We start from the raw sequence: 72089 nt of genomic DNA, 5'->3' as shown, positions 1-72089 counted from the left end.
GGAGAAATGATGTTCCCACTCCAGGTGTCACAATAAACACAATAATAATAAAAAATTCAAAATAAACATGGAGCACCTAATTGGCCTGCATTAAATATAAAAAAGCCCTGCAAGGATATAAGGAAAAAGGAAGATTTAAAGAATACATGACCCTCAGGTCCATACTGGTTTACAATCTATGCTTGTGGTGGTGGAATATATTTTTCAAACCATGCCAAAGGAGTGCGTGAAAACTGTGGAGATAAAAGTTACTAGACGATACAAACATAAAACATATAATACACTGTCACCAGCATAGACAAGTTTAGAATAGTTCATACTTAAAATGCGACCATTATTGGGCCCCATGAGTCCATCGAGGAGTTAAAGGAGGGAGGCCTGTAGTCAAACCCTGCATATGTGGCCAAAATGGCAAAATCCAATCAAGGTAAGGAATTAATGCAGCAAAGTTTAGCGTGTCTCCTGATGAGGGCAGGACGCCCCTACACCGTCAAGGCTACTCCCTCTCCGTAGACCTGACCGCACTCACCCGAGGCTCCGATGTTACTGTAGCTGTGGGCAGAGTGGCTTTTTAAACACGCGAGTGTTGCGCGTGTCAAATTGAAAAATAAACTAGACTGCCTACCGCCGTTCACAATACCCTTGCCGGTTAGTTTCCGGTTTGTTGCAAGGTTACCTAAACGCTAGTGATACAGATTGCAAATTGAGGTTACACAAGAATGATAGACTTAAAAGGGTAATTAATCAGAAAAAGTCTAGTCTAGAGTAGAAAAAAAATAGAGAAAATTGAAGTCTTCGCGAAACTAGAATTATGCGCTAAAAAAACTTTATTGACACAGGTGTCGAACTCCGGGAGGCCACCTAGTGTACTATCTTATCACTCAAAAAAGCATATGATCTAACTGCAAAAAATGGGCAGAAAACTATTAGTGCCACCAAAGGATGTTAGGAGTATACTGGTGAGTTAAGAGCCACTAATGTCAAAAGCTTTATTGACAAATGAGGGGACACAGGATCAATCCCTCGTGTCCCCTCCAGATTATCAACAGTGTGTATGTGTTGAGTCCAAAGGCGTTACACCTAACGCCGTGGATCGAGATTAAGAAAGATAAGGGCATTGCTAATTTAATGTGCCAACAAAACAAAGGTTTTAGTTTACAAAAGTGTCGCAGGTGTTACTAACAGACAAATTAGAAAAAAAAGAAAGAAAGAAAAAAAATCACATTTGTGTAAGGTTTTGATTCTATGTGTGGATGACAATAATGAACAACCTTATGTTGGGAGCCCATGTATCCAGTGAAATATAAAAGAAACGATGTCTGATCCGATGTTATCAGATAAAATGGAAAGAAAATATCAGGGGCTATTGGGTTGATGAGTACTGTATTGAAGTAAACTGACCCCACGGTATATTTTCATTCAATCCATTGTGATGTGATTTGAGTCTATAGACCCATCTGTGCTCCTTTTCGTGAAGGCCAGCTTCGTTGTTAATCAGTTCGATCACAGTCCATCTCAAATCCTTCAGAGTGTGTTTCTTTTCCCAAAAATGAGAGGTCATTTTAGTTGTCACCTTAGGTTGCTGCGATGTTTGCATATACTTGTTTTTACCTTCCTTGATGCCATGCCCACATAATGAAGGTTGCACGGGCATGTGATCAAGTATATAACATTCTTTGACTCACAGTTGGTAAACTTGCGTTGTTCCCAAATGGTGCCGTCATTGAAAGTGATCTTCTTACTGGTTCTTGTGATGTGGCACACACTTCAATTGCCACAGTGGTGATTGCCACTGATGGGTGCTAAAAAACCTTGATTGGGTGTATTGTCTCAAGGTTGGCGTGGCTGGGTGTGGACCAGCATATCCTTCAAGTAGCGGTTCCTCCTGTGCGAATTCGCCAGTGTTTGTTTATCATCTTCGTGATGGTGTTTGAGGCATGTTAGAAATGGGGGTCTCTAGTTGGCAATGGTTTGCACCTTTATCCAAATAGGGGCCCTTGCTTCTAGTCAGGGAAAGGGGGATACGCTCCTAAAATAACCCCTGCTCACCCCCTTGGTAGCTTGGCACGAGCAGACAGGCTTATCTCAGAGGCAGCGTGTAAAGCATTTGTGAACACATACAGTAACACAGTGAAAACACTACAAATGGACACCACACCAGTTTAGGAAAATAAGTATCTTTATCTAAACAAGACCAAATGGCAAAAATCCACAATAAAGTATCACAAACAGGGACTTCAATGCGTCATGCAAAACAAACAAAAGGGTCGCAGGGAAGGTGAAGTGTCAGTTCCTTGCTTCGGGGGGAGGTGGTGCACCTTTTCCTTACTGCAGCGCAGGTGAGGCGATGTGTCAGTTTCTTACTGGAGAGGAGGGGATGCGTCACTTTCTTACTGCATTTCGGTTACGATGCGACAAGATGGCGCCTCGATGCGATGCGACAATTCGGTTCGATGGGACAAAATAGCGGCTTGGTGCGATGCGATGTGACGATCCGGTCCGATGCGTGAGCTTTTGCAGCTGCACTGCAGGCGCTGCGACGATGTTTTCGGTGATACGTCGGGACTCGGTGTAGATGCGGCACGCTTCTTGCCCGTGGCTCGGCGATGTGTTGAGTCTCGGTGCGGATGCGACACACTTCTTCATTGTTGCGTCATGCTTCCAGCTCCCAGCGACAAACAGTCTCCAGAGGTCCTGAACAGCAGCAGGCACCTCTCTGCCGGTTAGAATTCCCAGCAAGAAAATTCAGGGGAGCTGGTGGTGAAGTCTTTGTGTCCCTGAGACTTCAGATAGGAGGCAAGCTCCATTTCAAGCCCTGGGAGATCTTCCTCCAGATGACAAAACATGCAGCAAAGTCCTTTTCTCCTTTCCTTGGCAACAAGTAACCACTGCAGGCCAACCCCAAACAGCAAACCGCACAGGAGCAGTAATCCTCCTTCAGTTTCTCCGGTTTCTTCTCCTTGGCAAAGGTTCCTCTTGGTTTCCGAGAAGTGATCTAAAGTTCTGGGGTCTGGGTCTCCCTTTTTATACCCACCAATCCTTTGTCTCTGAAGGCAGAGAGTGTCTGTACCCAGCCAAAACTAGTTCTGTCCTCACCGGTGCAGCTTCCTGGCAGGAGGTGGAGGCAGCGATGTTGAAAGCAGACCTGGCCCAGGCAGGTGAATGGAAATCTCCTCACCCTACTCTAAATTCAACCCAGGTCCCGTTCAGCCCAGCCCTCACTCATCAGACTGCTGGAGCCATAGCCCTCTCCCAGCTCCTGTCACTCACAAGCCAGACATGCAATACACAAACCTAGCAGAGGCATACTAGATGGTTAGGTCAGAAAATACCTACTTTCAAAACGTGGTATTTTCAAACACAGAATGTTAAAATTACCCACACTAAAAGATGCACTTTAACATTCTGAGGTCAGGCATACTAAACTTTAGCTTCCTATCTTGTTCCCTGGGTTAGTTATGGTTATATGATGTTATAATCAAAGTGCCTATCCTGGCCTATGGGAACATATAGCCTTGCAATCGTGAAAAACTAAATTGGCAGTATTTCACTATCAGGACAAGCCACACACATCAGGGCATGTCCTACCGTTCACATACAATGCACCCTGCCCACAGGGGTACCTTGGCCTACCTTAGGAGTGACTAGGGAAGGTTTAGGGACTGGCAAGTGTGTGCACTTGCCAAGTCGACATGGCAGTCCCAGACTGCACACAGGCTCTGCAATGGCAGGCCTGAGCCAAAGTTTACAAGCTGCTTCTGTGGGTGGCACAATCAGTGCTGCAAGCCCACCAGCAGCATTGGATTTACAGGCCCTGGGCACACATGGTGCACTGTACTAAGGACTGACAAGTAAATCAAATACCCAATCATGGAATCACTAATCCATACAACAATTTATAATAGGGAGCACTTGCACTTTGGGACTGAACAGCAGTGGCAAAGTGCCTAAAGCATCTAGACCAGCAAAAACAGATAAGGCAACAGCAAAAAGTGGAAGGGAGACTCACGGAGACTCACACCAATGGTGCCAAGTCTAACACGTGTCCCCTCCAGCTGAAATAAGGTGTAAAAATCTGGACAGACCATCAGCATTGTTGTGTTCTGTACACGGTGGAACATCGCCCTGGAAGTTCATCCCCTGTAGGGAAATGGACCACCTCAACAGTTTTGGATTCTCACCCCTCATCTGCATCAACCATCTGAGGGGCCTGGGGTCTGTCTGAACCTAGAAGTGAGTCCCAAACAAGTATGGTCTCAACTTCTTCAGTGCCCAGACCACAGCAAATGCCTCATGCTCAATCGTACTCCACCTCTGTTCCCGTGGAGGTAACCTCCTACTAATGAAGGCTACAGGTTGGTCTAGGCCCTCCTCATTCATCTGTGAAAGCACAACCCCCACACCATGCTCTGAAACATCTGTCTGCACAATGAATTCCTTTGAGAAGTTAGACGCCTGGAGCACAGGTGCCGTGCACATGGCAGATTTCAGGGAATCAAAAGCTTTCTGGCAGGCATCAGTCCAGTTCACTTTCTTGGGCTGCTTCCTGGAAGTCAGCTCTGTCAAGTGTGCAACAATGCTGCCATACCCCTTGACAAACCTCCTGTAATACCCTGTGAGTCCTAAAAAGGCTCTCACCTCTGTCTGGGTCGTGGGGGGGGGGGGGGTTCCCAAGCCAGAATGGTATCAATCTTGGGCTGTAGGGGCGCCACCTGGCCGCTCCCCACCTGGTGTCCCAAGTACACCACAGAACCCTGCCCGATCTGGCACTTACTCGCCTTGATCGTGAGACCTGCCCTCTGCAGCGCCTTCAACACTTCCCAGAGGTGGTGCAGATGTTCCTCCCAAGTGGCACTGAAGACTGCAATGTCATCCAGGTAGGCGGCACTGAAATCCTCCAGTCAAGCCAACACCTGGTTGACCAACCTCTGAGAGGTGGCAGGGGCATTCTTCATCCCAAAGGCCATCACCCAGAATTTTTAGTGCCCATCTGGTGTGGAGCATGCTAACCTCTCTCTGGCCCCATCAGTTAAGGGGATCTGCCAGTACCCAGACTCAATCACCCCTAGTGGTAACATCTTGGAGACCTCCTCCTTGATGCAAGCTCTGGCCCTGTCAGTCACTCTGTAAATCCTATGTTTTTCTAGAGTACTGTCCCCAGTGTCCACATCATGGACACACCACTGAGTGACACCAGGGGTCAGGGGGAACAGGTCAGGAAACTGTCCCAACAGTTGGGGACAGTCATTCTGCTGCTCAGGGGTCAGGATGGTAGAGAGGCTCACACCGTCCACTGACCCATCTTGCTCCTTGGCAGACAGGAGGTCATGAAGAGACTCAGTCTCCTCTTCCATCCCAGCATCTGTTGCTAAGAGCATGCCCACTTCAGACCTCGCCAAGTGGGGCTTCAGGCGGGTCACATGCAGGACCTGCAAAGGGTTCCTAGGAGACTGCAAGACCACCAAGTAGGTGACGTCACTCTTGCGCTCCACCACCTCAAATGTTCCGGTCCCCTTATCCTGGAGCACGCAATGCTCCACTGGGGCCATGACCCAAACTTTTTGTCCAGGTTGAAACTCGATTAGAGTGGCATTCTGATCATACCAACGTTTCATCGCCTCCTGGCTGGCTTCCAGATTCGCCTGAGTGAGTTGTCTGAAATGCCTGGTCTGGTTTCTGAAGGCCAGCATGTAGCTATATACATCCTGGGGAGGTTTACTGGGAGCTTACTCCCAGCCTACTTTCACCAAACTCAAAGGTCCTTTCACAGGATGGCTGTACAGCAGTTCGAAGGGGCTGAACCCGAAGGACTTCTGTGGCATCTCTCTGTAAGCAAACAGAAGGCATGGCAAGAGGATGGCCCACTTACACCTCATGGGTTCCTCAAGACCCATAACCATGCCTTTTAGGGTCCGGTTGAATCTCTCAACCAGCCCAATACCTTGGGGGTGGTAAGGAGTGGTGAACTTATAGGTCACACCACACTCCTGTCACAGGGACTTCATATACTTAGATATGAAGTTGGTATCACGGTCTGACACCACCTCTCTGGGAACCCCACATGGAAGAAAATCCCCATCAATGCGTGACCCACCACAGGGGCCTTCACAGTCCGGAGAGGGATGGCTTCCGGGTACCGGGTGGCATGGTTCACCAAGACAAGGATGAACCTGTTATCCATGGATATCTTGGGATCTAGAGGCCCCACAATGTCAATGCCCACCCTTTCACAGGGGGTGCTGACCACAGGAAAAGGCTGGAGAGGAGCCTTGTGCTTCCTCCCACTCTTACTACTTGCCTGGCAAGTCTGACATTTCCTGCAATGACTATCTGAACTCTTGCGCATTTGGGGCCAATAAAAGTGGGTGACAAGCCTTTCAAATGTCTTGTCTTGCCCCAAACGTCCTGCTAAAGGCACATCATGAGCCAGACCCAGTAGGAAGGCTCTGAAGCACTTGGGTACCACCAGCACACGGGCTGACCGAGGCTCAGCAACCTTAGGCCTTCTATACAGGAGACTATTCTACCAGTAAATCCAATGTGATCCAGACTGATCACCTGCTGCCTTGTTTGCAGCCTGTTGTCGCAAACCCACAAGAGAAGGGCACCTCTTCTGCTCCTTACAGAACTCTTCTCTGGAGGGTCCTCCTTCCTGCTGCCAATGGGTCAGCTCAGGCAGGTCCCCCAGTTCAGCTACTTGTTCCCCTGTATGTTCCAGGGCATGCCCCTCAAGCCCTGCCTCCTCCTGGGCCATGAGAACTTCGGGGGACGGTTTCCCGCGCCCCCTGCCTCTTCTCTTTAAGGCAGGCACCTGGGCCACTCTTTCAGACTCCAAGTCCTCTTGAATACCCCTACCGGTTGCCATTGACTGAGTGGTCACACGCGCCCACTCTGGCAGACCCAACATCTCCAAATGAAACCTTCCCTCCACCTTAGCCCAAGGGGAGCTCTCCAAATCATTGCCTAGCAGACAGTCAACAGGCATGGCTGGCCTCACAGCTACTTGAAAGGTACCTGAGAACCCCCCACTCAAAGGGAACCTGAGCCACCTTGCAGTGGCTCTCTGAATTGTCAGCGGCAATTACAGGGTAGAATGTATTGGGGACCACCTGCTCTTCAGAAACCAGCCAACAACTGACAGCTGTCCCACTGGCTCCGGTGCCTCTCAGAGCCTCCACTCTATGGCCATTGACGGTCACCCACTGCCTGTACTTCTTAGTGTTATCAGGCAGTTGGGTCCTAGGGACCATCTCACTGTCTCCTAAAGAGACTGGGGACATCTCTGCGGAACCCCACCCACCTTGGGCACCCGACTCCTCCCCCAGGGCTACACTAGCCATCTGCCGGGGCGGTGCACCAGTGGGTGCAGTGGTAACTGATTTGGGACACTTAGGATCTCCCCTGAAGTGACCCTCCTGACCACAGCTAAAACAGATTTTGGGACCCTCCTGCCCACTCTTACCTGGCGGGACCCATGGTCTTTTCTCAGTGGGAGGCTAGGAACCTTTCCCTTGGTTCCCTTGAATTATTTTGGGGCTCTTTCTGGAACTCCTTTTGTTTACCTTTGTCCCCCCCACTCTTCTGCTGGGGACCCTGCCCACCTTTGGTGAGGTCTCCCACATGACCCTTGTGGACCCGGGTACTGACCCAGAGGTCCGCCTCCTCAGTAAGCTTCCTGGGCACAGTCAGCTTACTGTCAATCAAGTGTTGGCGTAGCTCTGGAAAACAATTGCTGGACAAGTGCTCCCATGCAATCAAATCATAGAGCTCCTTAAAATCATTTACTTTGCTACCCTTTACCCAACCATCCAATGCTCTGCAAAAAAAAAGACACATACTCCACCCAGGTACTAGACTCCAGCTTCCTGCAATTTTTAAATTTCTGCCTATAAACCTCTGGGGTCAACCCATACCTGGTTATTAAGGCTTCTTTCATGGGGGCATATGAAGTCTGATCCTCCTTGGGCAGGTCTAACAAGGTGTCCCTCCCCTCACTGACAAAGTGGTTCCACAACCCCGCTCCCCAGTCTTTCTCAGGGACTCTATGGGATAACATGGCTACCTCATAAGCCCCAAACCACTGCCCAATATCCTCATGCCTCATACATTCCTTAATGACATCCTTGGGGAATATATACTTTACTTTCTACAAGCACTGACAGTGTGCTGCTACCAGAGGGACTGATCTCTAAACTTTTTGTTTTCAGCTCCAACTCCCTCAACCCTCTTTCATGCTCTAAAAGCATCTTTTTCTCTTCTAGGGCTAATATATCTCTCTGAAATGCCAACTCCTTATCCTCCTTCCCCAGTTTGAGCTTCGTGAGCTCCAATTCATGCATCCTGGTTCTCTCCCTGTCCTCCAGCTCTTCTGGAGACAGGCCTTTTGAAGAAGCACTGCTGCCCACCCTGAAGGTGCTCTCCCCCCAGTCAGGCCCAATGGCCCCTCCTGCTGCCCATCTACATTCTCTCCCTCCATCATAGGCTCTTCTGGATGCTCACTGGCATTGCTAGATTCCAACCAGGCCCTCAGTGCCTTTTGGAACTCATCCTTCCTGGTGAGGCCTCTCATGGAGACTTTGAATTTTTTGCAGATGGTTTAAAGCTGTGGCACAGTGTAGGTATCAAAGCTTTCCTCTTCAAATTATAAATCCATAGATGCAATGGATGCTGGTTAACTAATGATAAGTATTGGCAGTTCTCAAAAATGGTCCCAGAAAAACTCTACTGATGGGGCCGTATTCTTGCCTACCTAGTTATCTCCAAGAATCCTCTCAGGTCGCCAGGATCTTTTTATCTGCTAAATAGTGTAGAGGGGAGGAAATACAATTATCAAAACATAATCACCAAAGTTAGACTTCATTTGGAAAAGGACCACTGACGCCGAATCTAAAATTTATAAGATTTTATTTTTTATTACAACCAAAAATAGCTGAACATACAGACACCTCAATACGAGGTGTAAAAGGTAAATGGGCACTAATACAAAGGCAAGCCTACGCAGGATTCTCATCCGACTCAAAACAAAAAGAATCACCGACTCCAAAATCATCAAGAAAGTAATAGTTAATCCGATGTCTAAATTAGGAATCATTAGTCAAGGAAAGGAAAAAACGTTAATCTATCCCTGCACTAACTCTGAAGTGAAATCCCTACTTAGCATTTCCCTTCCCAGGCAAGGAGAATAAAAGGTGTCAGAAGTGAAGACTTCCTAAGAAGTACATTCACTTAGTCCGAGCTCGTTCTAAGATGCTCTTCCTAGCTTCCCATCTAAACCTCAGCTGCTCAACCCACGGGACACTGTCCCTAATACAAAACCCCAAAATCATAGAACATGCCCTTCGGCACACCTCTTCAGCCAGGTCTTCTCCCAGTAGTTTTCCATCAGGTTTGTCCGGCGTCCAACGACGGTTAGCTTCACCTTGGGTCCCAGGCACCTTCTCCGCTGAAAGTATCGTCCTCACATTCCAGTGTACTCCCCTGTTGGCTTCTCACAGCATCCTAACTCCTAAACAAAAGACCTAGTCTCACTGACAAGCTAAATGTCCTTGCACCTGCAACAGAAACATGCGAACGGAAAACTCTTCACGTCTTCAAGATTTTGCATCTCCCTGCAACCCAAACCTTTACCAAGGGAAATCATTTTCGGCCTACAACATTTAGCTAACATAAGAAAATGAACAGGCCTTTCTCTTTACGTATATGCGATCAGGCATTAAGCACACTATTAAATCACACTCTAAACATTAGTTGATTATTCTCATATGAGTAGGTGAGCAACTAGCACTTATACACACGTTTAACCTAGTACATTGCATTACATAAACATAATCATTATGCATTTACTAATACATTCACGATAGCTTGCAGCGTTACTCTTCACAAAAGCATTATTGCAATTCAAATCACCTCTATGTTAAACGATTCCAGCAATACATTTCTATAACATTTCTTAGCACACATTGATTAATATGCGGGTGCTGACTAACGGTGAATATGATGCACCCCTACAAATTCAGAATCACATGACGCTCTATCAGTTCCCCCCTTTGATGGCAAATGTCATCACACCTTCACACAATTACTTCTGTTGGAGAAAGAACCGACCTAAACAGTACTTGTTGCCATCCTCCCCTGTCGGAACCTCTCCATATTCTTAAGATTCTGATATTGACTGTCCTGCAGTCTAGCCATTCGCCTCTCACTCGCTCTAAGGGCTCTTTCAATTCTGTTTCCTCTGTACCACTTATAGGCTCTGATGAGACCCCACCAACAGATCACACACACCACAATAATAATGAGAGGTTTGAGCACAAATCCGAGGAACCCTTTTCCCAAGCTCGCAAACCAACTTCCCACATGACCCAATCCTTTACCAATCTTTTCCCACACGCCTTCCTCAGTCAGATCTGCAATCTCTTGATGAATCGTAGTAATGTTGTCTATATATTTCTCCAGATCCTTGCTATTGTCTGGAATATACGTGCAACATTCCTGAACTTTCAATAATTTACAGACTCTACCCTCTTTCGCCAATAATACGTCTAAAGCAAGACGATTCTGCAAAACTATCGTCCTTATCGACAACATCTCTCCATCCACCAGTAAGAAGGACCTTGCAGTATTCATCGACAATTCATCAATCACAGTCGCCAATCTTCTAATCACACCCAGACTTGGTATCATCCCCCAGCAGCGAGGAGGAGGCGGACACCGACCCCGGGCCCAGCGAATCCTCCCCCGAAGAGATGGCTTCTCCGAGCGCCAGAACTGACGCAATGGCAACATGAAGGGGGCCCCACCCGAGAGCAGTTCCAGCAAGAGCAACAGTCCTGTCCCTCTCTCGAAGGGGTCCTACAGCAGGCGACCGCGCAAGCCAACGGTGACCAGACCGGCACCCACTGGATCTACTGGGCCGAGGGCCTGTTGTACAGTGAACAGAAAGTGGCAGAACTCGGGGCCGGCCGCGTGTTGGTGGTCCCCCTCCGCTTCCGGGAGTTCCTTCTCAACCTGGCCCATGATGTGCCCCTCGCCGGACACTTGGGGCAAGACAAAACGTACAGTCGTCTGGTGACCCACTTCTACTGGCCTCGGATGCGGAGAGATGTGGACAACCACTGCCGGTCCTGCCAGACCTGCCAAGCCAGCGGGAAGACGGGGGGTCGGGTCAAGGCCCCCCTCCAGCCGTTTCCCGCCCTTCAGCACCCCGTTTGAACGAGTCGGAATCGACATTGTGGGACCCCTGGACCCCCAAACCGCCCTGGGCCACCGCTTCATCCTGGTCCTCGTGGACCACGCCACCAGGTACCCGGAGGCGGTCCCGCTCAGAACTATAACGGCCCCTGTGGTAGGACGGGCCTTGATGGGGATCTTCTCCCGAGTGGGATTCCCCAGCGAAGTGGTGAGCGACCGTGGCACGAACTTTATCTCCAGGTACATGCGGTCCCTGTGGCAACAGTGCGGGGTCACATACAAGTTCACGACCCCATATCACCCTCAGGGGAACGGACTGGTTGAGCGATTCAACCGAACATTGAAAGGGATGATCCAGGGCCTGGAAGAACCACTCAGGCGGAAATGGGATGTCCTGCTGCCCTGCCTCCTGTTCGCCTATCGGGAGGTCCCGCAGAAGTCCCTGGGGTTCAGCCCGTTTGAACTATTGTATGGACACCCGGTCCGCGGACCGCTCAGTCTGGTCAAGGAGGGCTGGGAGATGAAGCCCCGAGGCGCCCCTCCTGACGTCTACCGATACCTCCTGACCCTCCGAAACCAGACCCGCAAGTTCCGAGCCCTCGCCGAAGCCAACCTCGAGGCCAGCCAGGAGGACATGAAGCGGTGGTACGATCGCAACACTTCTACTGTAGAATTCGAGCCAGGTCAGAAAGTATGGGTCATGGCCCCGGTCGAACCCGGCGCCCTCCAGGACAAGTGGACCGGGCCCTTCAAGGTGGTGGAGAAGAAAAGTCCCGTCACCTACTTGGTCGATCTGGAGTCCCCCCGGAACCCCCTCCGGGTCCTACATGCTAACAGGCTAAAACCCCACTTCGCCCGGACCGAACTGAGCCTGCTGCTGGCGACCGACGAGGGGGGCGAGGACGACTCCGAGCCCCTGCCCGACCTCTTGCAATCCGACATTCACGATGGATCGATCGAAGGGGTCCAACTCGCCTCGTCCCTGACCCCGGAACAGCGCAGCGACTGCCAGCGATTACTGCGGGACTACGCAGCCCTCTTCTCTCTCACCCCGGGGGTGACCCACTGGTGCGTCCACGACGTCGACACCGGGGAGAACCCCCCCATACGACACAGAGCCTACCGGGTGCCTGACCGAGTGCGGGCCTGCATCCAGGCCGAAGTAGCGAAGATGCTGGCCCTGGGGGTCATCGAGCCTTCCGACAGCCCGTGGGCCAGCCCTGTCGTCCTGGTGCCCAAGGCCGCAGCTCCCGGCCACCCCCCGAAGTTGCGATTCTGCGTGGACTACCGAGCCCTGAATGTAGTAACCAAGACGGACGCACACCCGATACCCCGGGCCGACGAACTCATCGACCGCCTAGGGGCCGCTCGCTACCTGAGCACGCTGGACCTCACCGCCGGGTACTGGCAAATCCAGCTCACCCCCGGCGCCCAAGAAAGATCCGCCTTTTCGACTCCGGATGGGCATTACCACTTTCGGGTGATGCCCTTCGGAATGAAGAACGCCCCGGCCACCTTCCAGCGACTGGTGAACAAAGTTTTGGCCGGGCTTGAGGCCTTCAGCGCGGCCTACTTAGATGACATTGCCGTGTACAGCAACCACTGGGCCGAGCACCTCCTCCACCTAAAGGCCGTCCTGGCCGCCCTCCAGCGGGCCGGGCTCACAATCAAGGCCAGCAAATGCCAAATCGGCCACGGATCCGTGACCTACCTGGGCCATCAAGTGGGGAGCGGGCAGGTGGCCCCCCTCCAAGCAAAGATAGATGCCATCCAGACCTGGGAACCCCCCACTACCCAGACCGCTGTCCGGGCCTTCCTGGGCCTCACCGGATACTACCGACGGTTTATCCGGGACTATGGGAGCATTGTCGGCCCCCTCACAGAGTTAACGTCCAAAAAGCAGCCCAAGAAGGTACACTGGACACCCCGCTGCCAAACAGCCTTCGACACCCTCAAAACGGCCATGTGTACTGCTCCGGTGCTGCAGGCCCCGGACTACCAGAAGGAGTTCGTGGTACAGACGGACGCCTCCGAGTATGGGATCGGGGCCGTTCTCTCCCAAACTGACGAAAAGGGGCTCGACCGACCAGTGGCCTTCATCAGCCGGCGACTACTGCCCCGGGAGCAACGCTGGAGCACTATTGAGCGCGAGGCCTTCGCTGTGGTGTGGGCCCTCAAGAAGCTCCGGCCCTACCTCTTTGCCGCCCACTTCCGGGTCCAGACCGACCACCGGCCCTTGCAATGGTTAATGCGAATGCGGGGCGAGAACCCCAAACTGCTGCGATGGTCCATCTCGCTACAAGGGATGGACTTTGACGTCGAACACCGGCCCGGCAATGACCACGCCAACGCCGACGGCCTGTCCCGCTTCTTCCGCCTTGACGAGGAGAATCCCCAAGGAGATGGGTGACTCTCCATGCCTTCGGCTGGGGGGGACGCCTGTTGGACCCGGCCTCGTGGCGTGGTCCTTAACCCCCCTGGACTGTGGCCGTTCCCCGCCCCGGCCTTCACGGGCCACCCGTCTGAACTGCTCCAAGGCCCTTCACCTGGAACTGCACGTGGTCGCATGCTCCTCATGGCTCCGCCATCTTGTTGGCATCTACGTCACCCCGTACACCAGCCGGCGCGACCCCGCTCAACCCGGCCTCGACCCCAGCGAAGCCCCGACCTCGAGGCACCACGGACTGGCCAGGGGGTGCCGCAGGAACCATTCATCGCCCCCGGCGGAGGACGGTATCGTTGGGACCCCCAACTGTCCTCCCCTCTCGAGGTGTGATCGCCCTGCAAACTCCCATGGGCCTGGCGCCTCTCCTGCTGGGCGTCTGGCCACCTCCACCCGGCCACTCCGCCCCCTTGGGCGCAAGGGTCCGGACATCAAAGGGCTCCAGACCTATATCTGGGGCGACCCCACCACAGCTCGGCAGTTGTATCCCGGAGTCGAGAGCCCTGCTGATCGAATCGCGGCTGACCCTACGGAGAAGAACTCTTGTCGGAACCATCACGAGCCCTGCTGACTGCGTCGCGGCTCCCTCTTGTGAACCTTTCCTGAACCACCTGGAACGTCGGAGCCCTGCAGACGCCGTCGCGGCCCCACCTCGCTGAGACCTTCCTCGGAGCCCTGCTGACGACGTCGCGGCTCGAGCTGAGCAGAAACCATCTTGAGAGCCCTGCTGATTGAATCGCGGCTCTCCACGAACTGTACGCCAGAGCCCTGCTGACGCCGTCGCGGCTCGACCCCTCCGAGATCGGAGGTCCTCCAGCTTGAGGATAAGAACTGGGCCCCAGGTACCCTCGTACCACATTCCTGCCAAAGACTGTCCCGCTACCCCTACCCTTCCAAAGAGACATTGAGACTTTTGGTGGATCCCTCGATCCCTTCGTGTAAATATTGAACTCGTAACCTTTTATTGATGATAAAGAATTGCTTGTCTTGAGACAACCTCCTTGAGTCCGGTGTGGTGGTGTTACTGTGCTAGTACGTGATAGGAGAAGGATCTCTCAGGAGACTTCTCGGCAGCGCTCGGCTACTTCGTGCAGTGCGAGGGCCCCCCTTGGTGGTCTCACCGACTCCTCGGGGTCCGCCTTCCAACATTTCCCAAGGTGCCGGCAGAGCTAGGGTTAAAAAACTACAGCTAGGCACTTTGCCAAAAAAGGGTCATTTTTCACTGCGAAATTGAGGTGTGACCACGTTGTGTTTTGCGCCGTTTCCTGTCGCGGGCACTAGGCCGACCCGCACAAGTGAGGTACCATTTTTCTCGTAAGACTTTGGGGAATGCAGGGTGGGTGGAAATTTGTGGATCCACGCAGATTCCAGAACTTTCCACCACAGAAATGTGGGGAAAATGTGTTTTTTTTTACAATTTTGTAGGTTTGCAAGGGATTCTGGGTAACAGATCCTGGTGGGAGGCAGTCAAGTCACCCCATCCTGGATTCCCCTGGGTGTCTATTTTTCAAAAATGTATAGGTTTGCCTAGGTGCCGGCAGACCTATGGTTCAAAAACGACAGCTAGGCACTTTGCCAAAAAAGGGTCATTTTTCACTGCGAAATTGAGGTGTGTCCACGTTGCGTTTTGCGCCGTTTCCTGACGCGGGCACTAGGCCGACCCACACAAGTGAGGTACCATTTTTTGCGGAAGACTTTGGGGAACGCGGGGTGGGTGATAATTTGTGGATCCACACAGATTCCAGAACTTTCCACCACGGAAATGTGGGGAAAATGTGGGTTTTTTTGACAATTTTTTAGGTTTGCATGCTGTTATTACCTATTGTTTTTTGATGCATTTCTGCCTTCCAAATGAAAGACCTTGTGTAAAAAGTCATTTTGAAAAATGACCGATAATTCTCATGCTAGTATGAGTATTCTCAATTTCGAAAATGTGCAAATATGTACTGTTTCTAAACTCTATAATTTGTTCCCATTTCAGAAATACATAGGTATCTTTCATACCGATTTTTCCATGTATACATTTTCCCACAATAATTGCTATATACCCGGAACATAACAAAAAACCATTGCAAATTGCTGCTCAGTTTTTGACTCTGGGTTCGTCGGGTTCTTGGTGAACCTACAAGTCCTATATATCCCCACAACCAGGAAGGTCCAGCGGATGTAACTGTATATTGCTTTTAAAGAGCTGTCATAATTAGAAGAAGTTACAGGTGAAAACGTTGGCACAAAAGGCTATTTTTTTCAAATAATTTTCAATTGTTCCTATATTTAACTGTTAGTTTCTATAAAGAAACCTTGATGGATCTACAGAAATGACCCCTTTCTGAATTTAGAATTTTGTCTACTGTTAAAAAATGTATAGCTTTCCAGGATCCATTATTGCTTTCACACCCATTTCTACCATTAACTGGAAGGAGGTTGAAAGCACAAAAAATAGCAAAAATAGGCTATGTCCCAGAAAAATGCCAAAACTGTGTAAAAAATGTTGGTTTTCTGACAAGTCTGTCATTACCTAAAAGCTGGGATAATGGTGATTTCAGCCCCACAAACCCTTTTTTGATACCATTTGCGGAGAAAAACCCAGACGCTTTCATTTGCAGCCCGTTTTTCCCATTTTTCACAAACAAAACAAAATGTTGCTGTATTTTGGCTAATTTCTGGGACCCTTCCATTGGAATCCACAAACCCTGGGTACCTTTAGAATCCCCATGATGTTGGAAGAAAAGGATGCAAATTTGGAGTGGATACCTTATGTGGTCAAAAAGTTACAGGGGCCTAAGCGCACACTACCCCAAATAGCCCAAAAAAGGCTTAGCACAGGGGGGGGGGGAAGGCCTAGAAGCATAGGGGATAAAGGAGGCATAAATGAAGCCTAAAGACAGCGTAAACACGCATTTGCCTTTCTACGATAAAACATATTTGTTAAGTAAGACATAGAAGGTATAAGAAGTATAGTAGATACGTGCTCAATTACTAATACTATAAAATTAGAACGGTGTACATGATCTAACATTCGTCGCTACCGTATTTGTGACACAAGCATAACATAGATGACCGTAGTTCATCAGACAGCCAAACCCTATTTAGCCATTTAAATAGTGAATGTTATACTATACTATTATTATATTATTTTGTGACATATATCCATAAAGGATACATTGTACTTGCACTTAATGGCTTTAAGTGATTCAGGTGATTAAGACACCTATAAGAGATGCACTAAATATAGGTTTTTTTATATCCATTTCATTTTCGGGTATTTTGATGCATGCTTTATAGAGCGGGGCCTCATTGACAAGAGGTGGAGCCGGGTGAGGTCTAGCCATCGTATTTAACGGGTGAGCATTTGACTTTTCAATTATGAAGATCGCTCTATAACAAAATAATTGTATTCTTATGATAAAGAGACACAGATATGATTTTTACTGAATTTGCAATCTTATTGTTTTCTAGATGTCCTATACATCTTGTAAAAACTGAGGATCAGAACAAAGGCAAATATATCCCATCAGTATGTATATTTATTTTGACATTTAAGAAAAACGATTGCAGTAGCGAAAAACTTATTATAGCGAGGTCCTGAAAAAAGCCTGGGAGAAGCATCCCATTGACTGAAACATGTTGACCATATACTAGCAGTGAATTGTTTGAACTGCTTTTTTCCTGCACTGTTTTTACGTAGGAACGCAATTGAGATAATTGAAAAGAATAGACTTTCTATTTTCTCTTGCTAATCCTATTTTATTCACACCATTTCTTGCACTGCACTCTTTCATTTGACAATAAGTTTGAAAGGTCTAAATATATACATTAGACCTTCTGTTATGATTTTTCCTTTTCCTCTGATGAGAACCTAATGAGAGGATACAACTCATTCAATACTCCTCCAAATTTGATGGAAGAAAGAAGAGTTGTTTGGAACCCCAAATGATGACACTGGTCACTTTGGTGACCAATAATCCTAAATGGGTTCCTATCAATTTCTTTTCTGTATCTTTTCCTCTCTGATTGCATTTAAAGTATTAGTATTTTCTGTGTTTTTATTCTAGAAGTGTATCTAGAATAACAGTTGTAGTCGTAGACCACGGATTACTTCTATTGCTTTGTAAAATAATTGATTCCCAGAGTCCCTGGTCGACCTAACTTGGGTGCCCTCGTTGTATTATAATATGTTTAGCGCAATCGCTTGATTGCAAGGGTGAACCTTATTACCCCTTTCTAAAGTGGGTCCTTCGTCTGGCTCCTGTCTACCTTCTCCCCTGTGCCCCACACTTTGCTACACTCCCCCAAATCTGCACGAATTAACCTGCTATGTCTGACAACGCACCACTATATTCAGATGACTACATCAAAAAGATTTTAGAAGGCCCTTCACTTTTCACAAGCTTGGACGATATACCTGGCAGTAGTAATAGTACTAATCACTCAGAAGAACTAGAAAAGCAAAAGAAAAAATTAATCCCCCTTGAGTTAATGATACACATGCTCACCGAATACCTTAAATCCAATACCATTCCAGTTGGCCTGCAAGTTAGAAATATCCCTGGTGTATTTACAGACAATCCTAAATACATCAATAATTTCAGCTACATAGGCACCACATGTTCCAGGCACTGGATGGTGCTTGGCATTGACATCGCCACTGAAGAGCTTAAGAAATTGACTAATATCATTAATGACATTGAGAAACAGATTAAAGATAGTAACACTGTTCCTGACGCTAAGAAACTAATAGAAAAAGTTGAGAAAACAGTAGAGGAATTCCATTGAATAGAACAGAATAAGAAATCCAACAAAGTTAAAAAGGACATAAAAGCGTTCACACAGGAACGTGCCTACCCCTATCTTAACAGACTTCTACACTAACCGATCTTACAACAACCCCCAGAACTCCAGACCTTGGGGTCGCTTTAACAGACGTCACAGCCTCGTAGGTTTTTCGGACACCTCAGCTGAGTCCTCCGACAGTTCTGACACAGGAGAAGGGACAAGAAACTCAACAAGAAACCCTAATACTCATTTTTTTAGGGCGAGACCAACCAGATCCTCCAAAGAGGACGGGGAAAACAACAACCTCGCTGGTACAATCCCCCCGGGGAACGACAAGGCAGAAGTTCTATCAATGGTGAACTCTTCAATGGATATCAATATGAACGTTGACAGTCTGATGATTTCCATCTTTAACCTATCCACACATGAACTATCTAGCCATGAGATCTCACTATTGAGTAAGGGGTTATCATTTGTCCCTACCACATATCCCAATTTTCTGGATTTACAGATGGAATTACTACGTTTTTTTCACAAAATAAGACTACAGAGTTACTTCTTACAGAACCCCAGCCCCCCCCCCGAGGCCACTAACACACCGCTAAGGCCCCCTTCCACCTTTTCTCCTTTTGCCAGTATGATCCCTAGTGAGATCATCACATTCGAAAAACTGGTTCTAAAAGAGGTAGCCACTCTCGCTGACGCACATCACTACATCCCTTACAACATTACTAGAGAAGAAAAGTCAGCTATATCCTCCCTGCGCAGGAATACCAACCTAGTGATTAAACCTGCAGACAATGGTGGGGGGATAGTGCTCCAAGAGATTAACAACTACAGGGATGAAGTTGATCGCCAACTAATCACTTTTGTAAGTTACCGACAAACTCCACTAAGTAACTACAGACTCTAATTCAGCAGATTACCGACGATGGCCTTCAACAAAGCTTTCTGAGTAAACAGGAATATCAATTCCTAAACACCAAATGCCCAAGGACCCCGTCATTTACACACTACCTAAGGTACATAGGAGACTGGAAAACCCTCCCGGTTGGCCCACTGTGTCTGGCTGTGACTATTTTAGAACCTTTGGGTCATTATGTCAATCATTTCATCAAAGACTTTGTCCCCCACACTGAGTGCTACATCCGGGACAGTATGCCTATGATTAACTTAATTGAAAACCATCCCTTTGATCCCAACCACAATATTCTGTGTACATTGGACATGGAGTTCCTGTACACAAATATACCCCAGAGAGACTCCTTACTTGTGATGGAAACCATCCTCAATCTAAGACCTCGCCCCACACAGTCCCCACTAATTTTATACTCCAACTTTTAGAGGTTTGTCTTACTAGGAATTTTTTCCTATTTGAGGACCAGTTCTACTAGCAAGTAAAGGGTACTTCCATGGGGGCTAATTTTGCCCCCAACCAGGCCATCCTTTATGTGGATTCATTGGAGATGAATTGCATCTTAGCAGCCACAAACCCTTTTTCTTCTTGTATCTGCAAATGGAAACGATATATTGATGATGTCTTTATGATTTGGCAGGCTACTGAGACTAAACTCGAACCCTTTCTTCATTGGCTTAACGACAACTGTGGCGGTCTGAAATTTACCTTGACCCATGATAAGGAGTCCATCCCCTTCCTTGACCTTAATATTAAACACAAGGATGGCATCCTTATAACCAGTTTATTCCGCAAACCAACCGAGTGTAACACTCTGCTCAGCTATGACAGTAACCACCCCCGCGCACTCAGACTCTCTACCTTTTTCACAATTCCTGCGTATCCGTAGGAACTGTTTTGTGAAGGAAGATTACTTCCATGAAGCCAAATTGCTTTGTACAAAGCTCACCAATAGGGGATACCCTCGTAGACTTGTACAGAATGCAATGAAAAGAGCATGGTATTGCCCATGTGAGGTTTTACTAGAACCCAAAACCAAACCTAATGCTAACCGTCTGGTATGCGTAACTACCTTCTGTACAGTATCTAATGCTATACGAAAGTCCATCATAAAAAATTGGCCAGTTCTGAATGCTGGGACCCTTATGTATGCCTTTAAGAAAAACAAAAATATCAAGGACCATTTGGTCCGCACAGCATTACCTAACACCAAAAAAAACAGCAACACCCTGAACGATATCTGGGCACTACCACCTCTAAAAGGTCACTCAAAATGTGGTAATTGTATAGTTTGTGCATTAACAATTGAAAGTAAAGAATTTGTTTTTGGCAACATCAAAAATGAGTTGACAATGTTTACAAACTGTAACACCAACAATGTTGTATACGCAATTTTCTGCCCATGCAACAAAATCTACATTGGACAGACCACTCAAAAAATCCGAACACCAATCGCCCAGCACCGCAGTAGAATCAGGTGTAAGACACCAAATGCCCCTCTGGTTGAACACTTTGTAGAGAATGGACACCCTGAAGACGAAATACGTTGGACAATTATCACTGTGGTTAAACTCCACCCAGGGGTGGAGACATTTCAAAACTATTGAACAAAGAAGAGCTAAAGTGGATTTTGAAAACTAACAGGCTCAATACTGGATTGAACCGTCTCGAAGACTGGACCACACTCATCTAGATTGCTGTTATACTGTATAACTGTTAACTACTGTCATGAGCTTTAAATTGTTTTTATTTTTATTTTAACTTGTATTATTACTCTTCCTCCTCTCACATGCACCACTAATGCCAATCTTTCTCCACTGATCACCTTCCAAGATGGCCCCTTCCTTCCGAGGGCCCCGTCAGTCCTTTCTCTAATTCACTCACTTCCCACCTGACTTCATATACCCAATCACTTGACTCCTAAGGCTTTTTATATCCCCGCCCACACACACCTCCAGTTCCCGCATTGATGGACTCGGCATCCCGCTATTCAGCCTGTTACAATACCCTATCGGTAAGTCAGAGCTATGGTAAGCGCTATTTTCCCTCCTTGTACCGGCCGCACCTCTGGCTAACCCCCTTTCTCTCCCCCCCCCCCCCTTCATTTGCAGGCCATTGTGCCCTTGAGTACGCACACGCGGCTCTCTACTCTCTGCTCCGATCCAGCCTCCGTCCTCCGGTGAGTTAATTATACACCCTGACACCGCGATGCCACTCCACGAGCACTAGATAAGCGTTCCTCTAATCGAGAACTCTCGCATTGTTGTAACCATGTATTCTTTCCGCAGCCGCAGCTGTTAATTGACGCTGCACCTATCCGCCGCCGGACTATTCCCCTTTTCTCCTGCATACCGGTAAGCCCGGAAGCGATTTCGTCTCAGCCTATACACCCCCACGCAACCGCTTGGTCTAACCACCAACATTCACTTAGCCTTAACACCACCCTCTCCTTCGGTTCCTTCACCGGTAAGCCTATTTATCCTTGCGTCACCACGGTTTCACTTTCTCCTTCGCTTCAACCCCTTTCGCACTGGCGAATTAGAACTATACCTCAATACACATGGTACTCAAATAATAGGTTGTTCGCTATGTTGTAAATTCGTTCCTAAAAAGGAATTGACCCCATTGACTAATACTGGCTCTTACTGCGTGAATAAGGTTTCTCCATATCTGTATCTCCTGAATGTACTTACAAATGTGCTGTATCTTTCGTTACTATGCAATTTTGATTAATTGATAGCGTTGTACCACATTACTTGCATGGTGAGTCTATCTCACGTTCTCACCTGCCCCTACTCTTGAATACCACAGGGTTTATTTCGCCGTATGCTAATTGTTTATCCGTTCCAACCATCGCCATGATACTTCCTTAGTACATGTACACTCATCCTTGGCTCACCGAGCACCATCTATTAGCCTTGATTGTCAGTTGATTTTATCACCCTTCTCACAGTACATATATGGCTTTATTTCTACCATTTCCTAAGTTGTCAGCATGATCACACAGTTACAAAAACACCCCTCCCCTTGCTTATTAGTGAATATGTGTATCTTCTCCTAATCTTTCATTTAAAATCTTTCTCCCCCTTCCAACTTTGTCCCAGGTTATTCAGGCTCTACTATACAGGCATATTACTCGTTGTCCTGATGATGATCCTTGTATTACCCCAATGGATCGAAACGCCGTCGACACTTTAAAAACACCTTATACGTCTTAAATAATTCATTTTAAAATTGTAAAGGTGTTCAACGCGATTTGTTTCTTTGAAAATGTTTTGTTTCTTTACGACAAACCATGAGCTTTGCCTGAGCCCCCTGTAGTTTTGTTTTGTATTCTGGGTTGGTCAAATAGGGCACAGGCTTGTGTCCCACTTTATGTATCAATGTTTAAACGATTGTTTATCTGCTTATAAGTAAATATTTGACCTCTGTCCGGCTGGACAAGTCCGCTTAATATAGAACTAACTGAGTCTATATTCATTCCGTTGTTTTCCTATCTTGAACTTTCTAGGGACTGTTGTTGTTTAAAATAATTGATTCCCAGGGTCACTGGTCGACCTAACTTGGGTGCCCTTGTTGTATTATAATATCCAAATCACCATAGCATACCTAACCACTAATTCAAAGTTGTACAAATAAACCCTATTCCTAGAATCAATATCTACGGCATATTTATAAAATGCCTAGGTTGCCTTCACACCCATTTTTCAGAGGATGTGACGCAGCGGCCAGAGCTGCTGATTCGGGAGCTGGTGATCCGGGTTCGAGTCTTGGCATCGGCTCAGCATCCTGTGATGCTAAGCAAATCAATTACTCTCCCCGTGCCCATGGACAGCATCTGGATACCCTCATGGGTGAAAAGTCTTGCTATATAAATCTACAAATTTAATTTATTTATTCATTGCATTTAAGCTCAAGTATTTATGTATGGGTGGTACACAATGGAATACCGCTGTAAGCGGCAGCTCAGTTGTTGCCTCTGGGTATCACAAACACTATATATTGTGTGACCAGAAGGATCTGATGGACGTAATTATGTAGTGTTTTTGTAAACTGGCCATCGGGGCAAAAATGTAGACTAAAAAGACAGCTATTGCTAATTTCATTATTTTTCATTTCAACAACTAGTTTATTTGGAGGACCTATGAATTATTACAAAAGTCACCCCTTGCTGATTTCAGAATTGTCTAGCTTACAAACATGTAAAGCTTTTCTGGGTTCACGTCTGTTTCCACCACAAAATGCAAGTAGGTTGAAATAAACAACTTACTTACCTTCAGTATCGCACTTTTTGGTGGATACTCCAACCTAGGATTCCTCATCTTTTGAATATTACCCAGGCATTAGATTGTACCCGGAAAATCTTCAGCAGTACCTGCGTGCCCTGGTGTTGTGCAGTGATGTCATTCCACTCCGGAAGTGGCATGCAGTGCAGCATCAAAGCACCACCCAGTTACTTTCCAGGCTGTCCAAGCATACGACGCAGAGCTCATTAGCACATTGGTTAAGACCAGTGTGCAGATCTGTAGACTTGGGACCATTTGAGATTGAGAAAAAGAGCTTGGATTAGACAATGGGAAGGTGGAGGGTTGGTGAGAAATCAGCGATTAGAAGTATTCACCAGTAATAACATTACAGAAGGTAAATGGCTTGTTCTTCTTATGCATTTGTCTAACCGCGGATTTCTTGCCTTTTGAATGGACACCAAAGCAGTACCTTCTTTCAATGGTGGTCTGTGAACTGGCTGACACGCAAACAAACTACAAGACCAAGCAGGCAAAGCCCCTTCTTGATCGATCTGGTTGTTCAGGCAGTAGTGCATTGTAAACGTATGAAGGTACGCCCATTTAGCAGCCTAACAATAAACAACAAAATGCCAGTACACCCCCAGCCATGACATTATCGCTTGCGCCCTCTCACACCACGACTCCATGACTCTTGAATGAGATATGAGTGTAAAGCTGTTTTTTTGTCCTCGGTACTGTGCCACCTGTCTGTCGCTGCCAAGGGAGGGGAGGGGGGTGGCATGAATGTAGGGGATGGGTTTCAGGAATAGCATTGTATTCCTGGTTGTGATTGTTGTTTGTTATTATTGTAGGCTGGGATGTTGGGTTATTTGATTGAAGATAACAACTCCATTGACAAAGTACTGTGCTGCTGTTAATTGTGCGAGCAACTTGTTCTTATGAGTAATGAGCATGTGTATACTCACGAGATATTTTCTTACCAATGTCAATGATTCTTTGACCACAAGTCCTGAAACTGTACTTGTGCATATTTCTACTTGCTGCACTGACCGCAATGTTTAATAAAAATAAGTTACCAAAAAAAAGTGATGGGCTGAGGCAAAGACGTTTGAAAGACAAGTGAGAGCGCGCTCTGGAGTGAGGTCTTGGTAAGCTGACAGAAGAGGGGTGAGAAGACTAACGTAAGGGACAGGACGGTGTAGATTTGGGGTCTCTAAGACCCTGTGATTGCCTCTGACCAAAGATGTGACGACCCAACCAACCTGAGGTGGGAGGAGAAAAGGACAAGTTCCAGGGAGGGGGAGTAAGTTGCTGCACAGCGGAGGTTCGAGCGAGTCGCTGCCACCCGAGCATACTTAATAAAGAAGTTTCAACCATCAAAAAAAAAAAAGTGAAAATGTATTTTGTGTGTGTGTGTGTGCTTATGTGAGATAAGAGTGTATGTCTGTATGTGTAAGCATTTGTATGTGAGTGAAAATGAGTGAGTCAGTGACAGGTAATGAGTGAGGTTGAGACCCGAATGTACTATTTTTTGATGCAAGGCAATTCTGCGCCACAGATGCTGTGTTACCTTGTGAAATAGGGTGAAAGAAAAATGTACCATACCTCCTAAAATATGCTGCATTGTTTCTCTCACTGCACGCTGACACACTTTTGGCAGCCACATACCAATACAGGCACCCTTACATCATAGAGCAAGGGTGGGTGTGTTCATTCTCTGTAGCATTGATTCTGTACTGGAAGGGGTAGCTACCAGTATAAAATCTATGCTTTAAGGCTTTTTCCACTTTGTACATGTGCTGTACAATGCAGCACACAGGCAAAGTTGCAAAAACAAGGAGAAATTAAAACAGCGCTGAAGTTATGGCGATGAAGAAAACCATCTTGAGTGTGAGAAGCCGACAATTGGGTAAAAGTTTCTAAGGCATAAACGAGGTACTTGAGCACCAAATTCAGGATCTACTGAGGCATAATGAAAGGAGTAGGCAGAAGCATATTGTAATTCTTTCAAAAACTCATCACAATAGGTGATCCGGCTACCGAAAAAGCTGATATGTAAACATTCAGTGTGCCCAATTGCCGGTCGTTGCTGAGCTATAGAAAACACAAAAAGCAACATTTCAGATAAATTGGTCTGAAGTAGTTTCGATCTACTGTGTACCACACCAAGTCACACATTTGTCGCAACAGCAGGCGTTTAGTGGAGGGACGCCTGGCTGCCAGGATGACATACACAAAATTTGGAGGGAGGTTGAATGCACTTCACTGTCACAACTCAATCTCCAAGCATAGAGGTGAAGATTGCACATGCCCAATTGTAGGACCTGCCATGACGTTGAGACAAGCTTCCCGAAGCTGCAGTCTCATCGGAGGCTAGACACTCATGCACAGGAGTTCCAGGTCGCACACTCTCCTGGCTTAATCTGGTGTCACTAGGATGATTTAGGACGGTTGTTCAAGAACCTGAGGAGAAGGGGTAGCAACAGAAAGGAAGACAGGAATCCTGGGCTCTATTAAGTGGAGATCATTGCTGAGTCAGTCATCTGTGAAACTCCAGGGTGCAAAAGCGCTGATATTGCACGGTCTCTGTATCCTTAAAAAGATGGAGCCAATTTTTTCTCCATTTGCGGAAGACACCTTGTGCCACCTTTGGGTGCAATTGCCGTTGGTGATCTGCTAGGTGTCGGTGGCTGAGGTCTGGCGTTTAGGGGTCCTGCCAGGTGGTGTACTACCACTTCCAGAGGTGTAGTGCCTCCAGACACAGCTCCACGGCCCATTACCACTTGGTGGTGATGTTGCCCATGAGCACCTGCCCCAGCCTCCCTTTGATGGATGCCAGGAAGGCTTTCAATGCCAAACAGATAGCCCATAACCCCAGGAGGTTGATGTGGAGCCAGGCCTCTGCCGGAGTTCTGATGCTTCTGATCTCCGAACTTTCCCAGGTGGCCTCCCCAACCTAGAAGCAATGCATCGGTCACTATTGTAAGCAGTGGGTAGGGTAGAGAGAGAGAGGTCTGCCACTGATCCAATTGCAGTCCAGCAGCCACCACTGCTGTCCTTTTGCTGTCTCCTCTGAAATCTGGATATAGCCCATCAGATTCCCCTGGTGCTGTGCCCACTGGGACTTCAGAACCTGAATATACCACCTGGCATGCTTGACCAGCGTGATGCAGGACTCCATCAGTCCCTGCAGCCTCAAAGTAATCTTCACTGAGATCCAGGACAGAGGCTGAAATGTCAGGATCATAGAGCGAATGTCCTGCTCCAGCAGAAAGAAATGAAATTGTACTGTGTACAGAAAAGCTCTGAGGAAACGGACCATCTGTGAAGGAGTTGGGTGTGACTTCAGCACATTCATTGTCAACCCCAAAGATTTTCAGAAGATTGCTTTAGTGTGGGTGATGATCTGCTGGGGTGAGCTTATCTTCAGCAGCCAATTGTCAAGTTCCGGAAAGACTTTAATCCCAGTTACCCAAAGATGTGCTGCAACTATAGCTATCACTTTTGTGAACACCCTAGGTGCGTTTAAAGGGGAGAACAGCGAACTGAAAATTATCCTGCCCCCACAGTGAATCTCAGATAGCACCTGGGGGCCTGCAGAACAAGGATGTGGAATTAAGCGTCCTGAAGGTCCAACATTACCATCCAGTCTCCAGGATAGAGGGCAGAGAGCACATGGGCTAGAGTGAGCATCTTCAATTTGTCCATCTGCAGGAATGCATTGAGAGGGCAAAGATCTAAGAGAGGCCTCTGTCCTTCTTTGGCACAAGGAAGTAGTTGGAGTATCACCCCCAGTTCTTACTTCTGAGGCTTGAACCCTCTTTGTCGCCCCTTTGGCCAAAAGGGCCTGTGCTGGAGTTTTCAGTTTGAAAATTCTGGGGCTTTTGAAGCTCTGGCTTGTCTATTCGTTGTATTAATTTATTAATAACTAATAATTAATTAGTTGTCTTGTGCATGTGCGTTTATATTAATCAATCCGTTTGTCCTAACGAGAGGAGAGGGTTACACGTGAGTGTGCATAAATATGCTGTTTTAAAAAATAACGTGTGTGTTTTCATGTTTAAACGTTGCTATGTGCTGTTTATTTTTGAGCACAAAACGCTTTCTGAATTAATGCTTTTTTATGTTGCTAGTGCTAGATAAATGCATACACATAAGGGTATTAGTGGGGTTAACACTGTTTAATCATTATGCTGTAGTAACGTTGTTTTTGTCTCTTTTAATTAAGATGGTCTATTAAGGCCTATGTTGGCCCAAGAAAGATGGCTGAATTATGAGCCTGGCTGTGATTTATGATATGAAAACTGTGATGAGGGAGACCCCTGCTGGAAATGGTCCTGAAGCTAACTGACCATGGTCCTTGTTGAAAAACTTTCCATGAGGACAGCAGCAGTTTTTGGGAAGTCTCCAAGAGAAGTGAAAGTGTCCTTGGCAGCCTTGGGAAACAAAGGAGCCTTAGAGAGAAGCTCTGAACTGTGGCTCGATGGCCGAGGAGAAGCAGGATAATTGTGATACATGTTTTATTTTCTTGGTTCCTGTTCCGTAGTTTTCGTTATGTGTATTTTTCCTGAGCGGAGATTCTCAAATGTAGCAATGTTACATCCTTTCCTTCTCGCTCTGCTCAGCAAGTCCGGCGGACATTACAGCTTTTTCTATGTTCCCAATGTATCTTTCTATTGTTTAGAAACTATAAGATGTTAGCCTAGAGAGGGTTTTTTGCCACTTGCCATTTTGCCTTTGCCGCGTACCAAATCTGCGTTGCTGAGGATTGATGCTGACGGGACTTCGTCTTGAGAGACATTTACCGAGAGACTTGTCCTGACCCGTTCTGACATTTAGCTAGAATAGGTAACTATGAGAAATGATTTACTCTGATTTCCTTTGACTAATTTTAGATAAAGCAATATAATTTTAAACATGGTGTTGGATATTCTTTCTTGTCAATTATTGGGTTTGCATTAATGATTATTGTTGTATATATTGTATAGGTTATGCTTAGGGACAGTCACAAAAACCAGGTCTTATCGACCTCGATATAGATGCAGGGTGTTAGGAGTGTTTTCTTTCCACAGGTTTATTGCTGGTAGAGTATTTGAGCGTATGTTAGTGAAATGGGCCCTAGCGTATGATGTATGCATGTGCGTGTAACTGTGAGATTACTCTATCCGTGGTAGTGGGAATATTGTACACACCCTGATCTCTATCAATTTCCTGGTAGCAGAGGATGGTTTTTGATGATTGTCTTGATTAGATAAGATTGTTTTTATTGATTATTGGTTCATGTTGGTATATGTACTAATACTATATGTTGGAGTCGTAATGTTGAGTTATATGTAGTGCTTCTGGAACTTGGAAGCTGTAGCAGTTCCGTAGTAGGGCAGAGGGAAGTAAATGCTGCTCTCGGGAAAGACGGAATTGTAAGGAATAACGTGTGACAATTGAAGTTGCGCGTCACATTGTCTGGGTTCGGAATCAGTGACATCGTCGTATGTTACTATTAGATATTTCTGGTATATAAGGAGTGTGTATGATAGTGAAGGTTATCTGTGAAACTCTGGTCTTAAGTCCCAGGGATCCGTAAGGATTTCCGTTAAAGCTTATCGTGGGAGGAGTAATAGGTATTCTCTGAGCTTATTTGAAGAACTGGGCAAAGAATGTTTGCTTAGTTAATGTGTGTTATAATTCTGTAGTGGAGCAGATTGTCTGTTCTCGGGAAGCAGGATTCTGTGTGTATGTACTATATTTCCTTGTATGAATGTGCGTGAATGTTTGTACATTTAGTTGATTGTAAGACTCTTTGGACAAGTCCTAGAGGAAACAGTTAATGAATGTATGTTAGTAGGGCAGAGTAGAGGAAGTGCTACTGTGTCAATGAAAGGTTTCTTATGAAATAGACTCTCTTTTACTATTCTGTGGTGAGCGAAGCAGACAATGGAGATGTTTTTATGTTGTAACTAATAGATTTTGTAGAAATTTTGACACGAAGTCTACTGAAAAGATTTTGTAAAGGAGGGGTATACGAGTGACAGAAGACAAGAGACAAACTGCAGCGACTGTTGACGTCAGAAAGACCGCGCTCTGATTGGATGGTAGATCAGAATAGTGCTCGCGCTAGGATTGGTGCGTTAGTGTGAGCCGCGCAAGGATTGGAAGAGCTAATTAGTGACGTAGACGTTCCAGGATTGGTGCGTTAGTGTGAGTCGCGTTGCAATTGGTTGAAAATTCGTATTGTATATTTATAATACGGAAAGAGTAGAGAGCTTTTTGTAAACGCTAAAATGTATTACCAAGAAGAGAAAAAGAAGAAAACATTTTTTGGTAAAGTTAAAAAGTGGTTTAGCAAGGATAAAGATGTTAAAACAAGAGAGGGCGAGTTGTTACCTCCACCGAAAACACCTGCATCCTTCATGGCTGCAAGACATGGGTTTCATACTTGTATATGGTTGGAAAATTGGGTTAGGTATACTAAAGAAGATGGTGTTCTAGCTTTTCCAGAACATGGTTCATTTAATCTGGCCGTGTTGAGTAATTTACGGGAAAAGATGCTATGTCTTGACCCGAAACCGAGACCTACACAGTTCGAGGCTTTAGTGGAATGGGAAGAGGAAGTACATGAGAGAGAGAAACAAAGATCTGGAGGGTACTATAGGTACATGTTTGGGAGGAGACCTGATCGTGAGACTCATCATGATCGAATGAAAAGGTGGCGAGATGTTAGTATGTCAGAGGGATTATATCCGATGAGAACAGTTGAAGGAGGAGCAGAAAGGGTTCCTGAGTCAGAAATAAGAAAATATGGAGTTAATGAGTATGAGGATGAGGTCTTGAATGACATGATTTACAAAAGACCACCTCCATATAGACCAGAACCGGACAAAAGTACACCAGTTGTTTCTCCGATAAGAGATACAGTTTGTGTTAGTGAGACGGAAAATGAAACACCTGAAGTGAGAAGTGATCACTACCTTGATAAGAATGCCAGACAATTAGCCAGAACTACAACAGAGTTGACTGAGAAGATTAGGGAGTTAACGAAGAATCTAGAAGCTGTTACGGTGCCTGTAGCAATAGGTCCGGTTATGCCTGTGTTTGACAAACAGAGGACAGGTGAGAATGGACTGGTGATTCCATATGTTGGGAATAATCTGACAAATTCAGTTGGTCCTTCAGGAGATTCAGGCAAAAGAGCAGAAAGAAATGACCTGAGACAATCAAGACATGACACATGTAGTGAAATATTGGATGCTAGTGATGCTAGTTGTTCAGGGATGCCGATTTTAGAACCGCAAAAGAGAGTGGTTCCAGTGAGAAAAACTGCTGAAATAACAGTTGATGATTTGAATGATTGGATGAAGGTTCTACAGAAAAAAGATAAAGATTCACAAGTAATTGATGTAGCTAAGTTACGTGTAGAACTAGAAGAGCTTGTCACAGGAACTGTTCCAACAGAGATTCTGAAGAGTCATCATGATGGTGAACTAATGTTTATGTGTAAAAGTGTTACCTGGAGAGCAAGGAATACACATGACAGGCTAAGAGCAATAGCAAATGAACAGGGAGTTGACATTGATAAAGTGAAAGCTTTACAAAGAACTTATAGGATGGATTTTACAGAGAAGGACATTGAAAATTTGAATGCTACTGGTAGAACAGGACAGATTAAGGAAATGGTAGCATTATTGCGAAGATGGGGTGATGTAGAAAAGTGGAAGGATAGGTGGTACAAGAAAAGAGATGAGACTGAAGATAGGACAACTTATTCAGCATTTCCAGTGAGAGAAAAGGAGAAACCAGTGGATAATTATCCCATGAGAGAAATACCTGGAGGAGGATATGTACATGTTCCATGGACCAGACAGGATATTTTATCATTTACGAATGATTTCCCTCGATTGAGAGAAAAGCCCGTCGAGTGGTATAGGCAGGTAGATAGGTTTGTGAAATTGTCAAAAGTGCTGTGGGTTGACCTGAATAGTCTGTTTGATATAATTGTTCCAGCAGACTTGTGGACTGAGTGTAAAATAGTTGTGAGTTGGCCTACTGAGGAATATCCAAGAGACCCAAGAACAGGGGCACCAGATCCAGAGGTAATGAGGAAGTATGATCAGGTGATGGTATACCTGAAGAGTAAAGTACCTGCAAAAGAGACAGACTGGGTAAAGATAGATCGAACACAACAGGAAGCGAAAGAATCAGTTCATGCTTTTTACGAGAGGCTGATACTGGCATTTAAACAATTCAGTGGAGATGAACACCTGGGTGACAAAGATTTGAGTCATTTTGTATACAGATTTGTATATGGCCTTAGACCTGAAATTGGTGAAAGAATTCGTGAGCACACAGTGGATTGGCAGAGTAAGAAAGTAGATGAGATCCTGAGACATGCAAAATACTTCAGTGATGAGATTGAAGCAAAACAAAGAAAGCTGAAAGAGAAAGCAATGTGGGCACAAGTGAAAGTTGCGGAAAGACAAGAAGCACAGTTAGTGGAACAGGCGAATAATCCAGGAAACAATGCAGGGAATAGACCCAGATATGCAGGGAAAGGAAAAGGAAGTCTTGAGGAAGCGAAGAAAAAGTTCCCTTGTCACAACTGTGGCCAATTGGGGCATTGGAGATCGGAGTGTCCTAATCCACCATTAGTGAGTAATGAAAATAAAACTTTAAATCAACAGGTGCAGAACGAAGGAAATAATCAACAGCAGCAACAACAGAAAGTTGTGAGACAGCAGAGTCAAGAGCCAAAACCGCCCTTGCCGCAGAATAGAGGGTTACAAAAGTATAATCAGGATTCAGGATTCTACAATGATGAGCAGGTAAACAAACCAAGACGTTCTAACAAAGTACAGCAGTACTTGTTAAAGAGTGAAGGGAGTGAGTCTGAGGGTGATTATTGACGGTGCCGAGGAGAGGAAGAAGAGTGCATACTTGGTGCAACTCTAGAAATAGACCAGGCAGGACCATTTGTGGATGGGAAAATAAATGAGGAGAGTGTTACTTTTTTGGTAGACACAGGTGCGACAAGATCAACTGTCAGGTCAACAGATGTTAGAAATCTTCCTCTCTCGGATGAAGCAATCCAAGTAGTTGGTGTAGCCAATACACAAATCAAAACACGTCTTACTGAACCTGTAAGAGTACAAATAGGGAAATTTTCAGACATGCATAGATTCATTGTCTGTGACACGAGTCCAGTGAACCTTTTGGGTAGGGACTTGTTGTGCAAAATGAACTGCACAATTTTTTGTACACCGGATGGAATAGCCTTTGAGACACCAGAAGAAGATGCTTTGTACCGAGTGGCTCTAGAAAATAGAGAAAGTGAGTTAATTGGTGCATTTGCTGTGTTTAATCCGGAGGATTTGCCTCAAGAGCTGAGAGACACAGTGAAAAGGACAGTTTGGGATTTTACTGGAGAGGATGTGGGATTGATGAATAATGTAGATCCAGTGAAAATTGCAGTAAAAGAGGGAATCACATATCCTAACATTCCTCAGTACAAAATGACACCAGAAATAATTGAAGGGATAACTCCTATAATTGAGAAAATGATTCAGCAAGGAGTCCTGAGAGAACTACTGAGTAGTCCGTGTATTTCACCGATAATGGGACTAAAAAAGCCCAATGGGAAATTTAGGATCGTACAGGATTTGAGAAAAGTTAATCAAATTGTGGTGGCATGTTGTCCTATTGTGCCAAATCCATCAGTGATCCTGTATCAAATTCCACACGATGCTGAGTGGTATACAGTGATTGATTTGTGTCATGCGTTCTTTTCAATTCCATTGCATCATGATAGCCAGCCGATTTTTGCATTTAGGTTTGGCCAGCGTATCTTAGCATGGTGTCGAATCCCACAGGGGTATACGGAGAGTCCTTCAATATTCAATCAGTTATTGAAGAAGTCGTTGGAGAGTTTGATCATGCCTGAGAGCTCAGTACTAGTGCAATACATTGATGACCTACTGGTGGCATCAAAAACACGTGAAGCTTGTGAAGTAGATACCATAGCTTTACTGAATCATCTGGCAGATGGAGGGTTAAAGGTATCTCCAGCCAAATTACAGTTTTGCAAGAAAGAGGTGCATTATCTTGGACACAATATTGAAAAGGGTCTGAGAAAAGTGACTACTGACAGGATCAGAATAATCAGAGAAATGAAAGCTCCAAAAACCCAGAGAGAAGTGAGAATGTTCCTGGGTATGGTGGGTTATTGTCGTCAGTGGATAATTAATTTTTCCTTGATAGCAAAGCCACTGATTAAACTGACAAAAAGTGAAATGACAGATCCATTGGATCTAGATGCAGAACAAATAGCAGCATTTGAAGAGCTCAAAAGTAAGATGTGTGAGGCTCCAGCTTTGGGTATGCCTGACTATGAGAAAGAATTTGAGTTGTACTGCAGTGAAAGAAATGGGTGTGCACTTTCAGTGTTAATTCAGAAACATGGATTACTGAGAAGGCCTATTGCATACTTCTCATCGACACTTGACCCTGTAGCTGTGGGTTTACCAGGTTGTCTGAAATCTGTGGCTGCAACATGCAGGAGTCTGGAACAGAGTGAGGGAATCATAATGGGATATCCTGTAAGGGTATTCGTACCTCACAATGTGGCAATTCTTTTGACAAGAAGCAGAACTCAGTACATGTCACATAGTCGATTGACCAAATATGAAAAAGTGATACTGGGAGCATCAAATGTGACTCTCGAGAGATGTGTGAATGTGAATCCAGCGACGCTTTTGCCAGACATTGAAAATGTGGGTGTGAAGATGGAAGATGATCATGATTGTTTGGATGTGCTTGAGTACTGTACAAAACCAAGACCAGACATAAGAGATCTACCCTTGGATGAGAGTGATCATGTGTTGTTTGTGGATGGATCATGCCTGAGAAATGATGATGGTGTGCTATGTGCAGCATATGCGGTGTGTAAAGTTTCAGAGGTCATGGAAGCATCACCATTGAAAGGGGTGAAATCTGCGCAAGTTGCTGAATTGATAGCATTGACAAAAGCTTGTGAAATTGGGAAAGATTTGAGGACGACTGTATTGACTGATAGTCAGTATGGATTTGGAGTGGTACATGATTTTGGCCAACTTTGGCTACAAAGAGGTTTCTTGACAACGAGTGGAACTCCAATAAAGAATGCTGAAATGATTGGTAAATTACTTGAGGCGATACAGCTGCCTAAGGAGTTAGCAGTTGTAAAATGTGCTGCCCATGGACTAGGGGAGGATTTTATAACGGTCGGAAACCGTTATGCAAACGATGTTGCACAGTATTGTTCAAAAACAAATCAGTCCATCAACAGGGACAGAGAAGGGGAAATGTCTTTACTCTCTGTGATGTTTACTAATGTCCTAGAGACCTGGGATGAGGTGAAACAGTTGCAAGATGAGACAGGAGAGGAAGAGAAAAAAGATTGGATTAAGGCAGGATGTGCTCCAAGAGAAACAGACCATGTTTGGGTCTACAGAGATGGCAGACCAGTAATGCCTAACTCCATCTTGTCGTCAATGGCAAGGATGTATCATGGCCAGGGACATTTGGGGAGGGACGCGATGGTTAGGTCGTTCAAGCAGACCTGGTACAATGCAAAGTTCAGGACAATTGCAGAAAGTATCTGTCAGAGGTGTTTAGTTTGTCAGCAATTTAACACTGGGAAAAAGACAGTGGTGAGTCTGGGAACAATAGGCAGAGAAGGAGGTCCTTTTACAAGAATGCAAATTGATTTCATTGAGATGCCCCAAGTAAACAGACTGAGGTATGTTCTAGTGGTAGTCTGTTTGTTTTCAAGGTGGGTAGAAGCTTACCCGACTAGAAGAAATGATGGATTAACAGTGGCAAAATTACTGTTAAGGGAGTTGATTCCTAGGTACGGGTTTCCAGTAACAGTTGAGTCTGATAGAGGTGGACACTTTCAAAATGAGCTCATGGCTTTGATTTGTGAAGCATTGAAAATACAGCAGAAGCTACATTGTGCATACCGACCAGAGGCTTCTGGTGTGGTTGAGCAGATTAATGGCACAATCAAGAATAGAATTGGAAAAATGTGCTTAGCCACTGGCATGAAATGGCCAGATGTTTTGCCTCTAGTTCTGATGACTATGAGATCTACTCCAGATAGAACTACTGGTTTGAGTCCGCACGAGATAATCATGGGACGTGCTATGCGCCATGCATTCGTGCCTGTCAATAAATTGGTGACAATAACTGATGACATGATTTTGGATTACTGTAAAGGCCTGGCTGACGCAGTTCATTCTGTGTTTCACCAGGTTGGAGAAGAAGCTACCACACTTGAGAAGAAGCAAGCCCATGATCTGAGTCCAGGAGACTGGGTGAGGATAAAAGTTCACAGAAGAAGAAATTGCTTGATTCCAAGGTGGGGAAGGCCAAGACAAGTTATTCTGACTACGACGACTGCAGTAAAGTGTGCTGGAGTGAAGCACTGGGTACATGCAAGTCATACTCTGAGAGTTCCAAACCCGAAAGAAGGGACTGGTAAAGAGTATTTTGAAGAGTCAGATTCCAGCGATGATGAAGATACAGAATCAGTGGGGAAAGAAGTAGGAAGAGCTTCGAATGAACCACTGCGAGTATCAGAGAAGAGATCAAATTCTGTAAAAGAGCCTGGAGTTTCAAACAGCAGTGAAGGAAAAAGAAAAGAAAAGAGAAATCACACAGAGACTACTCATGAATCAGAAGAGGAGGAGATTGAAGAACCACTTGAGATTATACTTGAAGAAGTAGGGTCAGAAGAAGGTAGAGAGGGACAGATTGCGGAAGACCCCCGAGGAGGTGTAGGGAACATTCTTGATGAGCCAGGTGAAGGGACAAGTAGACAGCAAGAAGATTGCGTGTCGGAGACCCGAGGAGGGACAGGAGTAGGGAAGTCTCAAACAGTGGTGAAAAAATCTGTGGAAAAGAAGAGAGCTGCTGGAAAGCGGAAACAAGAGGCACTTGAAACAGATGATGAAGATGAACAAACAGAGGGTCGAGTTCTGAGAAAGAGAACTTGGATTGGAGAAAGAAGTAATAAAGAAATAAAGCCGAAAAAGGTGATAAGAGGAGACCGTTGGCCTAACAACAGAGTTAAGAGGCTGAGATACAAAATAATAAGAGCAAATACATCGAAAGCTGAACAAGTGAATGAAGTTTCGAGTCAAAGTTCAAAAGCTGAAGGAGAAGAATCAAAGGAGTCAAACGAACCAGTGGAAATAAAAAGAGTAAGAAAACCCAACCAAAAGTACAGATCACCGGAATGGTCTTATGTGGCACTGTCTGAAGGAGGAAAAGAAGAAGCAATGACTCGAGATAATCCGGAAGAGGTCTTGAGAGAAGTGGTTGAGGAAGATACTGGTGAAATTCTGAAAGTACTCTTGACTGACATTGGAGAAGAGTCGAGTACTGAAGATTTTGATGTTGGAGATCTAATACAATTTGATGTTGAAGAAATTGAAGTGAAAAATGACAAGTATCCAAACTGAGTAAAGGAAGGATTCACTTGGATTAAGTGAACAAAGAGATCATTTGGATAAACTGAAAGCTGAAGAATTGCTGAAGAAATTGAAAAAGTTTAAACAGTAGTGGAGTAGTAGAGGCTAAACTAAAATGGCTAACATAGAAGATAATAGAAATAGATGTGCCTTCCTTAAGAGGTGGTGTAGGATGTGCTGCTGCTGTACTGGATTATTAATGCTTCTATGGGGTGTTTTAGTTTTATTAGTTACTTTTAAAGTAGAGTTTGAGATGCATACAGAGAATGTGACAAATGTAGAGAAGAATTCACAAGAGGTGGTTCCAATTAGAATTAGTAATACTTACATACACAAAGATAGGTCAATTAATAACTTTTCTAGTAATGTTTTTTCGAAACTGTTATACGAATATGTGAAGACAATGGAAGTAAGGGATTGCTACGTCTGTATGCAATTACCTGCATCTGTTTCAGAGGGTGTTACTTATCATCATTTACCAGCTACATATGGTATTTCCTGTAGTATTTTAAGTAGTGTTTTTTATTTGTTAGGGAAAGTAGATTATAAGATGTCTAACAGAGATAGTATTTTTGGGCACTTGCCAATGAACAAAGAGCTGAATCCAGCTAAAGAAGCTAACACTTTTGGTGAGATTTTTATTGAAGAAAAAGGATTAACATTAGATTACATTTTTAAGAATAATTTTACTTGCAGTTTGAAAGGAGAGGAGAGAGCTTTCCTGGATATGGTAGAAGAAAGGAGATTGAACATGCATGAGAAAGCAGGGAAATATAAAGTGAGTGAGACAATTTGGGACATTGAGATGGGAAAAGAGTTGAAGAATGGGGCTAGTCCAACTTTAGCTCTAGATGCACCACAGAAGGGTAAACTTTGTATTACAAGAAGGAAATCCCAATATGATACATATTTTGTCGGGACTAGTGAGTGCCATGATACATACTTCATTGCAACAGGTTGGGGTTTCAGAGGTGGAGAAGATACAATTTTTCCAGGAGTATATTATGTTTGTGGGAATAAGGCTTATTACAAGTTGCCTGACCATTGGTATGGCACATGTTATGTGGGCCTAGTTTTTCCAAAGATTTTTCACATAGATAAAGTAACAGATGTAGAACATATTAATTTATTAATGCGTTTTAAGAGAGAAACTTGGTCTGAAATAGTGGGTGATATTTTGGGGGTTTTGATACCAGCAGTGGGAATTTCTTTGAATGCTTATGGAATTCGGAAACTGTCCACAGTGGTCGATCGCTTATCGACAAATACCGCTGGAGGGTTTCTTTTGGTGAATACGGAATTAAGTGCCGTACGTGCCATGTCTATGCAAAATCGACTTGCCCTTGATATTCTATTGGCCAAGGAGGGTGGAGTCTGTGGAATGCTGAAAGTTCAACATTGTTGCACTTACATTCCAGACGAAAGCAGAGACCTAAAGGTCTATATCAAAAATATTACTGATTTGCATGAAGAATTAGTACCACTTGAAGCTGAGAGTTTATGGACTAAAATAGCTAATAAAATGATAGCTGTTAAGGATTTTATTGCAAAAATAGGTAGTACTATTATAGGTAGAATATTGTTTCCCTTGTCTTGTATAATTGTGGCTTTATTAATAATAAGATTGGTGTGTGTGTGTTGTAAAAACAGGGGAGGGAGGAAGAAATTGAATAAAGAAAAGAAAAACAAGAGGTTGAAGAGAGAACCTCAAGAAATTGAACTAGAAGAATTGAGGGAGAGTGTTTACTTAGAGACGAAAAGGGATGATGAAAGAGTGACTGGTGTTTAATGTTGTGTAAAGGGGAAAAGACATTTCCAATTTCTCCTAAAATGGGGCTAAATTTTCACTAATTTTTTTTTCTTTTTGGGTTTATTTGGTGATAAAATCACCAAAGGGGGGATTGCTGGAGCAGAGTTTTCAGTTTGAAAATTCTGGGGCTTTTGAAGCTCTGGCATGTCTATTCGTTGTATTAATTTATTAATAACTAATAATTAATTATTTGTCTTGTGCAAGTGCGTTTATATTAATCAATCCGTTTGTCCTAACAAGAGAGGAGAGGGTTACACGTGAGTGTGCATAAATATGCTGTTTTAAAAAATAACGTGCGTGTTTTCATGTTTAAACGTTGCTATGTGCTGTTTATTTTTTAGCACAAAACGCTTTCTGAATTAATGCTTTTTTATGTTGCTAGTGCTAGATAAATGCATACACATAAGGGTATTAGTGGGGTTAACACTGTTTAATCATTATGCTGTAGTAACATTGTTTTTGTCTCTTTTAATTAAGATGGTCTATTAAGGCCTATGTTGGCCCAAGAAAGATGGCTGAATTATGAGCCTGGCTGTGATTTATGATATGAAAACTGTGACGAGGGAGACCCCTGCTGGAAATGGTCCTGAAGCTAACTGACCATGGTCCTTGTTGAAAAACTTTCCATGAGGACAGTAGCAGTTTTTGGGAAGTCTCCAAGAGAAGTGAAAGTGTCCTTGGCAGCCTTGGGAAACAAAGGAGCCTTAGAGAGAAGCTCTGAACTGTGGCTCGATGGCCGAGGAGAAGCAGGATAATTGTGATACATGTTTTATTTTCTTGGTTCCTGTTCCGTAGTTTTCGTTATGTGTATTTTTCCTGAGCGGAGATTCTCAAATGTAGCAATGTTACATCCTTTCCTTCTCGCTCTGCTCAGCAAGTCCGGCGGACATTACAGCTTTTTCTATGTTCCCAATGTATCTTTCTATTGTTTAGAAACTATAAGATGTTAGCCTAGAGAGGGTTTTTTGCCACTTGCCATTTTGCCTTTGCCGCGTACCGAATCTGCGTTGCTGAGGATTGATGCTGACGGGACTTCGTCTTGAGAGACATTTACCGAGAGACTTGTCCTGACCCGTTCTGACATTTAGCTAGAATAGGTAACTATGAGAAATGATTTACTCTGATTGATTTCCTTTGACTAATTTTAGATAAAGCAATATAATTTTAAACATGGTGTTGGATATTCTTTCTTGTCAATTATTGGGTTTGCATTAATGATTATTGTTGTATATATTGTATAGGTTATGCTTAGGGACAGTCACAAAAACCCGGTCTTATCGACCTCGATATAGATGCAGGGTGTTAGGAGTGTTTTCTTTCCACGGGTTTATTGCTGGTAGAGTATTTGAGCGTATGTTAGTGAAATGGGCCCTAGCGTATGATGTATGCATGTGCGTGTAACTGTGAGATTACTCTATCCGTGGTAGTGGGAATATTGTACACACCCTGATCTCTATCACCTGCACTTTCTCTTGCAAGAGGGACCGTCTGTTCTGTGTCAGCCACCTGTGGGAGTGGTGGAAGGTGTGATGGGGTAAAAAGAAAGGGAAAGGGATAACCTCGCTGGAAAACTTGCTGTACTCACTTGTCCAAATTGACGGTTTGGCTCCCTGTGTAGTTCTTATTAACCTATATAGGATCTGCGCGTTTAGACAACATATACTGTAGGATTGGAGTCAGACTGATTCTAGACACTCCTTCCGAATGTTAGCCTGTATACCAGCTAGCTCACAGTGCCACTAGAAACTCCTCTTACCAAAGAAAGAATAGTTCTTGGCAACTATCGAACATGACAACCCTGTCCTATCAGGGATCGTAGAAACAGTACTACTTTTTGCTCAGTCACTAGTGTTTACTTCATCTCCAAAAGAAACACAGAATAAACTGTGGCAACATTTTCGATAAGCATTTATTGAACCAGCGTCATTCTAGAGTAAAATGGGTGTGTTGAAACAACCATCAGACAAACAGATGTGAATGATTATAGGCACTAACAGAGTAAAGGGATGGTAAATTTCTACCATTGTGCTAAAACAATGAATACAGGCAAGTATTTAAATTACATGACAGTAATAAATGCGTACTCCTACGATGCGTCCCTAACTAGATGTACCTAAATGTACCTAGCATGTGTGTGGGTGTAAGGCCAAGAATCCCTCTAGGATAAGGTCAACCCCATTATCTGAAGTGAAAGACTGTGGGACCCCGTCTTGGTCTCGAGGTGGACACCCTGCAAGGGATGTCAGACTGATGCGAGCTGGATTGTCTGCATGCAGGAGCCTCAGCATCTCGCATCAGTGTGTCGGCATGGAAGTCTGTTAAGAAGACGAACATTGGTAAGTTTCAAGACTTTTATTTCTTCTTTGGTTCATCCACCAACTCCAGCAGCTGGCCACTCCGTTCTCCAAGAAGTAACTGTCTCACACGAGACGCTACCATGGAGACAGAATGGTCAAGCTCACCAGAACACTTATATGATTACAACACACACACCCCTTACTAAAAACAAGGCAAGGAAAAGAAAGCAGAAGACGAAGAAGAAAAGATGGAATAATTGAAAGAAAATACATACACAAATCAAAACATGACAGCATAAGAATAGAGAAGTATTTCAATGGAGATCAATACATTTTGAAGTCTTCATAACGCTTAGGAGGACAACGAGACCTTGAAGAAAGACCACATGAAGAGAAACTAGAAGGATGGGTACACTTCGGCATATTAGGATCATGCAAAACATCTGGGCATGAAGGAAACAAAGACTTGTCGCCTCTGAATTTTACCAGGCGAGACATGCTCCACTTACCACCATTGTGAACAGTAACAACATTCTTAAACAGCAGTAATGACAAAAGGACCCATAAATTCATAGACCCCTTTCCTATGCCACTGTGGTCTCTTAATAAGTACCTATTCACCAACCCTCCATGACGTGGCTTTAGTAGACTTCTTAAAATTAAACCTCTCTTTGTATTTCTCATGGTAAGCCTTGATCCTCCTCCTTACCCAAAACGGAACCCTCAATGAGAGGTAACCAGCCAGGATTGAGTTTGGATAAGGCAACTCTCCCTCTCAATACTTGAAAAGGAGATCTCTGCAGGACTGCATTAAAGGCTGTGCGATGTGCCCACCAAGTATCTCTCAGGACACACTTGAGGGAAACTTTAGTTTCAATTGCTCTCTGTACACAAGCTTTTACCACCTCGCAAGTCTATTGGCTTGGGGTGCATAGAGTGCAGTTTTCTGATGGGTAATACCAAAGTCAGACAAATTTTTGCATCTCCTGTGAGACGAACTGTACCCCATTATCCGTAATGAGGAACCTTGGGATGCCCTCATTTGCAAACTCATCTTTGAGTAAGTCAATAACCACCCTGGTGCTGACAGAACTTGCACATCTGGTGGATACCCACTTTGAGGAGTAATCCACCAAAAGAATAACAAACTTTTCTGAAGGACCCAGTAACTCAAAAGGACCCATAAGGTCCAAACCAAGCTTGACCCAAGGCTTATGTGGGATCCCAACAGGAGATAGGGGAGCAGTATTGGTAACCTGAGACTTATAACTGGTGGCGCACTGATAACATTCCTTAACAACTTTCTCAACTTGACCATCCATCTTGGGCCACCAATACCTCTCACAGAGTCGTGCCTTAGTAAGATTCCTACCCAAGTGTCCTTCGTGAGCAAGGTTAATTAACTTAGGTCTTAGGATATCAGGGGGTATAACTCTCTCACCACGCATGAGTTGGTCCTGACAAAGGGTAAGCTCATTCCTAATGGACTAGAAAGGCAAAAGGTCAGAGTCAAGATTTTTGCTGACCGGCCAGCCTTTGATGAAAAATCCAGACACAATAGGAAGCAAGACATCTTCCAACACGTCCTGCTTCCACTCCAGTTCTTGGATGGCAGGCTCTCTGACCCAACCAACTCCAGTAGATTCACAGTCAGTAACATCACCGCAACCCTCAATTGGCTGTCTTGATAGGCAATCAGCTGCTTTATTTGCAGAACCAGGAAGATGCTGTACTTGAAAATTATATTCTTGTAAACCTTCGCTCCAGCGCTTTAGTCTGGGTGTAAGTCTTACTTTCTGCACACGAGGACACTTGAACCAAAGGGCGATGATCCGATCTTACCAAGAATGGAATGCCCCACAAATAAAACTTAAAATGTCTTACTGCCCATACTATGGCCAAAGCCTCCCTTTCAATGCACGAATATTGTTGTTCAGACTTCTTCAACGCTCTAGAAGCGAAAGCAACCACCTTCTCTTCGCCTCTATCGATCTGGGATAGTACCGCACCAAGGCCACAAACTAGCATCAGTTGTCAAAGTTTTATTTTTAGTGTCAAAATGGCCAAGAGTGGGCATCTTACCAATTGCCATTTTGATTGAGTTAAAAGCCACATTACATTCTGGTGACCAAACAGAATGTACTCCATTTCTCAAAAGGGCCCTGATAGGTTCAACGGTGGAGGCGAAACCTTGGATAAACTTCAAATAAAACTCAGCAAGGCCAAGAAAGGACCTTACTTGATCCTTATCATTTGGGACAGGGGCATCAACAATGCTTTTAGTGAGATCTAGTTTTGGACGGATGCCCTCCCCAGAGATGACCTGTCCCAGATTGGTGACAGAAGACACACCAATTTTACACTTCAGTCTATTCACAGTTAAACCCTTGGCAGAAAGTCTTTGTAGATTGATTCTCAAGACACTGTCTTGCTCCGAATCGTCCCTTCCATAAACCAAAATGTCATACTGAAAGAACATGAGGTTAGCAATGTCTCCCAAGATTATCTTCATGATGCGCTGAAAACAGGCAGCTGCCGAAGCTAACCCAAAAGGCATCCTAATGAAACGGAACGCCCCCAGAGGTGTCTCAAAAGACGTAAGGTGTTTAGACTCAGGATGGAGGAGTACTTGGTGATAAGCAGAGGATAAGTCCAATACACTGAACTTTTGCACCACCAAGCATGCTAATTGATTCAGATGTGTTAGGTTAGGGGTTGGCGATCCACTCATATCCACTTGTTAAGACCCCTCAAATCCACACACATCCTGATATTCTTCCCACCATCCTTAGGGGCCAAAACCACCAGGGCCAACCATTCAGAGGATTCAATTTCCTCGATAATACCCAAGGTTACCAGTCTGAGTTCATTCCTGAGAGGTTCAAGCATTACGTTAGGAACCTTGTGTACTACTGGTGACGCATTGTGCTTGAGCACTATAGGATGCTCAAAGTCTTTAAGAAGACCAAGGTTGTCAGAAAAAACTTGAGGAAACTCCTCGAAAAACTTGCTAGAGTTTGCAGAGTGATCTACTAACATGACCTGCTCTGATGGATAGTGAGCATTTGGATTGAGGATTATCCCCAATTCTCTCTGATGTCTCCACCCAAGAAGGTTGTCACCTCGTTTGGCAACATACATTTTTCCAATAGTGTCTCTTCCCTTGAAGTAAATTTTCATGATGGCATAGCCAATCACATCAATATAAGAACCACCATAACTGACTGGGTTAATGTCAGGTGCATAAAGTTGTAACCCAGGAAAGGTTTTGTCCCAGAGGTCATTGCCAATCATGGTAAAAGGAGATCCAGAGTCCGCCAGAACCACAAATAACTTGTCACCAATTACCACATCGCACTCTGGCATGCTGATGAGGTCTGCATCAACCATGCATCACCTCTCATACTCAACATGACGTTCTTTGGGGTGTCATTAATTGTCTCAACGTTCTCCACTATACTCCCAGACTTGCATATCCTAGCATAGTGACCTTTGATTCCACACTTGTGGCAAGTTGTGTTTCTCGCATAGCCGTTAGGATAGTTAGAGGAGTGGTTACTTCTCCCATATCTATAACATTTGATCTTGGAAAAGTCTGTGGAAAGTTTGATTTTGGCACCACGCATAACTTTAGAAACCTTCTCAACCGGGTCTTGAGGTGACTCCCTCTGAGTGAGTTCATGAATACTACTGGGAGTTGGGGTGTCGTCAGCAGTTGTCTTATGTGCTTTCATCTCCTTAACCCATCCAGAAGTGCTTTCCATCCCCTCAACAATGGCTAGGGCTTCCTTGAGAGAGGGGTTCTTGGATAAGAGTTTCTCTTGCACTCTAGAACTGTTGGTGCACCTAACCAGTTGATCACGTATCAACGAGTCAGTAAGGTCACCAAACTCGCAGGTGCGAGCAAGAGTCTTAAGAGAAGCTACGTAGTTCCCAACCTTCTCATTGGTTTCCTGGATTCTCATAAACTTGTGTCTCTCTAGGACATTATTAATGCGAGGTCCAAAATACTTCTCTAACATCTTTAAGGACATCTCAAAAATATCAGAAGGCTCCCCATCACCTTCACCGACAGGAATTACATCAGTGCTCTCATATATGTTGCGTCCTTCTATTCCAAGATTATGTAAAAAGATTGCTTGCTTCCTATGAGCCGAGAACTTTTCACCTCCAATGGCTACTAAGTACGAAACAAAGAGGAGTTTCCATCTCTTCCACGGCAGTAAAGGTGTCGTAAATTGGCTGCGACTAAATTAGCGTTAGCAGAATCCATCTGGTATTTAGAGGCTATCTTGTACATTTTGTGGAATCCATTTTGTATTTCTGGCAGCCATTTTGTTTACCCTTGTGCTCTGTTTAAAGGACTGGTTATACTTAGACTCTGCTACCCTGCACATGCGCAGGAATATCTAACTGTCCATGCATCTGTTTTTAGTCTGTAACTATCAGGTTGTTTCTACCAGAGTCAGCAACTGCTAGCTCCTCCTTTACTGTCGACTGTGCATTTCTGTATGACCATCTATGTATGTAACTCTTCTCATGTATGCTTGTACCACCCTCTTTCTGAGCCCCTGTGTGGGTATAAGACCCATGGTTCTTCTACTCTGTGTGCTACCTTCATTCAGCACCACAGGGTGCTGGGTGAATGTGGTTCCACCTCATGAGGTTTATTAAACTCTGTATTTTCTATTTCAGTTTCTGTGCCAACTTCTTTCTAATAAGTCTGAGGACTCTGTGCAGAGAAGGGCGAACCCCTTGCACTGGTAGGCCTAGCTGAGGCCTATTTTCCACAATTGGTGCCTCAACGTGGGACTCATTGGTGACTCGGATGCCCAAAGGATTGGTCGCGACGAAGGATTGGAATCACGCTCTGGACGTGATCACTGCCCAATAAGACCCGAGTCTTGGCATCCACGGCGGCTCTTCCTTTCTTTCTGATCTGCCCATCCATATGGCACCGGTCCTCGACTGAGATCTCTTCTGTTGATTCACCGTGCAGTGACCATTTGGTCGATTTTTAGAACTTGGCAGGATGAATCTGGACACCAAGTGATTGGTAAGTGTCCTTCTGCGGCGCTTGCTGTTGGTTTTGATGCCTGTGATTGGTAAGGTAGTTTAGTAACGCTTACTGTGGCTTTGAGATGGTATATTTGTGTTGGCCAACTTGGTTTGTTTTGACATATGTGACTTGCAATTCACATAGGCAGGTAAGGAGGAGAATTTTCTCTAACTGAATTGATTTGAACGGCACATCGTACTAAAGGTACCTTAAGTGCTACTTTGATTATAATATTGCATATTCTGCACTATTTTTGGCATGCCTGTCTTTAGCACACTTCAAAGGATGTGTTGCTTTTGGAATGGTACCTTGAGACTTGATGAAGCACAACCGCTCCCCCCCCCCCCCCCCCCGGAGGGGACGCCTAATAGGGATATGTATATTAAGTATGGTCTTTCTTCTATAATGTACAGCGCATTATGGAATAAATACACTTGCAAGGATCCTGAGCTGCGTTGGCCTATGTATGGGTCATTTGATTTTCAGAAAATTGAGTATGTGGAATAATGTATGTTTAAGCAAAAGACTAGGCAAGAGATGTTTGTGTACGAATGTGGGAGAAAAAGTACATGAATGAATGTGTTGCTTTCTTGGACGTACCATTTCTTGTGTATATAATTAGGCGGCTCCCCTAGAGGGGATACTTAACTAGGTTTAGGTATATAGAAGTTTTTCTTCTTTGGTGACTAATACCCCGAGGAACTAAAAATGTACATAAAAGGATCCTGGTCTGTGCACTTAGTAACATTCATAAGTGATGAGATGCAGAGCGTTTTTTCTGGTGTTCTGCCATCCAAATCTAGTGAATATGACTTGCAACTAGTATTTACAAATGGTTTGGTTTAAGTACAGTCTGTGGGCTGTCTTTTGTTTGTCTTAAGTGTTGATCTGTGGGTTAAATGTGTGTTTAAATGTTATGGTATGGTAAATTGTGTTTTGGATGTTGCTAGCACTGGAAAAAGCGTGTGATTGAATGACTGTGAATATGTGAAAGAATTCTGAGAAGTGAAATTGTTAAGGAGTAAATTTAATTTGGTCTCATCACCATCAATAAGTCGCAAAAGGAAATTGAGAGGGGTGTAGCTAGAGAAAGAGCAACCCCTGTGATTTGATGACACCCTTAATGTACAAAAGTATTAATGAAGAGTAATTAGGGACCGGTTAAAAGTTTAGCTTGAGAAAATTGTGGGTATTTCGAATTTGCAAATTGTTCCTATGCAGCTTTGTGTTCTTGGTGGTTCAATGAGCCAATGTGCTGGGTCCACAGGGTTGTAGGTTCTAATTTAAGCTGAACCTGCTAATATGAGAATTGAAAATACATTTATGACCCCTGAAAAGAAATTGTATATTAAAATACATTTTTCCATAGGGCAAATGATTGCAGTTTAGATGAAATTAGGAAGGCTTTTTGTCTTTGACAGCTTCAGGGCTGTGCGAGGCAGATTTTGACCTTGCAGCCTGTAAGGTGGGGGCTAGAAATAGGAGCGACTGAACCAGGAGGTGAAATCACTGCTTAGAAAGCTTCTCTGACATGAAAATGTGTAATGCTTGCAGCAGGAGAGCCTTGGGGAGAGGTGGGGGCCAGGAGCACTCGCTGTGGCCCGGTTCTGCGCTGAGGGGCTATTTTTAGCTTCTCCGATAAGACAGGGCAGCTGAGGAACGAAACTCAAGGAGCCTTCCTTGTCCCTATTTTGAGCAAGACCAGTTAGACTTTCCATAGAAAACTGTTTTTATTTTTTTTAAACTGTTGCATTAATCCTAGACAAAAAGTAAAATGATGCCCTTGCTTGAAATTAAGGGCTATATGCCTATATAAAAACGATTTTCCAATTGAGAATTAATTTTCTCAGTGGAAATTGTGGCGCAAAGCTAACATGGGATATTAGATAAGTAATCTTACCTTTAGAAAGTTAAAATTAAGATTTGTGTGTCAGAAGCGACAGTCAGTTCAGCTGACAATTGGTCATCATAAAGATGACCTACTGTCAGATGGGGGTGAGTAATGCAAGAAAATCAGTTATTGATTTTAAGCCTGACAAATTAAGCAGGCCAGAATATTCGACTCTGAGCTGTAGGTTCAGTAATTGCGTATCCCTGCTCATTTATATATGTTATTGTAATTTGTCTATGCTTTCTGTGCTTGGTAAACTGATGGCTTGGCATATGTATTTTTATTTTATATATGTTTTGTTTTTGTCGTATTGACAATTCTATTTTAATACTAGTACAAGTTCTCCTGTGAGGTAAGGAGATGGTCGTGATGACGCCTAGCTTTGCGTAGCAGTTGGCTGGTACTTGTTCAAAATTACTAAATTCCACAGACATGATATTATCATTATCATGCTGTCAAAATAGCAGACAACACGTTATCAGTGTATGTCTAATTGGTATTGGAGATGAATAAAACAAAAAAGGTTATGCAAGACTAAAATATGTGTACTGCCCTTCTCTTATAGACAGGCAGCCGTCGGTCATATGTTCCAGATTGGATATTATGGAACCATTATGATTTGTAGCCCCTGCAAAAAGGTGACCTGAATTTTTCTAAAATATCGCACTAGCTAATTCCTGTTCTGTTTCTTTGAAAGTGTATAAGTATGCCTTTGATCCCTTAAAGGAAATCAGGTTTCCTTTTTCATATTCTTTATATGGGGATAAAAGGCCTAAAAAAAAAAAAAAAACGAAATTGTGTGTTTTACAATAGATTAAATTCAGATACAAAATGTCAAGGCATTCATCCTTTTGTATAGGGTATTCAAAGGCATTCACATTATACAGAACGACAGTTGTGTTGGCTTGAAAGGTTGACTTGAAAGGCATGTGAATTCGACGCCTTTACGTGTCAAACAGCTGTGTCAGCAAGACTATTTCTATTTCGGACTCCGGCCACAGAGAACAGCTGAAGTCCAACACGGTGTAAAATGCGGCATTTCAGACTGCTGTTTTAAAAGTTAGAAATATAGTTTCATTATTTTTGATAAACAGAGGACAGATTGACAGTAGGGATTTCTTTTGTTAATGCATTTTTAAATAAGGATCAGAGTGGTTTTTGATGTTACATAATAAAAGTGGTGCAGACTTAAAATGATTATATTAAAAATGTTATCTAACATAGGTGCATTAAATTCGTTTTTTTACTATTCATAATGCCTGAATCATGATGCTGTGACCTCCTAGCATCCAAATTGAATTTAAGCCGTGCTATACAGCAATAGGGGGTCAATTACATGTGAAAATGTCACTTTATCCAGGCTACAAAAACTTATTTTTATGAAGGTATACATTATACATTTCTGATGCCGCATCTCTGGGATATGTAGAGGACATTCTGGGGATGACTATTATGCAAAAACATTGTAGGATATTCATTTTTAAGTGCCCTACACATCAAAGTCGAAATTGAGTGAACTTCATTATTTAAATGAGATTTCTCCAGTCAGAGCAGCTTTAAAACTGCCTTAGGCTCCAGTAAATGCACATATGTAAGTATAGACTTCATAGCTGACATCTATATTGCTCAAGCACTCAGCACACTGATTCTAAATATACCTATGTACAAAAACTGGCAGAAGTTATTAAGCTTACCTCTGAAATTGCTGGTAGACACACGATTAGAGTGGGTTTTGCTGTTTTGCCTTCGGTCTCTAGGGTCACTTTGACTTGGGAGCACCGCATGACAACCTTGCATACAAGATGGAACAGCTGCATAGGTTAAAGGCCGAACTCCTACATTTAGAAGCCTGGCACGGCTCGGCTTCACATGAGATTTGACATTTCGACATTTGAAAGACGAAATGGCAGGGGAAGAGAGGTTTTTGCTTACTTTTTTTGGCAAAAGCAAGTTTTTGTGTGCACTCAATGAACATAGTATATGTGACCTCTCTTTAAAAGACAATGGCTCTGCTATATATATATATATATATATATATATATATATATAACAAATGCTTTTAGGGCTGAATTCAGGAAGCAATGGGATTTAGTTTGAATTCATGCGGCCTCATTTTGCCCTAGTACATTTGCTAAAGGAATATGTTCTTTGGCTAGCTGAAATGTGCCATTTAGCTCCTCAGAGTTTGTTTATGCCCAGTGTTAGAAAACCCCGGGCAACCGGGTTAGCAGTCACCCGGTTTTTCCCAACACAAGGGGTAGCTTGGCTCGAGCGGTCGGGGGTCAGGCACCGTGTTAAGCGTACGTCACACCCTCACAATAACCATGCGTTCATCCGTTCCAAAAACGACTCTACACCGTAAAAATTTATGAAAGAATCTCTTTGTGTTTATCTTAATTTTTCTCTTAGTTGCAGGGTTATGACACAAATACAATACAAAAGGATTTTCTTCAGAAATAGCAGGTCAATTAAACAATAACACTGCAGGTGCAATAAATAGGATTAGGTCATAAATACACAAGGAATAAATAGAGGTGCGATAAATACATAGGGCAAATAAATACTGTCAGACAATAAATACAAGGCAGGAATAAATACGGTCAGACAATAAATAAAACACCTTCAATAAATAATATAAGCAATCAAACAATTGCAAATCAGATCACATTTATGAGGTAGATTGATTTTACCATGCCCAAGTACAGCTTATGGTCACTGGGGTGGCCTGGGGATGTCCCACCTAGAGTGGTCAAGGCTGGGGCCTAAGCTGAGGTAGAATGAGGGAAACCTAAGGTTCTGACTCTTCCAACTACACAGTCCCTCACACAGGTCCCTGCACCAGTCTCAGTTCACCCCCTAGCACTCTCAGGTTGCTCCTAACACCCCTCTAGCCCCAAGAATGGTCTTTTAGGGCTCCACAGGGCCTCAGATGCCCTTTCTACCACTTACTGCCCTTTTCACGAAGATCGGCTCCGCTCGGCGCCGGGTCGACGTCGCTGGGCGGCTCCGGTTCGATGTCGCGTCGATCTGTTCCACTTGACGCCGTGTCGATGCCGTGAGGCGGCTCCGGATTGATGTCGCTGGCCGGCCTCGGTTCAATGTTGCGTCGATCTGCTTTACCTGACGCCGGGTCGATGCCGTGAGGCGGCTCCGGATTGATGTCGCTGGGCGGCCTCGGCTCGATGTCGTGTTCCGGCGTCACAGGGTCACGGTTCCCCCGCTTCCGGGCGACTCCGGAGTGCGACCTCCACTCCCGACCTCCGTTGGCTACACTTCGGGTTCCGGCGACTCCGGAGTGCGACCTCCACTCCCGACCTCCTGCGCGCTTTACTTCAGCTCCCGGCGACTCCGGAGGGCGGACTTCACTCCCCCGTCGACGCCTCACCTCGACCTCAGGTGACTTCTACTCGATCTCCGGTGTCTCTCCACGACCTCCGTCGGTGCCCTCACTCGACCTCTAGCGGCTCCGGGTACGACGTCTGCCTTCTGTCAGCGCCGCTTCTCCACCTTGGGCTCCAGGTCTCCAGGCTACTCGACGTCGGGTCTCCAGGAGGATTCCACCAAACAGGTCAGGGACTTGCTGTTCTTCTCCTTTAAGGCCTGTTCCGGCTGTTCAGGTCCTTAAGATGATTTTCTGGTCTTTATCCCACACAGGGCTTTAGGTTGGGCTTGGTCAGTAGGGACTAGTATCAAGGGTGGGTTTCTGGACCCCACTCCAGGCACAAGATTCCACCCCTGCTGCCTTACTCCTTCCTCCTTCTGTTTCTCTGTCCTCTCTCCTCTCCAGTCAGGTGCCAACTGCCTACTCCAACTGCCAACTCTGAGCTGGCTTCCCAACATTCTAAACCTGCCTCACACTGTCACAGGGTTCTAGAATGTTCTGGAAGGTACTAGTAGGTTCCAGCTATGTCTCAGGTGACAATGGGTGGCCACCATTTTGTGTTTCAGGCCCTCAGACAGAAGTTCCAGGGGTAGGGAAAATGGCTCCCTGACCCTGCATCAACACTAAAAAGTCTGGTGGTTCCCAAAAAGGAAAAATACTAACAGGGTTTGAGGCAAAAGTGGGACAAAATAAATAATGACGAGGAGGGACCACCCAAAGGGCTGACAGGTCTAACACGCGTCCCCCCCAGCTGAAAGTGGGGAGAGCTACCCAACCCCTTGGGAGTTCTCATCACTAAGGCGGAAATACCTTGAGAGACCGTCTGCATTGGCGTGGTCCACTCCAGGCCGATGTTCCACCTGAAAGTCCATTCCCTGTAGGGAGATAGACCACCTTCGCAACTTGGGATTCTCCCCCTTCATCTGCATCAGCCAACGAAGGGGTCTGTGGTCGGTCTGAACTAGGAAGTGCGTGCCAAACAGGTATGGCCGCAGCTTCTTCAGAGCCCATACCACTGCAAAGGCTTCACGCTCTATTGCACTCCACTTCTGTTCCCTGGGAAGTAGTCTCCGGGATAGGAAGACCACGGGTTGATCCAGACCCTCTTCATTGAGTTGCGATAACACTGCCCCAATGCCATGTTCCGATGCATCCGTCTGGACAATGAACTCCTTGGAAAAGTCTGGGGCCCGTAGGACCGGGGCCTCGCACATGGCTTGCTTCAGTTTTACAAAGGCCTGCTGACAAGCCTCCATCCAGACTACCCGTCGAGGTTGTTTCTTGGACGTAAGCTCCGTGAGGGGGGCCACAATGGTACCGTATCCCTTCACGAAGCGGCGGTAATATCCGGTGAGGCCCAGAAAAGCTCGGACCTCAGTCTGAGTCTTGGGGGGTTCCCAGGCCATGATGGCCTCGATCTTCGCCTGGAGGGGTTGCACCGCTCCCCTACCCACCAAGTGTCCAAGGTACACTACCGACCCCTGCCCGATCTGGCCCTTGCTGGCCTTGATCGTTAAACCAGCTTGTCTCAGGGCCTGGAGAACAGCTTGCAGGTGACGCAAGTGATCCTCCCAGCTGTTACTGAAGACGGCTATGTCATCCAGATAAGCAGCAGAGAAACTCTCCATTCCAGTGAGGATCTGGTTCACCAGACGCTGAAACGTGGCAGGTGCGTTCTTGAGCCCAAAGGGCATCACACAGAACTGGTAGTGGCCTTTGGGCGTGGAGAAGGCTGACCTTTCCCTAGCTCCGTCAGTCAGAGAGATCTGCCAGTACCCAGAAGTAAGGTCAAAGGTACTTAGATATTGGGCAGCTCCCAGCCGGTCAATCAATTCATCCGCCCTTGGGATCGGATGAGCATCAGTCTTGGTTACTGAGTTCAGTCCCCGGTAGTCCACACAGAACCTCAGTTCCGGTTGGGCACCCGGTGGTGCGGCTTTTGGTACTAGCACCACCGGACTGGACCAGGGGCTGCTGGAAGGTTCGATCACTCCTAGCTCCAGCATCTTAGTGACTTCACTGTGAATGCTGGCCTTCACCTTGTCTGACATCCGGTAGATCTTGGACTTCACAGGTGGGCTGTCTCCTGTGTCCACATCATGGACGCACAGGTGAGTCCTACCCGGAACAAGGGAGAACAACGAAGAGTACTGTCCCAGGACCTGGCGGCAGTCCTCCTGCTGTTCAGGAGTTAGAGATGGGGAGAGAATCACTCCCTCCACCGACCCATCCTTCTCTTGAGACGCAAACAAATCGGGGAGAGGCTCGCTTTCCACGTCCTCTGCTCCGTCAGTCACCATCATCAAAATGACTTTGGGCCTCTCGTGGTGGGGTTTGAGGCGGTTGGCATGCAGCACCCGTAGGGGCTGACGAGGGGTCTTAAGATCCACCAAGTAGGTAGCCTTACCCTTCTTCTCCAATACCTCAAAGGGTCCTGACCAGCGATCCTGGAGGGCGCTAAGCTCTCCTGGTTCGATCACCCACACCTTCTGGCCAGGCTCCAATTCCACCGGGTGAGCGTTGTGGTCATACCACGCCTTCATTACTGCTTGGCTGGCCTCCAAGTTGTCAGAAGCTTGCTTCCACAACTTAGCCATTTGGCTTCGGAAGGCCAGCATGTAGCTCACCACGTCCTGGGGAAGCTTTCTGGGAGTTCTTTCCCATCCGTCTCTCACCAGGCTGAGAGGTCCACGCACAGGGTGCCCATACAAAAGCTCGAAGGGGCTGAAGCCCACTCCCTTCTGTGGCACTTCCCTGTAGGAAAACAATAGACAGGGTAGGAGGACGTCCCATTTCCTCCGCAGGCTTTCAGGCAGACTTCTAATCATGCCTTTCAAGGTTTTGTTAAACCTCTCCACCAGACCATTGGTCTGGGGGTGGTAAGGAGTTGTGAACCGGTAGGTCACTCCACACTCCTTCCACATGACCCGCATGTATGCTGACATGAAGTTGGTCCCCCTGTTGGACACAACTTCCTTGGGAAAACCCACTCGGGTAAAGATTCCCATCAGGGCCCTAGCCACAACAGGTGCTGTAATGGTCCTTAGAGGTATAGCCTCTGGGTACCGTGTGGCATGATCCACCAGAACCAGGATAAACCTGTGACCAGCTGTAGTAGGCGGATCTAATGGACCCACAATGTCGATGCCCACCCTTTCAAAAGGGGTGCTAACGACAGGAAGTGGTTCCAGGGGAGCTTTCAGCTTCACCCCTGTTTTCCCACTGGCTTGGCAAGACACACATGTCCGGCAGTAGGTGTCGGACGACACTTTCATTTGAGGCCAATAAAAGTGTGGGACAAGACGGGCGAAGGTCTTGTCTTGCCCCAGGTGTCCTGCTAAGGGGATCTCGTGAGCCAATTCCAGTAGGAAGGCTCGGTAACGTTGAGGGACTACTAAGGCTCGTGACGATCCATGTAGGGGTGCCTTGGGTTCACTGTAGAGGAGGCCATCCTCCCAGTAAAGGTTGTAGTTCCCCTCAACGTTCCCTGCTGCCTGGGCTTCGTCCTGTCGCCTCAGTCCCTCAAGGGTAGGGCACTCCCTCTGGCCCTTGCAGAATTCCTCCCTGGTCGGTCCTCCCTCCACGTGCCATTCGGCCGGGATGGGTAGGTCCTCCAGTTTGGTAACATCCCCCACCGCGGACTCCTGGTCCACCACCTCCGGTGGCCTATCCGTCACACGGGGCGCGGATGCCGAGGCAGGCTCCTCCTGTCCTCGGTTCTTCCCTTGGTCGGCAGCCGGCTGTGCCTTTGTTCCAGGCTCCAGTCGAAACAAACTCCCTCTCCGGGTAGTCGCGGACCCTGTGCTAACACAGGCCCAGTCAGGTGTACCCAGCATCTCAGCATGAGTCCGGTATTCCACCTCCTTCCAAGCATTGTGCTCCATGTCATTCCCCAGTAGACAATCGACCGGCACGGCAGGGCTTACGGCAACTCGAAGTGAACCTGCAACCCTCTCCCATTCAAAGGGAACCTCGGCCACCGGATAGTGGCCGGTTCTGCCGTCAGCCATCGCGGCTGGGTGGAGTACATCGGGAATTACCTGCTCTGGAGACACCAGTTGGCTACGTACCATAGTCATACTGGCTCCTGTGTCTCTCAGAGCCTCCCCTCTTTGGCCGTTGATGGTGACCCACTGCCCATACTTTATGGTATTTGCGGGCACCTGGATCTTAGGAACCATCTCCCGTTCTCCCAGGGACACTAAAGTGACACCCGCCCACTCCCTTCCCTTAGTTAAGGGCATCTCCTCCCCGAGCACTACACTAGCTACTCCGGGGGCCTTTCCTCCAATGGGAGGGGGTGGTCTTTTCGGGCACTTCGCATCTCCCTTATAGTGTCCGACGCCACCGCACTCGAAGCAATGGACAACCCTTGGCTGCTGACTCTGGCCAGGATTAGGGTTTCTGGGTGGGTTAGCCCTAGGGGTGAATCCTGTTCCCTTTCCTTGGAAGTTATTTTGGGGGCCTTTAGAGAACTCCTTTTTCTTTTCCCCTCCCTCTTTCTTCTGGGGGGCGCCCTGTCCGGCCTTTTGAGTATCCCCTCCAGTCCCCCTTGTGGACACCCGGGTACTAGCCCAAATGTCCGCCTCCTCAGCAAGCTTCCGGGGATTGGTCAGCTTGCTATCCACCAGGTGTTGACGCAGTTCAGGGAAACATTTTTCGAGCAGGTGTTCCTTCAACATTAAATCAAACAACCCTTCGTAGTCCCTCACCTCACTGCCCTGAATCCAACCCTCTAATGCCTTCTTTGCATAGTCCAGGAAATCCACCCAATTCTGTGTGCCCAGTTTGTGGCTACCCCGGAACTTCTGTCTGTACTTCTCGGGTGTTAGTCCAAACTTTCTTATGAGCGCCACTTTCATGGTGGGGTAGTGGGTCTGCTCATCCTGCTCTAGGGCCAATAATGCATCCCTACCAGCTGGAGGCATGTATTTGTACAATCCCCCTCCCCAGTACTTCTCTGGCACCCCATGGGCCCTTAAAGAGACCTCATAGGCCGCTAGCCACTTGGCAATATCATCCCCTGCACTATAGCTAGCTACTATGTCTTTTGGCAGATAGGGTTTGGGTTCCCTGGTGATTTCTTTGTCTTTGCTGCCACCATTAGGAACAGTGTGTGCCCCGACTTGTAGGATCTGGAGATCTATTTCCCTCAGCCTCAACTCGTGAGCCATCCTCTGTCCCTCCTTCTCTTTCTCCAGCTCCGCCAACTTCCATGTGAGCTGTCTTTTCTCCCTCCGGTCAGTTAATTCTACTTCTGATAAGCCACCGCTAGAGACAGTGCTGCCCTTCCTGGAAAGTGTTCTGGGCCCCGCTAACAGGTTCCCCACCTCAGGTTGGTACAACCCAGCCCCCTCGCTATCAGGCTCTCCATCCCTGTCCTCCTGCTCAGCCTTACTCTCCCGTCGTGCCTCCCCCCAAGCCCTCAAGCTGGTCTGGAGTTCAGCCTTCTTGGCACCTGGGGGACAATACACCCCCTCTCACTGACAAAACTCTCTGAGTTGGGCCACAGTGTAAGTTTCCAAATCTTCCAACACAAACTCCATTTTGCCCACTCAGAATAGAAGACAGGTGTTTACAGAAGCTATGCAGGGGGGTACATTTTGTAATACCTCCTCCCACCACCAGAGTAAATTTGGAAAAAACAAAACTCAGAATTAGGAAGTCCGTTTTGAGAAAACTCCCGGTGTAGGTCTATGGACTACCCACAGTTATTGTCGAGTGGACGCAAGCACAGCTCAATCCCACCGCTGAACACCAATTATGTTAGAAAACCCCGGGCAACCGGGTTAGCAGTCACCCGGTTTTTCCCAACACAAGGGGTAGCTTGGCTCGAGCGGTCGGGGGTCAGGCACCGTGTTAAGCGTACGTCACACCCTCACAATAACCATGCGTTCATCCGTTCCAAAAACGACTCTACACCGTAAAAATTTATGAAAGAATCTCTTTGTGTTTATCTTAATTTTTCTCTTAGTTGCAGGGTTATGACACAAATACAATACAAAAGGATTTTCTTCAGAAATAGCAGGTCAGTTAAACAATAACACTTTGCAGGTGCAATAAATAGGATTAGGTCATAAATACACAAGGAATAAATAGAGGTGCGATAAATACATAGGGCAAATAATTACTGTCAGACAATAAATACAAGGCAGTAATAAATACGGTCAGACAATAAATAAAACACCTTCAATAAATAATATAAGCAATCAAACAATTGCAAATCAGATCACATTTATGAGGTAGATTGATTTTACCATGCCCAAGTACAGCTTATGGTCACTGGGATGGCCTGGGGATGTCCCACCTAGAGTGGTCAAGGCTGGGGCCTAAGCTGAGGTAGAATGAGGGAAACCTAAGGTTCTGACTCTTCCAACTACACAGTCCCTCACACAGGTCCCTGCACCAGTCTCAGTTCACCCCCTAGCACTCTCAGGTTGCTCCTAACACCCCTCTAGCCCCAAGAATGGTCTTTTGGGGCTCCACAGGGCCTCAGATGCCCTTTCTACCACTTACTGCCCTTTTCACGAAGATCGGCTCCGCTCGGCGCCGTGTCGACGTCGCTGGGCGGCTCCGGTTCGATGTCGCGTCGATCTGTTCCACTTGACGCCGTGTCGATGCCGTGAGGCGGCTCCGGATTGATGTCGCTGGCCGGCCTCGGTTCGATGTTGCGCCGATCTGCTTTACCTGACGCCGGGTCGATGCCGTGAGGCGGCTCCGGATTGATGTCGCTGGGCGGCCTCGGCTCGATGTCGTGTTCCAGCGTCACAGGGTCACGGTTCCCCCGCTTCCGGGCGACTCCGGAGTGCGACCTCCACTCCCGACCTCCGTCGGCTCCACTTCGGTCGGGTTCCGGCGACTCCGGAGTGCGATCTCCACTCCCGACCTCCTGCGCGCTTCGCCTCGACCTCCGGCGACTCCGGAGTGCGACCTCCACTCCCGACCTCCTGCGCGCTTTACTTCAGCTTCCGGCAACTCCGGAGGGCGGACTTCACTCCCCCGTCGACGCCTCACCTCGACCTCAGGTGACTTCTACTCGACCTCCGGTGTCTCTCCACGACCTCCGTCGGCGCCCTCACTCGACCTCTAGCGGCTCCGGGTACGACGTCTGCCTTCTGTCAGCGCCGCTTCTCCACCTCGGGCTCCAGGTCTCCAGGCTACTCGACGTCGGGTCTCCAGGAGGATTCCACCAAACAGGTCAGGAACTTGCTGTTCTTCTCCTTTAAGGCCTGTTCCGGCTGTTCAGGTCCTTAAGATGATTTTCTGGTCTTTATCCCACACAGGGCTTTAGGCTGGGCTTGGTCAGTAGGGACTAGTATCAAGGGTGGGTTTCTGGACCCCACTCCAGGCACAAGTTTCCACCCCTGCTGCCTTACTCCTTCCTCCTTCTGTTTCTCTGTCCTCTCTCCTCTCCAGTCAGGTGCCAACTGCCTACTCCAACTGCCAACTCTGAGCTGGCTTCCCAACATTCTAAACCTGCCTCACACTGTCACAGGGTTCTAGAATGTTCTGGAAGGTACTAGTAGGTTCCAGCTATGTCTCAGGTGACAATGGGTGGCCACCATTTTGTGTTTCAGGCCCTCAGACAGAAGTTCCAGGGGTAGGGAAAATGGCTCCCTGACCCTGCATCAACACTAAAAAGTCTGGTGGTTCCCAAAAAGGAAAAATACTAACAGGGTTTGAGGCAAAAGTGGGACAAAATAAATAATGACGAGGAGGGACCACCCAAAGGGCTGACAGGTCTAACACCCAGTTGCTACAAATTGGGGTTGATAGTGTTGACAGAATGAAACCTGGTACAGGTTTCTTACTGTCAAAACTGGGGAGAGGAGGCTAGCTCCTCTACAAATTAAGGGTAGGCAAATTTATGTGTTCTCTCTCTTTTTCTTAATTTCTCATGAGACATTTAATTGGCTATTCAGTAATACTGTTTTAAACATTATTGGCATTAATAAAATGAATAAATATATGTTGCTATGTTACTACCCATCCTCTCTGATGGAATTATGAGAGGATGAGTAGTCTAGATTGCTGCTTCCTTATTTGATCTTTAAGGGGAACTAGCTGTGGGTAGTTTTTGTTTGAACATTCTCAGGTGATAACACCACTATTGTTTGTTATTCTCATGCTATATACAGTTTTGCAAGGGCATTGCTAGTTTTTATTAGCTAGTCTGTGTAAATAAACTGATAGTCCTTACTAGAACTGATGTTGCATAGTTTGGATTGTGAAAAGTAGAATGCAGGCGAACGTGTACCCAATATGTTGAAGTTTTTAGTTCTTTATGTAATAGGAATCCTTGTTAAATTAGCAGTGTTAGATTTTCCTGTTGCTCCTATAACATGAGAGCATGGTCCTGAGTATACAATGTAGGTGCTTTTATTAAGAAAAATCATTTTAGAAGTGTCTGCAGTCCTGTACAAGTAATGCTAAGTTTATGAGTATAACATTTCCTTTTTCTTGAGGGTCTTTAGAAATGAACACAGACTTCCTTGACTGCTTGGGATTGGGTGACGTATTACTCTTGTCAGTTCACTAAAGAGTTCCTTTTATACTTGCCAATAGGTTCAGGCTGTTGTTTTATTTACTTTCACATATATGAAAGTGGTTCTAGGGTGCCTTGTTAATATATGGGGCGTCCCTACACTAGGAAGTATTCTGAGACTATCCTCTCTGTTAGATTATTTCTGTGCCTTGTCTAAAGACCTTTTGTTCTGTCCACCAATAGATATTTGCTGCTTTACAACCATTGCCAGAGGGGCGCGGTCATCAGATCCAGCTTGAGGAGTCAACACCAGTCCAGCTTGAAGTCAAAGTGAAGGTAACCAGCACAGGCATTGCTGGCAACCAGGACCTCAGTGAAGGTAGAAGGCCGGAAGCATTGAGATGAGTGTACCCCTGCTACTATCTTGGGCGAAAGACGGGGTCACAAATCAGAAAGGAGAAATCATGGATCAAGCTTTTGATGCCCAGCCGAGAGTCACAGACCGACAAGGAAGGCGAGAGTTTTTGCTTGAGGTAACCCCCTTTGAAACAAGGGTTGCTTCAGAGATCCTAGCATCAGTCCTCTGAATCCTGGTCCTAAAGTGGCTGTAAAGTTTTCACCTTTGTTGGCCAAGAGATGTGGCCCCAACGAAAGAGCAGTGTGCCAGCAGAGCAATACAGGAGTTAGGGAAGGACTTGAGTTCAGGGTACAGGTGCTGTGTCTCTGGTGCCTGTTAGATTGAAATGAAGAAAACTGGTGCACTGCCTGAGACACTGGACAGGATCGCTGAGCACATTTGGCCTGGTGGGTGATTGCCCTATTCTGAAAGAAGAAACTTTTCCCTTGAAACTAGGCCATGATTCCTGAGTTGCGAGTTGTGCAGCTCCACCGTGGGAACAACAAGAGCCTGCCTGTGAGGCTCAAACGGACACAGGGAGAAGACTCCCCTCTGTTTGGTTGTACAGCGGCTTTAATTTCCCAAGGACTTCTTTTTCTTTTTTTTTTTTGTTGGGAATGTACCCCATTGATCGTCCCATTTTTGAGGAGGAGCAACCCTTTGCAGTTCTTCGTCCTAATTCTCATGGTCCTGTGTAGTTCTTTTGGTCCTCTGGATCCAGGATCATTTTTGTAAATAATATGTCTGACTGCTTTAATGTTTGTATTGGGTATAATGATAGATACTCTAGCCCTCATAAAGGAAACACTGGAAAAGTCTAGCGAAAGTTTTTGAAGTTAAAATTGATCGTAACTGAAATGCATAGGAGCCTTGAAAATGTTTTTACTGGATGGTTCTAGGATTTCCTTAGGACTAGAAAGCTAATAATTCTGTTTCTGATAATAGTAATTACTCTCTCCTGCTATCTGTATGACCCAATTCTCTGTTCCCTTTGTACTTCTGTTTATACCTCATACATACCCGCTTAACAATATTTAGAATGAGAAATGCCCACCTAGCAATGAACTAGGATATTTATGAAAAAAAAAATTTTTTAATTAAAAATTAATGTGCATATTTTTCATTTTCCTACTGGATTATGGGAGATGTCTTCAGCTAACGCTAAAAGGGTCATCTGTCGTAAATTGGCTGTGACTAAATTAGCGTTAGCCTCTAAATACCAGATGGATTCTGCTATCTTGTACATTTTGTGGAATCCATTTTGTATTTCTGGCAGCCATTTTGTTTACCCTTGTGCTCTGTTTAAAGGACTGGTTATACTTGGACTCTGCTACCCTGCACATGCGCAGGAATATCTAACTGTCCATGCATCTGTTTTTAGTCTGTAACTATCAGGTTGTTTCTACCAGAGTCAGCAACTGCTAGCTCCTCCTTTTCTGTCGACTGTGCATTTCTGTATGACCATCTATGTATGTAACTCTTCTCATGTATGCTTGTACCGCGCTTTTTCTGAGCCCCTGTGTGGGTATAAAAGACCCATGGTTCTTCTACTCTGTGTGCTACCTTCGTTCAGCACCACAGGGTGCTGGGTGAATGTGGTTCCACCTCATGAGGTTTATTAAACTCTGTATTTTCTATTTCAGTTTCTGTGCCAACTTCTTTCTAATAGTCTGAGGACTCTGTGCAGAGAAGGGCGAACCCCTTGCACTGGTAGGCCTAGCTGAGGCCTATTTTCCACAATGGTTCACCCTTTTCACAGAGAAATGGAGGAGGCTGGTTCATAGTAGTGGAAGCATAATGATAGTGTTTAAGTCAATATGGATAACAACAAGGTTGATACAGGAAAAAAACAAAATAAGTATCTTTCCAAAAGGCAAAAATAGTGCAGAAGAAAGAGTCACTTGGAGTGTAAAGACCTGTAAATGCTTATAAAATCCTTGGAAATGCAAAGCGTTTGTATTCAGATCGTAAATGGCATAAAAAAAATAAGAGGAAAGAGTCTCATGAAACACAGTACCTGTATGTTGTTATGAAATGCAGGGCCTTAATAATCGGATATTACACAAAGCCGTCTTCACGCTGTTCTGTGAAGCGTGTGCTCCGTGCAGTGGTTGCCATGGGGATTTGATACAATGTCAGAAATCAAAATGGTGGCATGCAATGCAGTAGCGTAACGTGCGTGATGATGCGGCTCGTGACGCTATGGAGGCGGTGACGTCAACGTGTGCAGAGTAGCGTCACGAGCAGCATCGCGAGCGTCCAGAGCTGTTGAAATGGGGCAAAAACTAAGAAAAAATTATAAATTACGGCTCCAAGCACATAGAGATGGGAGGAGCAGCAACAGGCTCAGCAGATCCTCAGGAGCATGGGAAAGGTGCATAGCACTAGTCTATCCACATCAATCGTTCTCAGAACAGCAGGCAAATCCGTGGGTAGACAAAAAAGGGGAGGAGTTGGTGGCAACTTGTCCCCTGGCAAGCGTAACTCGTCGCTAGTGTTAAGAAGACGAACACTGGTAAGTTTCAAGACTTTTATTTCTTCTTTGGTTCAGCCACCAACTCCAGCAGCTGGCCACTCCGTTCTCCAAACAGTAACTGTCTCACACGAGACGCTACCATGGAGACAGAATGGTCAAGCTCACCAGAACACTTATATGATTACAACAAACTCCTTTTCTCCTCTGACTATCTCAGCAAGAGATGATGTATATATACCCAAAGGGGTACCCCCTGGGGATATACCTTGCTGTGTCATGTCGGATTGGGATGGCGGAAGGAATGACCCTTATGCATAGCTATTATGCAGGAGATGGTAGGCCTGCTGTCCTGCTGTGAGTCCAAGAATCCTCATGCATTATGAATGAGGCTTAAACTTTTCGGAGAAAACCCCATGTCATCTATGGACATTACCGTAACTAGGTAAAAGGTCAGTACTAAGAACCATTATGCAGTGTACTGGTACAGAGAATATAGGTGAAAGGTTTGGTGACTACCTGAGCCTATATAGGGGTACCTATATGGAACCGAACACCCACTCCTCATCCGATTGGACAACATACTAAATTCTAACGTACTGCTAAATGTTGTACGCAAATAAGTCCATAAAAATAGTACTTAAAGAATGAATAAATCTAAAATGTTAAACAGGAATTGCAATCAATAGAAGTCTGTACTAAATAAGTTCGTATATATAGTCTGAACAATAAGACTGAAAGCCATGCAATTTAGAAAGTGTCATGCTTAAAATTCCAAATATAGTTATTTCTGAAAGGCTGAATTTTCAAAGCACTATTGTTGCAGGGATTCTACTCCTGTACAGAACTATGCGCAGGAAACCAGGACCTCAGTGAATTGCAGTGTACCAAAAACTCACCTCAGTACCCAGAACCCCTGTCCGACTAGCATCAGTGTCTCATTCGTTCTCCGTATCATCTCGAAGCTACCAATGATTAGACAACCCAGAACATGCGACTTAGAGTACTCTCAGGAATGGTGGGAATCGGAAACACCTTTTCGTTATTATTCTCATATCAGTCCACAACAAGAGTAATTAGAGACACGGTAAAGTTTAAAATGTTTATTTTTAACTACGTGCCCGAAGGTGCAGTACTTTGGCTAACATAAGCAGACAAATGATTAAAAACACAACCATCAGCATTGTTACAATACCATAGAATATGAAGGGAGAAATCATATTACAAATGATTGTGGAAAACAACCACCCTCCCTTCAATAGTAAACTAGTTTTATGAAACTAATAGAAGGTCTCTAGGCTTGAATGGGGAACCCCATACCGTAAATATCAGCTTAGGTGAATCACATCACAGGATCAGCTCTGCTCTGTGTCTGGAAAAGGTTTTCTCCAAGTGTCTGAATCATGCATGCAAATGCAATATTAAAGGCACCCGAGTTTCAGATATTTGCAGCTGTGTGCGTGTTATGGCTAGAGCGTGGGCCGATCAACCTGAATTCAAAAGCATACATTGTTATTTGACCTAGACGGCTTCTGCACACAGTGTTCAGACTAAGGTCGTGGTGTACGTCTAGGGATGTGACCAACAGACCGTTCTCATGTGAAGAAAAAGCAAGCAAGCAGTTTTTCTTGTAATAACAGCTACCTGCAGTGTTGTGTGCAAAAGCAGCAAAGTGGCAAGATGGCGTTTTACATCTAAGGCGCTTATGCAAACATAGCAATGTGTGTACATGGAACTCCGTCTCCACCCTCTCTTGATCGGACCACAAACAAAAATAGGGAAGCAAAGTAGGAACGCAGAGTTCAAGTTCGATTGAGACAGAACCAAGTTCATGTATTGCCAATCCATATAATTGGTAGTGACAGTTCGAAAACTTGTTTGAAAAAGCAAAAAATTAAAACATCTCGCAGAGGCGTGACAGAGCCTAATGTGGAGTAAAAAGAAAAAATTTAAAAATCTGGCTTTGGACCTGCGGAAGAAGGACAACTTCCAAGTTAAACCATCAACGTGTTGGCACAATAAGTAGCAACTGCCTCCAAGAGGAAGTCATTATAATGTTCTGTTAAAGATTCCGCCATCCAGTCAAGTAAAGTAAATGAACATACATGTTCTTCGATAACTGGAGCCTCTAGCACAATCAGAGGACAACTTGCGTGTTCTTTAAGATAACTTCTCGCCAAGAAGTCATATGCTGCCGCATATATATTCCAATTCCCTAGGACTCCATGTGCAACTCCACAGGCCACAATTCCGATGCCAGAACAGTCCAATTCATGAGCCTCTAAGGGACTCATTAGTCTATCTTAATCCGGGGCAGGAGACACCGTGTTCGACAGGCACAAATCCAGAGCCCATTCGAATGGACAATCTAGGCAATGGAAAACAGGTTGCAAGTAAAGTAAGAGAACCGGAAGGATAAACCATAGGCTACGCTTAAAGTGGCCAGTGGTAATGTTCCATAGTATTCAAGCATCCGGTTACGTAGTCGAAGCAGCCGGGGCAGGCTGTCGTGTGATACATATCGTGCAGCCATTGCACAGCAAGCAGACCAACAGGAGCACACCAGCAGTGAAGGCGACAATCAATGGTAGCCCGCCGAAGACGCTGGAAAAAATAGAATGAAAAAATGCCAGTATCACAACAAATATTGTTTGGAAGGAGGTCACGAGGTCGGAGCCCACAACTTTGAAAAAATGCACTAAGCCAGTTGTTGACGATGCATTGAATATAGAATGAATCAGAGCACCGAAATGAAGGGGGGAGATCAGTATTGAAAAGCGCAAGCACCTCGGTGCGGGTGTTTGCCACATGAAGGACTAATGTTTCACGGGAGGAAGTCGGAGCGGGGCTGCTCACGTCCTTGTTGGGCACCCCGACCCTTGCCACGTTCTCCTCCACCGGACTGTGAGACTGATGTTTCCTGTGAAGAACGAGGAGAACGTTGTTCAGGAACCTGAAATCTATCAGGAGACCTAATCCTAGTACGATGGTGCAAATCATATGTGCGTTCAGTAGTCGCTTGGATCAGCGACACGGGACAAGACCCCTGTTTCTGTTGCTGCTTCCCCTGTTTTTTAGCTTTCCAATTTTGTTTAGGAAAAGCTGGACGGTCGTCTTTAGAAGACATCCCTGTCTTAGTTTGCGGTTGCGTAGTTGTTGTCTCAACAAAAGGCTTAACCCCTAAACTATTGCGGCCAATGGTCTTATAAGCCTCCCCATTGATCTTTGGTAACTGCCGGGGTTTATCGACGTCGGCGACGAGGCGCAGCTCATTCGCCACTTGAAAGTTAACCGCATCTCCCTTGACGTTAGCAAGGATGAGCGTGTCAACTACGTCGAACACGCCGATAAGCCTCATTCCTAACTCGACCGCCGCCTCTGGACCGTGTTGATACTGAACACGTTTGATCACGGAAGGCAGTACAGCCATAGACGGGGTGCCGAAGCACTTTGAGTAGACTGCTGCAAACACTTTACCCCAGTTATCACAATCGGCTACCTCTGGGACCAAGTCTTTCTGCAAACTAATGGTAAGAATCGTATGTTTTCCCACAGGAGTAGAATTCGGAAAAGCTGCTTCCAGCTGGTCACATTTCTCAGCAAGACAATAAGGCATAACGTCCTTTTCTCGGGGGCGCTTGCCCATTACCGAATTAACCATGATGAGAATAATAGTAATCCCGGCCGGTCCAGCTGGTTACGAAGCAACCCCAGGTGCCCCCACCTGCACATTGAGTGAAACGTATTGCACTAAAGCCCTATGCACTGTAATTAGGGCGGTATGGAGTTGACGTAACTCATCCACCGGTGCTTGCAAATAACATAGATGTGGTGTAAACCCGTCCAAGACTGGCCAAGTTGCCCCTGGACTGGACAAGCGGCCCAAACGAACCGGTGTAACCGTGTGGGGAAGGGTGCCATTGAACCAAATACAATGCAGCCAAGCAGAAATTGGAATTTCCTGCGTCCTATATGGCGTGTAATTAGCCGGGACTGCCGTAGGAGTGTATAAGTGAAACGTATTATCATCCGCATTCACCGCCGGCAAAGTAACCCAAGAGTAAAACAGCTCATAGGGATGTGATGCATCGGCACTCACTACAAAGATAATAGACATCCCATCGTCAGGCACCCCGAACTGCGTCAAATGACGCCGGAGAGGTGCGCGACTATGCGCTGCAATAGCGACTTCAGCCATAAAGACACAGAAGAAAATCTATATGAACAGTAGCACAAAAAGGGTATAAGATAAAATGAAACCTTTTTAATTGTCAAGCTTTAGAGAACCAATATATTAAATATTTAGGTAGGTCTAAACCGTCACTCCCGTCAACCGGAAACAAGAGTGAGGGTATTGTGGACTGATAGAAGCATTATTAAGGTGTCTCAATCATAAGACCAAAACGTTAGGTGCGCCATGTTGCAGGGATTCTGCTCAAGCACAGAACTATGCACAGGAAACCAGGACCTCAGTGAATTGCGGTGTACCAAAAACTCACCTCAGTACCCAGAACCCCTATCCGACTAGCATCAGTGTCTCATTCGTTCTCCGTATCATCTTGAAGCTACCAATAATTAGACAACCCAGAACAAGCGACTTAGAGTACTCTCAGGAATGGTGGGAATCAGAAACACCTTTTGGTTATTATTCTCATATCAGTCCACAACAAGAGTAATCAGAGACACGGTAAAGTTTAAAATGTTTATTTTTAACTACGTGCCCTAAGGTGCAGTACTTTGGCTAACATAAGCAGACAAATGATTAAAAACAAAACCATCAGCATTGTTACAATACCATAGAAAATGAAGGAGAAATCATATTACAAATGATTGTGGAAAACAACCACCCTCCCTTCAATAGTAAATTAGTTTTATGAAACTAATAGAAGGTCTCTAGGCTTGAATGGGGAACCCCATACTGTAAATATCAGCTTAGGTGAATCACATCACAGGATCAGCTCTGCTCTGTGTCTGGAAAAGGTTTTCTCCAAGTGTCTAAATCATGCATGCAAATGCAATATTAAAGGTACCCGAGTTTCAGATATTTGCAGCTGTGTGCGTGTTATGGCTAGAGCGTGGGCCAATCAACCTGAATTCAAAAGCATACATTGGTATTTGACCTTGACGGCTTCTGCACACAGTGTTCAGACTAAGGTCGCGGTGTCGTCTAGGGATGTGAACAACAGACCGTTCTCATGTGAAGAAAAAGCAAGCTAGCAGTTTTTCTTGTAATAACAGCTACCTGCAGTGTCGTGTGCAAAAGCAGCAAAGTGGCAAGATGGCGTTTTACATCTAATGTGCTTATGCTAACATAGCAATGTGTGTACATGGAACTCCGTCTCCACTACACTATGAGCCAAATGATTGTGTCCTAGCTGGGAGACCCAACATCACCATTGTCTGCAATCACAGACGACAGTCCCTGCATCACCTCACAGATCCGGTCACTCAAGTACAGTTGTTCCTCCTTATTCACCACAGCCTTCGCTGGGGAGGTAGTAGTGTCATCCAAGGCCTGAATATTTGTTGAGGAGCCGGTATCCTTCCTGACAGAAGCTGAAGCATACCGTGGTGGCTCTAAGAATGATGACATCAACTTTGGAATACACTGAGGACACTGCAGAACATGGCCCATTATCGGGTCCAGTAAAGCATCAATGTCCGGTGGCGCAATTGTTGGAAGTGTTAGACAGAGGTCCAACATGCATTCTTGTCTGCAGAACAGGAATCTGAGGACAGGTAGAATACAGTTGATCCAGACTGGCCTAAATGACAAAAACCAAGACTCGCTCAGTTCTCGAAGACGAGGTGTGTCCAGATGGATAACCATACGATCACGGTATTGGCACTCCAAGTGCGTGCGTTCCATCTCCTTGGTGACTGGGACGTCCATTGCGTAGCAGAAAAAGGACAATCAGGATACCTGCTACTAGAAACAGGATCAGCGGAAACCCTCCAAAAATGCTTCCGAATACTGAGTGTATAAAGTTGGGAACAACTCTGAGGATTGTCTGAAAGGTGCTTAACAATCCAGAACCTATGGTCTTAAATAGGTGGACAATACCCGTTGTATCAGACATGTTAAAGATACTTTGTACCATTTCTGTAAAATGGAAAGGGCAGTTTGTTCGTATCAATGCCTGTATCTCAGCTGAGGACCTTGTAACCTGGCGATCATTAGTTTCTCGGGCGGAGGTTAAGGGCACAGTTTGCTGTAAAAGCATCTCTTTCATTCGGCTCAGAGTATCAAACCGTTTAAAGGAAACATTCAACAAAGGCCATAACGGCGCCTCCCTGATTGTCAGGGTCGGTGGAAACAATACTTTCATACAGCAGGTAACCATGTTGCTTACAGTGACAATATATGCGATGCCCGGTAGCATCCCACAACAACCATGATCATTCAGCAACAAGTAACTCCCATTTGAAAGTAACTCGAATACCGGAATAATCACGGCACCTGGGGAACCTTTCAAGTGGCAGGATAAGTTAGCAACTGAACCATTATAGACCCCATGAAGCATGATATCCTAGCATATGAGAGATCCACTTAAGGAATTCTCGCAGTTGGTGCTGCTAAGGAACACTTCCATGTCCCCATTCCTACATTTAAATCTGTATGGCAATTCCCAAGATTCCTTGATGAATTCTCTACCCATCGCTTCATATCTGCCTGCCTGTTCTACGCAATATTGAAACTGGAAAGTTGTGACCGGTAGTGTTATATGGCCATGAATTAACCATTCTGTGGATGGTGACTCTGCCACAGCAAAGGTAAGTGGTCAATATTTTCAATACACAGCATTGTAAATTTTGCTCCCCTTTGTGCCATTGTAATATGTTTTTCAGTTAGATTGTATGCCTAAAATAGAGACGTACTGTTGATAAATCGCCAAGGCACATAACCAGCGTGCAATAATTGCAGCTTCCAGCTCAATAACATAATACAACGTAGTTGAGGTTGCCCGTGTTGTAGTATGGACAAGTCCTGTTCTAGTATATCAATAGCAGAAGATACAATGTTACCCAGTGAATAAATCCTGGATGTAGTCATACCATTGTCAACAACAGCTAACTCCTTTTCTAGGTTAATTCTATCTATTTCACGGAGTCTCTCTGCAGCTTCGTGTTAAGAGATTTTCCAGAGTTCATTATAGACAGCATAATAAAAACGTTTCTGACATGGTTTTCTGGACCTAATAAAAAATCCCTTGAATCCACCTCATCTGAGAGTAAGGATAAGTGCTGTTTCACCTGGACAGTGTCATGGTTTTTAGCCAATCGAGGCATAACTTCCCAACACTGTAGGATGTCACTACCCCTGAATGTTCTCTCTGTACATATCATGGGTCTAGCTTATGGATACTAAAACCTTCGGTTGTACCCCTGAATCTTGATTGACATCTGTTTGTGTCTGTGAGCCAAACAAACCACCCTTCCAATTGGGGTCAGAAGTATTGTACTGCATAATGTCATGTATTGTATCCCTTCCAAGTGAAGTAAAATTGATGTGTGAAGGTGTGGGAAACCGTGGTGTGTTCAACTCCTTGTTCTTGGCTAGTCCAAGACAGGAAGTATGTTGCACAGTTTCATTCAATTATTTGTTGCGGAATGAGGCACACCTTAAATAGTGCTTCTATTGCCTGAACTTGCCATTCCTTAGAACCACATACTGATTTTGTGTCTACTGTGTCCTTCCATAAGACGAAACTTTGTTCAGACAGTTGGGCAATAAAGGATGCAGAAGAAATCTGTTTGGTATTAGTCAGCATATTTTTCTGGGCAGGTGTAGGTGCAACCTTATAGTGATATGAGGCCGGGTCAGAAGTGTTAAACCCTGAAAAATATGAACATTTCTGTGCAAACTTTTTCAAACTAACTTTCGGTAGTGTTAGGCAATGTCCCATTGATGGTATGTGAAAACATTACGAGGGATACTCGATTTGTGTAAAAAGTGATGACTATAATGATGGTAACAGTACATGCTATAAAAGTCAAATGTGTCCTCTAACATTTCATTGTTTGAAAATGAGGCGGATTTTTCTAAATCAGATAACATATTATTTACAGTTTCAAAATCCCAATCAAAAGAGAATGTACTGGAGGTAATGAGATAATTTAGAGAAATTTTAAACAAATGTGTTATTTTCAAACGTTCAGTGGGGCAAATACATCATGATCAACCTTGTCCCAAACTATACCATTAGGAATTGGAACAGCTGTAATGTTCACGGAAAACAAGTCTTTGTTCATGATGAGATGATGTATGAGGTTTCAAGACCAAGTTCACATTGGATCCTGCAGAGCATTCTGTGAGATATCTTCCATTCACAGGTAAGCAAAAGACAGTCACTTGGACAATCCAGAACAAAAAAACAATATTCCAGTTATGATCCAGAGCTGGAGCCAAGGTAATACTAAGGAAGTCTTTTTTCAGAAAAATGTAGAAATCACACATTTATTGCTGGAGGAACTGGAGGTAGCGTTGTCTCAGGTTCGCTGGGATCAAGAGAGAAGGTATCAAAATCGATGAAGTAGCCAGATGCAGTTCGATCTATTTTTGGTAGCTTAGCAGGTTGTGTTGAACTGGCAGGTGTCTCTTGGTGAGGCATGTTAATGTAGACATCGGTGTTAGGCCGAATTGATATTTTTCTTTCATTTGCAGTTTGAAGTTCTGTTTCCAGAGGAACGAGTTCCGTTTCATTGTTGGAAATTCTATTACTTGGTATTGGTGCCTCTTTGAATGTTCAGTTCTTTCTGTCTGAACTTCCAGTATGGTAGCGAGAGGAGTGCGTCGGTTACCCAGGAGCCCACAAGGCCTACTATTCAGTATCAGCCACATAGTGTGGTTTGTTCAGATCAATGGAGACAAATCTCTTTTCTTTTTTGCCTGCAAGAGGCCAAAGAAGTACTGTTCTTGTTCCTTCGACAGCCAGGACATCTACAGGCTTTCTGTAACAGGATGGCCCAAATTCTTTCTTGTCCTCGATCTTTTCTCTGACCTGATCTCTGACTTTTGGGACCCAGACAGGTCTTGCTGTGACTGATTTGACTTCCCCAGTGGCGGGCCGTATTACTTGCACGTTGCTTAGTAGTGCTCTGGATTCGTTCAGATCCTGTAAAACAGCCAAACGTTTATTGATGTCGACTGTTTCATCCGCCACCGTGCCTTCACAATCGAGATCAGGTACCCACACTCTCGTCCCAAATAGGACCTCATA

General features: G+C 45.3%; 1 long non-coding RNA gene across 1 annotated transcript; it reads left to right on the top strand.

Moving 5' to 3' along the window:
• The first annotated feature begins 21272 nt into the window (after positions 1 to 21272).
• LOC146870087 (uncharacterized) lies at positions 21273 to 62032 on the top strand. Its single transcript, XR_014969087.1, has 3 exons — positions 21273 to 21339; positions 21437 to 21504; positions 60242 to 62032. It is a non-coding gene; the product is annotated as an uncharacterized LOC146870087 (long non-coding RNA).
• Positions 62033 to 72089: the final 10057 nt, after the last annotated feature.

Source organism: Triturus cristatus, chromosome 1_1 (genome assembly GCF_964204655.1).
Source record: "Triturus cristatus chromosome 1_1, aTriCri1.1, whole genome shotgun sequence".
NCBI classification, from domain to species: Eukaryota; Metazoa; Chordata; class Amphibia; order Caudata; family Salamandridae; genus Triturus; species Triturus cristatus.
This window is presented reverse-complemented; position numbering and strand designations above follow the sequence as displayed.